The sequence below is a fragment of the Morus notabilis genome, unplaced genomic scaffold, assembly GCF_000414095.1.
Source record: "Morus notabilis unplaced genomic scaffold, ASM41409v2 Scaffold1027, whole genome shotgun sequence".
Taxonomy (NCBI): Eukaryota; Viridiplantae; Streptophyta; class Magnoliopsida; order Rosales; family Moraceae; genus Morus; species Morus notabilis.
In genome coordinates this window covers 123,778-193,814 of record NW_010360033.1, presented here as the reverse complement: position 1 = coordinate 193,814, position 70,037 = coordinate 123,778, and the positions used below count along the sequence as shown (strand labels likewise).

The following is a 70,037-nucleotide window of genomic DNA, read 5'->3' as shown; positions in this document are numbered from 1 at the left end:
TTTTAATATATATATATATATATGAGATTCTCATCATATCAGTTGATTAATATTTGGTATAAGGATTCGTTTTATAGTTTGAATCATACTACGTAATTTGTTATAATATTTTTTTTCATAAAAAATATACATAAATTGAGAATGATTTTAAATCATATTTTTAAATATGTGACTCAAATATCTACTAAATTTATATATTTTTTTAATTTTTATGTGATTTTATACAGATTTAATAGACAAAAAATTTAATCTATTAATCTGTTAACGTACCAGAAAAAAGTCTAAAAATATATATATATTCACCGACTCAACAAATCCAAATTAACCTTTCTATCTCGGAAAAAAAAAAAAAAAAAAAACGGTTCAATTCCAAACCCAGAATTTATTATCAAATTCATGAACGATTTACCTAGTTTTTAAGCATGCTTGCCATAGTAGATCATTAACATTTCAACACAATATTCTTTTAGTGATAAATGATATATCTAATATTTGGTGCGATTTATTTATTTGCATGTTTTAAGGGAATCTTATATTCATAAGAGTATCTTCTTCCAACGGAATAAAATAAGGCATTATTTTACTTTGGTATGACTAGGACAAGGAGGTGGACTTCATATTATAATGCATTATGACGTTCATCCCTTTTTTTTCTTCTTATTTTTAATTTTTGATAGTATCAATTTCAGCATGAAGAATCTAATTTGCCTCCCTGTCCCATCAAATATTGGATAGAATCGAATTTATAATACCATTTTTTTTTCTTTTTCTCATAAAGAATTAGTACCAATTTCTGATTTCTTTTATATATATCCATCCTTAATTAAGCTGACTAGATTAGTAAACTCCTTGCTTTTCTAATTAATTTCAGTTCCAAATTGTTGCAATCAGAATAAAGAAACACAAATATCCACCCATGGTTTTACTAGATATATAATACACTTTAATTAGTACTCTTGTATGCAAAATGAAAAAAGAAAAACAAAGTGCCGGATCAATAATCAAAATAGTAAATGATAAATAAATTTTTTTAAATCAATGGATAGTTTAATTTTTTTATATGATTGAGGTTTCATAATCATAAACGGTCATACATCATGTCGCTATCTTCGTGGCCAGCGGGATCTAGTACTTTGCAGGAGATACCATTTCTTTTCTTTTTATTTTTTATTTTTTATTTTCTAAAGAAAAAATTATAATCATAATTTATATGCAAGACGATCATATTGACGACTCTGTTGAAAATGGCTTTGTGCCTATATTATATTAATTGAAGCCCATCCACGTTGAATAATTCCCCCTATCTAATTTCTAAATAATTAAAAGATAGTTGGGTTTGTTGAGGGAAGTCATATATATTCTTTGTTAGTTTACTAATTCATCCTAAAAATTTAAATTGTTAGGAGATAGGTCAACAATAGTCTTATACTTTTAACACTTCCCTTCACGTGTGTGTTAGATAATGGGCAATCGTATGGATAAATTAATTAAAAAGCTCAACACGTGAATATTTAAGCTTGAGATATATTAAAGACCCAACACATAATGACAATTTAAATGAGGATAAAAAGTGCAATTACGGGAATTTAAACTCATGACCTCCCGCTTGATCCTATGTTAATTTATCAATCCATTTCAAAAACTTAAACTGTTAGGAGGTGTGTCAACAATAGTTTTATACTTTTAACATTCTTGGAAGTTCAAAATAGGTTATCTACATTCACACAATCATTTATATCTAATGAAATGAAAAGAAAATGTTATATCTTTCATAACTTATAATAAGTGAAGATTGACCATATCGATTTATTTGTCCATGAACAATTGTGAAGTGAAATCATCAATGAGACTTTAATTATCCTAAAGTACATTGGTGAATTTACTACATGGTGTTCATGTTAGCTTCCATAGCTACAATCATGGCCCTTGTCCATTATTTTCTTCATATTTTTTTTTTCTCTAGTGGTGTTAGAAAATACCATTAACTTTTAGCTTAAAAAATTCATGGTTGTCTAACTTAGGACAAGGTACTCAAATTTTTTGTCTTCTTCCTTTTTTTTCCAAAAAGGAAAAGGTGGAGAGATAATTTGAAAGGAGTTTCGTCAACAAATCTAACCTACTGATAGTATTAATTTTTTTAATGTTAGATCAAGTTAAAATCACATCAGATTGAAAAAATATGTATAAGAGACAATTTTTAATATAAATCTGATAACTGAAAATAAAGAACTACTTGTGGTTCATTTTTTCTGGTCCTACCAGAAAAATTTCCTAATTTAAATGGTATGTATAAAACTAGTACGATACTATATCTTCATCCATATTTTCTTTGATGGTATGTATAAAACTAGTACGATACTAAGTCTACATCCATATTTTCTTTGAAATTTCAATATTATATCTAAATTGTACATTCATGTCATTTATATTATCTAAAATTTACTCTATTAATGTTTTTAACTTTACTATCTTCATTTAACATTTAGAAATGACTATAATTAACACAGCGGCTAAGATAAGAAACACAGCATCTAAATCAACAGAGGATTTGAGTTCCTAGATAGAAGACATTCACACAAAGCTTCAAAATCCTTTATGTAAACTACGTGAAGTACCAAATTATAATCGTTTATATAAGGAGAGAATAAGGTGACCAATCAAAGCGAAACACATAATATTAAAAAGCAATTGCTTTGAGTTTTTGAGAGTCCTTTATGTAATTAAACTTTGAGAATAAATAGACATATTGAGGGATCAATTTTCAATATTTCAAATTGGTGGAATTATCTTCAGTTATATATATAATGGACATGTAAACGAATGAATACTAAACAATAACTATATATATTTTGCACCAAACTTAAATCCGCTTGTACGTACCCCCCAGCTTTAGCAAAACACAACAAACACTTGTGAATTTTTTTTTAGTTATTTACCTTTTTTACCCTCTGATCTAGGCTTATTTAAAAAGTATACATTTAATTTTTAATCTTTTCAAATATATACCATTAAATTATGTTTAATAGGTTAATGTCTACCGTTTCTCAAGCTCAATTTTAACCATTTAAATGACACAAATACCCTTAATGAGAAAAATAACAAATTCTATATAATTATTTTTTATGAGTAAAAAGAGAAAATGAAAAAGAAATTAGAGTATCTAAAAAAAACGTCTTTTTTCCTCAGGGTGTCGTCTTCCTCCATCACTGATGCTCGTCTCTTGGTTGTAGACAAGTGGCGAAATAAGAGCCCCGTTCATTTCACCGATTCAAGTTTAAAATTTGAGTTTTATTACAGTAAAAAGCTCTCATAAATAATCACATCTAACTTTTTTACTGCAGTAAAAAACTTTCACATAAAGTCATATCTCAACTCAAATCAGTGAACTAAATGGGCCCAAAGTGAATGTGAGATTCGTGAAGGTTCGGTGTCACGTAGCGAGATTCGTGGCTCACGAGAAGGCCTTGTGGCGACATATATGTTACGGGTAGGGAGCTCATCGTCATGTCCTGAGAGTTGGGGGAAGGGCTTTGTCGTCGACTCGCGAGATCCCAAGTGGGGTGGCCCTTGCAGTTGAGAGGAAGGAAGTTGATCGTCGTAACTTGCCCTCTCTTAGTTTTTTCAATTTTCACTATTGTTATTTCCGGCGAGAAAGAGAAGATTCGTTGGCAACTATATTTAGTTTTTTCTCTTTCTTCTTTTTTTTTGGATAAATTTTATAAATTTCCCCTGAACTTTGTCATTTATGTCAACATGCTCCCTGAACTTTAAAATGTGCATGTTATGTTCCTGAACTTTGTCACTTGTGTCAATATATCCCTTGAGATTAACTCTGTTAAGTTTTTTTTTAATGGAAATGCTTTTAAATGTCCCATAAACTTTATCATTTGTGTCAATATAACCACTGAACTTAAAAATGTACCTGTTTTGCCCCCCAAACTATGCTATGTCTCTAACTTTTTTCCCTCCATCTTGATTATATCAGTTTTTTGAACGAAAATGTTGATATGACTATTAAATTACTAATAAGTTATGATAATTGAGGTTTATTGAATACTTTCTCCTCTAAAAATATTTGTTAAGCACCAATTCTCAAAACATTAGTTAATTAGAGGTAATAAAAAGGAAAAAAAAATGAGGAGCAAATATGTATAATGTAATGAATTTTGTTAGTTTTTTCTTTAATATTTCACCTAGATAGAAGTGCTCGACATAAAACATATTTATGCTTTATACATATATAGCATTTCTAAATCTAAATATATTCATGCCATTTATTTTATTGTATCTTTTAAAAAAAATCAACACAAATCTTGAGAAACCCATTAACTTAACAAACTTTAATGGTCAAATATCATAGATAATTAGTAATTTAATAGTCATATCATCGTTCAAAAAACTAAAAGAATCAAGATGGAGAGAGAAAAATTAGAGACATATCATAATTCGGGGGGTAAAATAGGTACATTTTAAAGTTCATGAGGCATATTGACATAAGTGACAACGTTTAGGGGGTGTTTATAAGTATTTACATAAAAAAACCTAATGAAATTAACATCAGGAGACATGTTAACACAAGTGACAAAGTTCAAATGGCACAACATGCACATTTTAAAGTTCACGAAACATGTTGACACAAGTGATAAAATTATAGAGAATTTATAAAATTTCCTCTTTTTATTTTATTTTACATATTCCACTATATGGATCATCATTAGGATGTTTAAATTTGATCAGTCAATAATCTGTGTGTTCGTGTGATAGAGAAATAAAACCATGGTGCATTTTGAGATTTTTTTTTTTATTTAATTTGCCTTGTTGCTGATTTTTGTTCTCGGAGATTCGTCACCAATCGGAGTTAATGGCAAGGAATGATGCGGTAGAATATCTCAAGGTCAAGGGTTCTTTGAAATTTGATGTTCTTTTTTAAAATTTTAGAAGTTTTTTTTTTTCTTTTCCTTTTCCTCTGTATTTATTATTTTAGATTTTTTTTAAAGGATTTTTATATCATTTTAATGGTCAAAATTCATGGTTAACTGAGAGAGGATAGACATTTATCTCTTAAATCTAATTTAAAAGTATATATTTAATAATATAAAAAATGAAATGTGTACTTTTTAAATAAATTTAAAATAGGTATAAAAAGATAAATAACTCTTTTCAAAAAAAGATTAAAAAAAAAAAAAGAACGAAACATTATGAGTAGTTTATAGCTTCGGTTTGTCTGCAGCCTTAGGATGTTTGACTGCTTCTTGAATTAGTAGATTATTCCGAGAGGAAATGTGTTGTGAAAAGGTGGATAAATATTAAATAAAAGATGATATGGTATATAAAAAAAATACAACGTGGATTAGTTTTCATTAAAGCAATTTTTATGATGTATATATATCATTATATCGTCTACTGATTTGGCCGCAAGGATTGTTCGGTTGTTCCAATAATGTAATAATAACTTTAAGTACTGATATTTGGAGATTTATGTGTAGAAAAATAAATCATTACATCTTAATTAAAAACTTTTTATTTGGTATAATTTTTTAATTTAATGTGATTTTAATCAAATTTAATCACTAAAAATAAATACTATTGATAAAATTAGATCTTATTATAGTAGGACCATTAATATTTCTAACAAAAAAAAAATCAATATTAAGATAAACTTTAACCCATTAGATCTTACATCGTTTTGAGGAATTTGCACTAGTAAATAATCTCTTCACTAATTCATATTTTTTTCTTTACTATCTCACATAATAAATCATTTATTAGATTCCATGACCCATATTAGAGTTTCATCCTTTCTTTTTTCCTGGATATTTCTCATTCATTTATATTGATTGGGTATCAGAATAGATTTGACACAACAAAAAGAAGACCAACTGATCCCACATTGATAATTGACAGCTACCAATAAAGCGTGCGCCTAATAACCGGCTTGAAATTCCTAAAATAACATTTTATTTTACGAAAAACTTTTTAGTAGTGCACAAATAATTTTACATCGTTGATTCGTATTTTTTCATGGAATTATGTAATTAGAAAAATAATGCAATTATGATATAATCGACCGTTTAAAACTTGTCTTTATCATCTTAATTTTTTTTTCTTCATATTCTATCATATAATCTTTCAGTTGTTTAAAGAAATTTCACGGCGGAAATTATTTCTTTTCTTGTTGGTAGGATTTGTTATTTTAATTATTAAATTATCCTTTCGATGATATTTATTTTTTTATAAAAAAATTTATGATTGAAATAATTTTATGGGGCGCGCTCTAAAATTTTAGAGGAAGAGTTTTTTTTTTGTAATTTTTTTAATTTTTTTAAGAACAAAGCTCTAATACTGGTCACCACCAAGGACATTTGAGACCCAAAATATTATCCCTATCTGACGTGGCACAGTCACGGTTCTGCAACATCAGAAATATCCGGTCCCTTCCTTACTGGAATATGGGCGACCTTTCCCCGCCATAATTTACCACGTCTAAAAAAAAAGAATAAGAGCAGTCAGCAGATGACTTATTTCGTTGGGGCCCACAAGTTTTCCCCCACGGCCCACACGTCCGCATCAGACACCGCAGAATTATCGCCCCTCGTGGGTCCCACGCACCACATCCCCCATCCGATTTCATCGCTTTTCATTTGATTGACAGACAAAAAAAGAAAATCAAGTAAACAAACTAAAAAAATTGTCTAAAAACAACAAAAATGAAAATCAAAAGTATTTACGAAAAAGTCCTGGCAGCAGTGAAATTACAATTTTGCCTCCTTCGTTCTTCCTATAAATTACATCCCCACCCCACCGTTCTCTATCCCATGTCCGAGCTCTTTTCAACTTTCTAGCTAGACAGAGAACTTTCTCGTTAGAGAGAGAATTTTCTCGCCCCGTCCTTTTTCTTTTCCTTTCGTTTTTCTAGGAAAACAAACAGAGAGAGAGAGAGAGAGAGTTTGCGATGTTGGGCGTGTTCAGCAACTCGGTCGTGTCTCCGCCGGACGAGCTGGTCTCCGCCGGCAGCAGAACCCCATCGCCGAAGATCACGGCGGCGGCTCTGGTCAACCGCTTCGTAGAGACCAACGCCAGCACCGTGTCCATTCAGGTCAGCGATCAGGCTCAGCTCGCCTACTCTCACCACAAAGAGTCCGCGTTGCGACCGAGGTAAGATAAAACAATACTGCTACGCTAATCACCGTCTGGTTAGCCTCTACTGTATCTTAATCTATCTTCATCTACTTGATCATAGATGTCTGAGTTACGTGATCAGTTTGATGAAATTGTCCCTGAGCGTCTGATTTGTGGAATTACTCCGGCAGGCGACGGAGAGAACATAGTAATTAATTAATTACTGTTTAGAGTGGTTAATTAAATTAATCAGCTGTTTTTGCTTGTAATTTGCATGACCAGAAGTTTCACTAATTATACAATTATTTTATGAAGTTAATGGTTGAGCGACACGCGTCATAGTGGGATGGAAACCATGAAAAAGGCTTAAATTGAAATTAAATTTGACATCCAATCAAAAATCCTACAAGCGCTGAGATTCAGCTTTCTCATGTTTAGTTTCTAGAGAAGAAAGTATGCGCCGTTTATTTCACAATTTTAAATTTTTAGAGTAAAAAATTTTAAAAAAATATTATATTTAATTTTTTTTATTACAGTAAAAATTTAAAAAAAAAAATTTTTACATCTTAATTTAAATTAAAAATTTAAATTCATAAATAAATGAGATAATTTTTTTTTTTTTTTCATTTTTTGGAACTCGGTATTTCTTTTCCTTTATTTTTGTGTTAAAATACACGTAAAGAAATCGAGAATTTATTTATTTCTCAAGTTTTGGAGATTTGATGGTTAGGAGAGCGATGGCCATGATTTTAGAGCCGTGTGGGCCATGGCGTTGATCAGGTTTTGATTATCGATGGAAGCTTTGGAGTTTTGTTGGGTTAGGTTTCTCTGGCATGACCTCCAGGGCACCTTATCAAGATTCTTTGACTTGATTAGTCTCGAGAGTCGTTTCACAAGTTGATCTGACACGTGGCAGATCAGAATACTGAAGTAGGTCTAGATACAGTGATACACCTACCCGGACGGCAAAGATGATGGCTTAACGTAGAGCTGTCGTTTTCTATTAATAAGTGAGGCTTGTTCATTTCGGTCATTTTATCAATTTAATTTTTTAATTTTAATTTTATTATAATTAAAAATTCTTATAAAAAGTTATTATTTAATTTTTTTTATAATAAAATTTTTTTATATAAAATTTCATCTCAATTTAAATTAAAATTTTTTAAATGTAACTATTCTGCGAGTTTTTAAAATTTAAATTTTAAACTCAAATAAAAAAAACAAGCCTTAATTTCGTAAACTAGACTTAAGTATGTGGTGGTTTTAGTTGTTGAAGAGCATTGCTCAAGTGCAATCGAACCCATTTTAAGAAAATAGCGATCACCGTTTAATTGTGGGTCTTGTGGCAATCTCTCTCTTTTAGGAAAAATCAAATGCTTGGGACCATAACAACCAGAAAATGGGCTCAGTTGGCCGTTGTGACTTTGTTTTTGTAGGTAGTGTTGAGTACCATTAACGCTTTTACTATTAATCATTTTTTATTTCTAATTATTTGTTTTTTTTAATATATCTAAAAAAACAAATAATAGGGATTTTCATTTCAGTAAATATATATTTTAAAAAACGTTATATGTAGAAAATGTTAGTTTTTTAATAGGTAATTTTTAAAAATACTATTTAAAATAGAGTTCTCTTTTATTTTTATTCCTTAATATTAATCCATATATTTTTATCTTTTAATAAGTCAGGTGCTTTAGTAGATAGACTCTGTAATTTTCTTTTTTTAATATAATATTTTACATGCGAGATACTTTTTTCATACCCTATTAGATGTAGAATTTTTTATATTAAGATATGAAAAAATGTATATTAAATAAATGAGTCCTTCATTAAATTTTGTGAAATTGTTATTTTCCTTAATTTGATTTGATATGATGTTGATGTTTTGAACTGTGTTGTCTGAAAATAATACTTTTTTCATATTGTACCACACAATTTTCTTATTTATAAACCACTCATCTCGTTTCTCCTGAAAAGATTTTGTAATATCTCTTATTTATTTTTCTTTGCTTGAAGTTTAGTGATTTAGATATCACACTAGATAAAATCATAAATGCATATGATTTTTTTTATATTATTTTCTTGATAGTATTACCCGGAATACCAACTCTAGCTCTAATGGTTTTTACCAATTTATATGATAATGAATTGTCATCTTTTCAGTCATAAGTAACAATATCGTATTTTTATTCTTTTCTTAAAGTGGGATAAGGTTGGGGTTGGAGAGACCACATGGTATGGTAGTTTGTACCATGCAATATTTACTACTATTGATTTTATCTTCTCTTTATAGCTAATTAGCTGGCTGAATGCCTTTTCCTTAGTGGTTGTCCCAATCATGGTTCTGTGCTAGGATTCCTGATAGAAATAATAACAAGACGTGACATTTACTTTAATAACATGTCATAACAAAAGGAAAATAAAAGATGTGACATTTTCACCCATTTTATGGTTTGCCCTCAAAGGAAAAGGGCCTTGGATTAATGATTAGTATCTTATGAATTAAAATTGCAATGGAGTCAATAGTTCAAGAAAATTATGCCAGCAGTTTGGGCCTTTAAAAAAAAATTTGTAAAAAAATAGAAAATTTACTCTTAAAAGTATATGAGTTTGAATCTTATCATTTACTCTCAATAAATACTTATTTATTAATGTAATTATTTGACCGAAAAGGTTATGAATCAAGCTCATGCACGTTCAAGAGAATTTGTCAAGATTATCCTTTAATTGTTACTTGAATTGTGTGCCAATTGAATTTGTATCGGCAAATCTCTTATCAACTTCAAATTTTTTACACTGTTTGGTAGGAGGGAAAAGAAATAAGATGGAGAGAAAAAAAAAGATGAATGATAGAAAATAAGAATGATTTTTTTTTATTATTATTATCATTATCAAGAGGATATTTGCACAACATAAGGTCCAACTGCTATGAATTTTTTGGAAATGGGCAGATCATTTGCTGTCAAGGATGAGATATTCTGCTTGTTTGAGGGAGCACTTGACAACTTGGGGAGCCTGAGGCAGCAATATGGACTTGCCAAGTCGGCGAACGAAGTGATTTTGGTCATCGAAGCCTACAAGGCGCTGCGCGACCGGGCGCCTTACCCTCCCAGCCATGTTGTTGGCCACCTAAGTGGCAGTTTTGCTTTCATAGTCTTTGACAAGTCCACATCCACCTTGTTTGTGGCTTCTGTAAGTCATCCATACCCCCCCCCACCTAGCACAATTCCTTGGTGAACAAGCTTAGTAAATCCTTAGTTTGGTTTTGGTCTCCTAACAACAATTTCTTTTTTTTTTTGGTTGGTGGGATTTTGACAGGATCAATTTGGCAAGGTTCCTCTCTATTGGGGAATCACTGCTGACGGATACGTGGCATTCGCCGACGACGCAGAATTGCTCAAGGGTGCTTGTGGCAAGTCACTTGCTTCATTCCCTCAAGGTGGGCAGAGAGTGTGCTTGTAGGGAATGGGATATGTGCCTTTGGCCAGAATTTTGGATTTGCATCTTATTCTGTTCCTCTTTAAACCATCAAAACTGAACAAACCAACATGTATATTACTAGGATTCCAGTTTCAAAAGCAACTTTCCCTTTCACCTTTTTTCTTTTTCTTTCTATTCTATGTGAATTTTTGTTGACAATGGTATCATTCTATGGTCAGGATGTTTCTTCTCTACAACAGTGGGAGGACTCAGAAGTTTTGAGAATCCCAAGAACAAGATCACTGCTGTGCCTGCTACTGATGAAGAGATCTGGGGTGCAACATACAAGGTATCACAACCAAGTAGTAAAATATACTTTGCCTTTTAAGGTTCCCTAAAACAAATTTTAACCAAGAATTAATTCAAAATCTAGAAAACTCAAGATCCCTAAAGACCATATTTATAAGGCAAAAATACATATATTTTTAGTGGCAAAAAATTGCTTAGCTCTTGACTTGGTGTGGGTCAACATTCCCATTCCCTAATTTGACATGACAAAAGGATTATCATTTCATTTTCCACATTTTTTTTTTGTGTGGAAATAGATACCAACTTTAGCAAAACTCATAACAGCCACAAATTATTATGATTTAATACCACTTATCTTTTTTATTTGGTGGTTGAAATCACAGGTGGAAGGCCCAGCGGTTCTTGCAGCCACAGAGTTCTAGATCTTCCTTGACAAATCATGTGAGGTTTTTATATGGTTGAAATTGCCAGACAAATCTATGTAGGCCATGTATAAATACCTGGTAAAGTTTTTGGCTGTCGGTAGAGAGCGGATGTATGGCTAAAAACAGCTCTGTGTCGTTTATGTAGTTTATTTTTTTTCTTTTTTGTGTCGTTTATGTAGTTGCTCTCTAAAATTGGTCTTTTTACTCTTGGAGCTTGCCGTTGTACAGCTACTCTTTTTTTTTTCTTCTTGTGTAATAAAATGTCTGTATGCAAAAAACAGCTTAAAAAAAAAAAAAAAAAAAAGTCTGCTGAAATTAAAATTTCTTTCAATTTTTGTCAGAGTATTAGTACGTGGCCTAACCCACTAGTTATGATTGTCAACAATAATTGGAGACTTGTGCAAGTTGGCGACTATAAGGTCTTTAATCTACGTGGGCCAAAGAAATTATTTTCTAGTATAATATTCAAGAATGGTCAATAATTCAAAAGAAAACTTGTCCCAGTACAATGTTCCACTTTTCCTTTCAAATATACATACATATATATATATATATATATGTGTATAATATATACAAGAGTATAAATATATATATAATAGAACAGCACACGAAATTTTCACCGCATATGGCTTCTTGAGGACTTTAAATAAGATCGGGTCAATTTTATTTTATCTTGATATATTTATAAGATGGATAAAGTCAAAATTTATTATTAGATTCTGAATTAAACTAATTTAATTTTGTCTGTTCTATTTTATAAAAAAATATAAAAATAAAAGATTTCATCCTTTATTTAATAATTTCAATATTTTCCTTTTTCCCTTCATATATATATATATATATAATATATACAAGAGTATAAATATATATGTATATAGAATACATCAATTTATTAATCAAAGGTGCAAATAACATACGAGAGTATAAATATAAGGCAGAAGTGAGTAATTTAAATAGGAAATTAATCTAATTGGAGGACGTTTGGTTGGAGGATTCAAACCATGTGATTCGAATCATTTTTTATTTACGTGAATTTTTTGTGAAAAAAAATACTGTAACGAACCATGAATTATGATTCGAATCAAGAAACGAATCCCTCCACTAAACATTCTTACGATATGACTCCATATGTCAAAAAGGTGCAAATAGATAATATGGTCGTGAAAGATACAAAACTTATTTGGAAGCAAATGATACATAATATTGAAAGGAATGGATTTATTTCGGTTCAAGAAATGTAAAAACATTAAACTTTTTTAAATACTACGTTGTACCTGCAATAAAGCATTACTTGTGTCTTATGACCATCAACATCATAAATCTGTTCTGGAGTGAATTTCAAAGACAAAGCGATGCCGTTTCATAGCTTTACCAACATTAATGGAGTTATTTGCCTAAACAATCTGTAATTACCAATTAGCTAAATCGTTAACGCAAATATATTCTACACTAAAGAACTAGTACCGACACTTTTGAATGCTAAATTGCGTAGAGTTATTTGCCTAAACAATCTGAGTTAATTAGTTTTGGTCGCACGTCATAGTAATTATTCCTATGCATCTCACGAAATATATATATATATATACATATATATATATATATATATATATATATATCTGTGTGTGTGTGTACCCTACGCGAATTCTAATTGGGTTTGTTTTGCTATAAACCATGAGGTGAGGTTGATGCAATGACGCATGGTATAACATGTAATAAGTTTTTGAGGTCTTTTACCTAACATCTATGCCTATGACCAGATAGCAAAAAGAAAAATAAGATATGCTAGTACCGGTTTGAGTTTTTTAAAATTTTATAAGACAATATGAATAATACAGAAACATAAAATAAAAGAATACAAGAGAAATGGTATCGCGATTCGGTAACACCCTACTTCGCGGGGCCACACCCAGATGATGAACAATCCACTAAGAACTCTTTTACAATTCAATTGGACTTAATCTACCCGAGACTCCTTCTCTAAGAAAACGCCTATGAACTTGCAATTTCCCAATTGACTCGAACAGCGAGATCCCCTCGACTTTTGAACATTGGAATCCTTCCAACTAAGTTTTTCTCCTGAAAAACATTCAAATCATCTCTTTGAATACAAGCGCTCACCCCTGTCTCACAACCCAGCAAAAACTCATCAAATCATCTCTTCAATTAATTCGCTGAACCAAATCTGTTGGAGATCCTTGTTGCAACAATAACTGCAACATAGTTGTCACGGCCAACTTTCTCAAAACCAGATGAATCAATCTCCTTTCATTCTGAAATCTTTCCAAAACTGATAAACGAACCTGGACACGTTCTTAGGCGACATAGGAAGATCTTCCAGCTCAATTTTTCATCTTTGAATCAATAGTTGACTTACAAAAATATAAACTAAAACAAGTTTTCAGATCTTTTAGTAACCTTCCATAAAAAGCTAGCCAGTTGCACATCTATTTTCAAACACAATCAACCAGCCAAACATTCTTAAAATAATGCCAATCAAATACGATTAGAATCAATACACAAATTGAGAAATAAATCCCAACAATCTCCAGAAATAAATCCCAACAAGATATATGATGTTACAAACCCTTTACTCAAAGTTCCTTTGACGAAAATGTTCAAACAGTTATTACTCAAAGTTATTATCTCTTAAAGAAAATGTTCAAACAATTATTACTCAAACTTCCTTTAACGAAGTCTTTTGATATTCTGAGGTTAAAAGAGAGAGTTTCTCTGATAGGCTAACATATCAATAGTAGATATTTAAGTTTATGTCGAGTTTAACGGGCCGGCTCAAAACCTGCCATAGTTGATTTGGGCTCGGCTAGGTCCGAATCAGGCTAAAGTTTTGAGCCCAAAAGTTTATTTAGACTGAACTGGCCCGGCCTAGTACCTTCTTTTTAAATATATATTTTTAAAAAATACCTTATAAAATTTCGGACTGGCCTGGATCAGCTGGGTTGTCATTCTCCTTTTTGGGGCCGGATGGCCCAACCTGAAATTTTCATTCGGGCCGTTTGGCCCAAATTGAAATTTTCATTCGGGCCGTCGAGCCCGGACTTGGTAGCCTGAACTTTCACCTGTAATTAGTTGGATCAATTTTTCTAATCGTTAGATATGAATAAAGTCAAATTAAATTTAAAAATTATATAAATCTAACGGTTAAAAAAATTGATCTTATCTGTATGTCAACCTACTAGATAAATTCTCTTAAACTATCTCAATATTCCAAAATAATTAAGAACCAACCTAATAAAATAAATTGCTAAACACAAATTAGACACGAGTATGCCATCAAAGACTAACTTGTCTAAGCACCAAGATGGTTGGATCGTGACGTTAAAAGAATTAGTTGGATCATGGATTTTTTTAAAGAGGGAGACAATTAAATCAAAATAAACAAAAAAAAAAAAAACTAAGAATTTGTTTGGCCTATCATTAAGTTTTTAGGTACTAAGAAGACATAAATAAAAACTAAACTTTTTAGTTAGTGCTTCAAATCACATATTTGAGATTAGTAGAGCAAAAATATAACTAGATTCACTAACAAATAAATTAAAATATAATAAAATTATTAAATTTTATAAATTAAAATATAATAAAATTATTAAATTTTATTGAAGTTTTAACTCAAATTTTCTTCTCAAAAGAGCTGTTTCTCGAAAGCTCTTACGGACCAAATTCTTGGTCTCAAAGTTCATCCAAACACTTCTTTTGGACCAAATAAATTAAAAACGATGCCAAACCAAGTAGGTGTAATCAAATGAAAGGGAAAGGAAAATAGTTTTGATATTATCTTATTGTACATAGGAGGGGCAAAATGGTCAGAGGAGATAAAAGTCAAACGGAAAGTTATAGTTTTTTTGGCTAATCAAAACGGAAAGCTATAGTTGAGAAGACCAACTAAACTGCTTTTTCATAGTGGGAAGTCGCAGATTACATTAAACTCTTCCTCATCTTTAGTCTTTCCACTTCCACTCCACTTCCCCACCCAACCGCTTTTATTATTTTTCCTTATTTATTAATTTCCAAATCAAACTCATTACTTTCCATTTTATTGACCCCCCCAAAAAAACCAAAGAAAAAAAAAGGTTCAGACTTTATACTTGATATATATTTCTCCTTTTGTTTTCCCCAGTACTTCTTATTAATTTTCCTTCCTTTTCTTTTGCAAATTCTTAGGGTTCTTTTATTAGTTGTTGAAGAAGACTCAGAATTAGAAGCGAAACAGAGATATAAAGGTACTTTTCATTTTGTTTTTTTTTTTTTGTTTCCCAAGTATGTATTTTTTTTTTCATCAAGAATTTGTTTTGGTTTGCTTTGGTTTGAAGGGTCCTCATCTTTTTTTTTCTTTTTTTTTTTTCAACTTAGTTTGGTTATGTTCTTTTATAGTAATTATATGTTAATGGGAATTTTGATATTAATTCGTGGGAGTTGGTATCTTAGAGAGAAATTACTAGGAATTTTGTCAGGGTTCATGAACCCTAAAAAAAGTTTGATTGGCTTGATGATTAATTGACTTGTGTTTATGTACACGTGGGTGTCTATATAATTAAATACACACACACACACACACACACACATATATATATATATATATATATGTCTATATGTATGTATATGTGTGTGTAAATTAGCTTAAAACAGCCAGAATATGGTTATAAGTTGGTGTTGTTGTTTACCTAAGATGACTTAGTGAGTTGGTGATCAAAGGTTTAAGCTTAGTCCCAGTTCGTTTTAAGTTGTAAAAATACTTATGTGAATGTAAATTATTGCAGAATTATACCTTTTTTTTTCCTTTGAAATTGACTAGTTTCTGTATGGGATCAAGGCTTTATTTAGTTTTTGGCTGTAGATAGATAGGTTGGATTGGATCATGTGATATGAAAGTCCATGTTTTTGTCTCTTACAACTATAAAGTCAAGCTCGTGATTTAAAGAAATCTGGTGAATCCCTTTTTAGCAATTTCAATTGGCCGCGTCGATTGGATTGTCGAAGCTTGATGTTTCGATATCTCTCGCTAAAACTTTTGATCCAGCCTAACTATCAAGGATTCCAAAAAAAAAAAAAAAAAAAAAAAAGCATTTGTTATTTTCAGAAGTTTATTTCATTATTATTATTATTATTATTATTATTTGGATTGCAGCAGAAGAGTTGATACATAGAAATTCTTTGATCCAGCATAACCATCATGGATCAGCAAGGGCATGGACAACGCGCAGCAATGGCGGTGGTTGGTAGTGGAGCTCAGCCTTCGTACGGTGTAAACCCATACCAGTCTAGCAAGTTGCTGGGGTCCTCTGGTCCTGGATCAGCCGGGTTGTTGCAGGGTCAGAACCAGCCTGCAGGTCCCTCTGCCTCTCCTCAGCTCGCGCAGCACCAGCTCGCTTACCAGCACATGCATCAGCAGCAACAAGAGCAGCTGCAGCAGCAGCTCCGGAACTTCTGGACGAGCCAGTACCAAGAAATCGAGCAGACGAGTGACTTCAAGAACCACAGTCTGCCTCTTGCTAGGATCAAGAAGATTATGAAGGCTGATGAGGATGTGAGGATGATATCAGCTGAAGCCCCGGTCATATTCGCGAGGGCCTGCGAGATGTTCATCCTAGAGCTGACGCTGCGTTCCTGGAATCACACGGAAGAGAACAAGAGGCGGACGTTGCAAAAGAATGACATCGCAGCAGCCATCACTAGAACCGACATATTCGACTTCCTGGTTGATATTGTCCCGAGAGAGGATTTGAAAGACGAGGTGCTTGCATCCGTTCCTCGAGGGAGTCTCCCTGTTGGAGGACCGGCTGATGGTGTTCCTTACTACTACATGCCGCCTCAGCATGCTCAGCAGGTTGGTCCGCCGGGGATGATTGTCGGGAAGCCTGTGATGGATCAATCTGTTTGCGGCCAACAGACTCGCCCTTACATCGGTCAGCCATCTTGGCCATACCAACAGCAACCTCCCACTGATTGAGTGGAAGAACTAATAAGGAAAGGATATAACTTGAAGGACATACCTGAAAGAGAATGTGAATTTAGTATCATAGTGTTTTGCAGGGTCAAAAATCAGTAGTGCTTGTCTTGGATAGAATACAAGTTAAAAACACTTTACTAGTTTAGTAATGCATACTCATAGATGGTGCTTGCTGTTAATACGTGATAAAAGCCCGTTAAAAAGGTGTTTGTTGTACTGTAGATAATTATATATCTATCTATCTATCTATCTTGTAAAATTAAAAGGGTCTTCTCCTATGTTTTCTCATTCTTTTCAGCACCAAGTCGCCTGTTTCATTGCGTTTTGATATGATGATTGATTTGTATTTTCTTTTGCCATTATGAAGATAATAAATGTGTGTCAGTATTTGGTAAGTTTGTGTTTTTTGTTTTTGTTGTGTTTTTTTTTTTTGGTTTTTTTTTTCAGGGGTTGTTTTTTTGCAACGAAAACTCAGAAAAAATTTAAACTCGAGTTACAATTTTATTCAAGTTCATATTCTTTTGTAAAATTTGAGTTTGAATTTGAGTTTGCGGCTAAACTCGAGTTCAAGTTTCCCTTTCAACTCGAGTTCATAAACTCGAACTTAATTAAATGAACATTATTTTTTCTATTCTTAAAAATGTCATAACTTTTTTGTTTTAATTCTGATTGAGATGATTTTTTTTTATGCATTCACAACGAAAAGACGAATAAAATTTCACCCATATACCCTATTAAAATTTTTCACTACCATTGAGTTTTTATTAAAATACTATCTAAATATAAATTTAAGTTTTGATCCATCTAATACAAACTTAAATAGATTCTCAATTTAAATCATAATTTAAATGTGTACATCTAAACGCAAACTTAAGTTACAATTTCAACTCAAATTATAACTTAAATTCAACTCAAGATCATCACTCAAGTCACTTTAACTCAAAGTCACTAGTTGACATTTCAAAAAAAAAAAAAGAAGAAGTACGTGGTCACTAGTTGAAAACCTAAGAGTGTGGTGAAATAGATGGTGGCTTTATAGTGTCGGCAGAAGATGATTGGAAAGCCTTAGCTAAATTAAATATGAGATTGTTTCATAGGTTTGGTTTCAACAGTGTGGTTTCAACTCCAATTTAAACTTTTTTGTTTCTTATAAAATATAAACTTCTGTTTAAACTTTTATGTTCAAACGGGACATATATATTATAATGGTTACCAAAATATCATAGGTTCGTCCATATCACTGTTTCTGTCGTTTTTGGAGGTCCGTTTTCTAGTTTCAAGGCCTCACTGCTTCCTTCTTTGTCGAGTTCCAAAGGTCGATTCAGCTAGCATCATCAGGCGTATTTTAATTTTACCCAAAACGACAATTAAAAAAAAAAATCACATTTGGATATCGATTCATGTGATCAGATTTGCTCTCTAGAAAACTATTGAGCTTCTCCCTCCTGTGCTTGTATGGTTTCTGAAACATCATTGCATTTGTAATTCATGGGAATTGACCCTTGTACGAAAACCAATCATTCTTCACAACTCAAAACCAAACCTTAAAAAAAAAAAAAAAAAAGAAAAAAAAGAAGAGTAGTCTTTCTTTTCACAAGAGAAGCTGAACACTGGAAGAAGTAAAATTATATATATATTTTTTTTATTTTTGGCCATGGAGACAACACTCAACAGACAGCAGCGTCAATTAACCGGACAAATATCCTCCAAACTGCAATGGAGAAAATAAAAAACTTTTAGAGTAAGATACCAACAATTAGCACTCTTACAAGAGTTCCATGTTTTTGACAAAATAAAGTTGTTTACCTTCTACCCAAGTACTCAATGATATCAGTAGTGAGGGTTGATCTTTTCTTATCCTCGAAAGCAAGCGAAGCGGCCTTCCTCAACAACGTCGATCCAGCGACGCATCCTAATATCGTGGGATTCTTTGGACTGTTCCAGTGCATAATATAAACATGTAAATGCCAATTTGTGAGGCAAGATTATCATGGAACAAAGATTTATATAGGGTTTTTGAACTGTAGAACCTTATGCTTGTATCCCAATCTGGAGCCGCCCTTAGTTTCCGAGCCCAAGATATGAATACTGCGACACTGAAACAAGCAAAAAGGTCGCTTATCTGAGACTTAAATTTAGAGCATCCCTGACTTTTTAACTCCTAGAACTGAGATGAGAAGGGATAAATCTAGGTTGAAAAGTAAGTTTCATAAAAGGCAAACTCTTTCCAGTTTCACATTTAAACACTCACCTTCCAGAAAGTATATCACCCTGACCGCCACAACGTCGAGGAGAACCATAGATGCTCACTGATTTGACTGCATAATAAATAGCGATGGTTTGAAAATCAATCCTACTTGAGGACCAGGAATACTTACATTCCCTAACCAAGTGCTAATGTAGATATGTTTATACACATCAATAGAATAAAAATGCATATTATCCAAGCAAGAACTTCAAGGACATCTTATCAACAAAAGGAACAAAGAGACGCATGCTTACATACCTGTCTTGCCATCAGTAATGAGGTCAGATTTTCCTTTCCGAAGGATAGTTACACCACCAATTCTGACCAAAAATGGTTTCACAATTCCGTAAATTTAGGTTCGATTAGAGAGTAATTAATCACTGACAGAACTACTGCACCATCGTAAAAGTGGTACATTGCCTAAATAAAGTGACGTTAGAACATCTCCTGTGCTCCCAACATTATCAAGTCCTAATAACCGGAATATAAATGCGGATGAAATCCTAAAAACACGCTTTCAACACAAAGGAAGCTTCAAAAAGAAACTCACTGTTCAGCAAGAGAGAGTAATTGCCCATGAGAGTCTTCGTCATTTACTTCACAATTTAACACTTTCTGTATTAGGCGCTTGTATTCATTTACATTCGGGGTCAGGACAGCCAAGGGATAGTCGCTAACAAGATCAAGACAATTTGTAACAAGAAAGAGTCCATCCTGGGGAAGACCATTCATCAGTTAACTAATTCAAATTCCCATACTAGAAGTCACACGTAGATATTGAATCATAAAGTATGCGTCACAAATCAGGTACACTCTTTTGGTTACATACCCCATCTACAACAATTGGGACACTAGATTCTCTTGCGTGCTTCATGATCCTGCTCACACAGTCCTGAACATTTCAGTCAATTCTTAGTATCATATGTGATAGGATTCGATATGAGATCAAACCAGATCAAGGTAAGACAGAGTGAAACTAGTGAAAGTAGAGCTTAAGTTGTTTCTACATTAAGTATCAACTCTAATCTTGGAGAGAACATTCATTTGTCACGCATTCAAAACTCGGGGCATAAAAGATTAAGTTAATCTCACAATCGAACACTACAAGAACCAAAGAAAGCATTCAGTTTTGAACCCAGAAGATAGATTCAAGCCAACAAATGATTGTACTTCATTATGATTAGAAGCAAATTTGTGAACACATTGCCACATTTCATCACGGCTCCAGTGAGTGTCACGATTTTTGGATTCCAAAAGAGTGTGAGACCAGCAATATACCCATTTATATTCTCTTCTCAAGCCAAGCCAATATCATAAACCACCCAATCTATCATATCCCCAGATTTTTTAGCAAGAGATTTACAAACATGTCTGCCTGATGTGTATGATCTTATCAATATAGATGCCTGGTACTTTAGCTGTAACGAAACAAGAAGAGACCAAATTCACATGCAGATACTATAATTCTTGAGTCTAACTGTCTCAAGGTTACTTTTCTAGATACGAGAATGGATACGTCAACAAACCCAGAAACTAAAGCATACACAAACAGTGTCCGTACAACGAAAATAGTGTAGGCCATGCATCATGCTAGTGAAAGAGACAATGTGTGAACTAAAAGCCATAAAAGAAAAATATAAACTACACCGATAGAGTATAGTAACGTCCATGTCATCAACTGAATACATCAAGAAGAGCTAACCAGAAGAAATGGGTCCCTCCCAAGCCCCGGACCAACTACAAGACAGTCAAATCTTTCCATCCACTTGTCAACTTCAGCAAGAACTTTAGACGAGATGGAAGCTTGGTCCTCGTCCCTGAAAACATCATTTGCCAAAAACAGCAACAATAAATAATATAAACAGAGCTTCTTTGAAGGAAATGAGAAAGGAAAAAAGAAAAAAAATAATCACCCGACACTGTAAGATTCTTCTAAAATTGGATGTACAATTATCTCAGGGCTGTAACTTTTTATAACTGGAGCAGCGTCTTTTGTACAGAAAACATGGGACAAATCTGCACCCTGGGAGAAAAACAAAACGAAAAACATTAAAATGTACTTCCCATCAAACTAGAAGGTCATGTACACTACAGAAACAAAAGCAACAAAACTCTTCTTTTTCCCTTTTAGTTCACTATAAGCTACACGGTTTAGAGAAACCAAGAAGAAAATAAAACTCCACACACAATAGCAAAGAAAAAGAATGCAGAGGCACTAACAATTTTTAAAGCTGAAATAGCAGCAAAATATGGAGCACCAGTATATTCGCGACATCCACCTATGACAGCTATCTTTCCTGATAAACACAAAGAAACCAGAAACACACAAGCGTAAAGAAGCGCAATAACAATTGACACAGGATATTGAAAATCATTGATTCCTTAAATCCCCAATAGGAAATAAGAAAATAAGAAATTAAGAGGGGGAAAACCAGAAATCTCAATATTCACTCATCAAGTATTCTCTTGATTGAAATTACAAACTACCATATCATTAGGCAAACCAAATAACAAACTAGACAACTAAACCATAATAACAAGGGAACTTGCTAAATGCTAATGAGAAACTACCTCAAATAACATAATTCCTAATTTAAGAAAAACCAAAAAAATAATTTTAATCTCCATAATCTTTACTTCTAGTTCTTGTCTTAATAACACAATAGCATTGTAACAATCATCTGTAAACAGTTTCAACTAAGCAATCAGAAAAAACATAAATAGAATCAGTACAACTTATGAAACATGCATAAATGTGTATTCACACATATATATGTGTGGGTTTATATAAATCAAAATTCTAGTAAGTAGCAATCTTTTGAGCTTACCCGCTTGGCCCTTATGTTTACTTTGATCAAGAGTTGGAGTAATTGCTCTCAAAATGTTCTCAGAATCAGCTTCTGAAGTGGGCCCAGCCATGGATTTCACTCCTTGGATTCCCTTCTGATAAGAGGAGTAACCTCCAAGACACCTTATCAAAAACTCTTGCCTCCTAAAAACAGCTGGGGAAGCCAACATACAGTTTCTTGTTGCACTGAACCCAGAATTCACCCCAAGTTTCATTAACATCAGTGAGCTAACACCACTGCAAATCTCTCTCTCTCTCTCTCTCTCTCTCTCTCTCTCTCTCTCTCTAACTGAATCCACAAACTAAAACAACTGAAAATTTGATATCAAGAGGTTGTTTGATAAAAACGACAAACAAACAAAGCAAGTTACCAGGAAAAAAGTGAGTGAAAATGAGAATTAGTTGGATATTGTTTACACAGATTTACCAAAATATCAACTAATAAACAGGAACCCAATTGAGCAAAATTGCAAAGAACGTACCTTTAAGGGAAGTTCTGGAATCAAAGAAGCACCCAAGTTCTAAACGACGATCAAATATTATAGCCCACCGGAAAGGTTCACTGATATTCAGTGGTTCTTTTGCATTTTGGCTGTGGAATTATGAAAATGAAGATGAATTCTCAAGTTTGTGGAAGGGAAATTGGGTTTTTATTTGTGGAAACTGGAAACTGGAAACTGGGAACTGGGAAGAGTGGAAAAGTAGTAACAATCAGATTCGGATTCCACGTAAACGACAATAAACGTTGAAAACGAAACAAAGGAAAACTTCCTCCCGTCCATTTTATCTATTCGAGTTTAAAATTAAAATTTTATTACAATAAAAAACTATTAGAAACAGATAAATTTAACTCTTTTTATTATTCTCATATAAAATTATATGCCAACTCAAATTAAAAATTAAACGGAATAACAACGCAAAAATGAAAGATAAGAAAATATAAAAATTATTTTTTATTTCTCTCTCATTTTACACTAAACTAAAAAATCATTTTTATTTTTTATTTTTTATTTTTAATTGTGTTAAATACCATTTCTCTTCCATTTTTATTTTTTATCTCAAAAAAATAAAAAATAAAAACAAAAATAACTCCAAACACAGCCATAGCCTTCCCACAACACAAGTATATTGCTACAATTTTTTTCTTTTTTTATTATAATATCTTTTTCTTTTACCAACACATTTCAAATTATGACTTGAATTATAAAATAAACATATCATATAGGGCGTAATAATTTCACAAGTTTTAAGAGCAACTTCTTAAAGTTTATGAGAAAAATTACTAAAACCAGGAAGCAAATGTGTTAATTATTCCAAAAATTTAGGCAGCAAACGACGTCGTAAAGATGCTTCTTCATTCATATCAAACTGAAATTAGGTCACAACAAAGGAGCGACGAGAAGGAAAGATGAGGGACAGAAGAAAGATGAACGCAATGAGATCAGGAGTGGTGGTTGTTGGAGCCATGGCTTTCGGATACTTGACTCTTTACCTTGGCTTCAAGCCCTTCCTTGAAAAAGCTCAACTTTCTGTAGAACATTCTCAATCTCAACCTTCTTCTTCTTCTTCAAACTACCCTGAATCATCATCCTCACAAAACTAAAACCTCACCCACCACCTAATCTCAATCAATCACTCATTAGTTTCTCTCAAATTTAGCTTCTTTTCTTTTCGTTTCCTTCTTTTTCTTACTTGGGTTTCTGTTTTTCTGATTGAATTCATGTTTGGATCGACGTAATTTGGTCCTCTGCTCCCAAAGGTATGTTTTTTTTTTCCCCCTTTCTTTCTTTTTTTGTTTCTTTCAACATTTTGGGTTTTAAATATTATTCTATTGTGATGAAATTGAAATTGATATATAAAGAGTAGCTGGTTAGAAGCTTAGTGGGTTGAAGTTTGATTCATTTAAGTCGTTTTTCTTGTCAAATTCTAATACATGGTATGTGAGAATAAGAAGAGGTCTCTTGTTATTTTCAGTTCTTTTGCTTTTTTCATGCCAGCTTGTTGTGAAATCAAGGATTCGCAATAATAATACGATGGAATTAAAAAAAAAAAACAAAATAGTAATAATGACAATAATAAGAAGAAGAAGTAGTCTTTCTCGTAGGAAAATTTAAGATCCTAGTTCAAACTAGGGAGACATAGATGGGGGCTTCTTGCCGAGGAAGGTCCGGATTTCACCCAAGAACAGAACTCTTCAATTTAACATTTGTTCGATGTTATGTTTCAGTGTCCAATATACTATGGCAGACACTTCGAACAATCGGGAGAGTGCCGGTGTCGAAAACACCGATGAGTGGTCAAGGTTTATGAACTTACTTGAAATAGAGAAGAATGCATGGGATGTTGCCTCGAAAGACGTAGTTGGAAAAGAGCTTGACAATCTGGACACGTGGGAGACATTCTACGATTTCTACTCCAAGCTCATAGGCTTTAAGTACAGAAAAAATGATGTCAGGAGAGATTTTGATGGAAACATTTGGAGTAGACGTTTCACTTGCTCGCGAGAAGGGTTTCGCAGGAAAAAGTGGCTACAACTAGAAAACCGTAAGAGAGGGCCGACGACCGAAACCAGATGCGGTTGCAGAGCTAATCTACGTGTGAACACAAATAGAGCCAGCAACAAATGGATTGCAAAAGAGTTTGTTCCCGCACATAACCATGACTGTGCATCTTTTAAGCAAATGCAGTTTCTAAGGTCCAACCTCAGGGTAACTGATTATGTTGTTGCCACCAAGAGCGCATCCTCGAAGAGGGTGGGAACAAAGACTTGTCATATAATGGATATCATCGCTCTTAAGATAGGGGGACATGATGAACTCCTTAGAGCTCGCAAAGCAAAGGAGAAAGATGCTAAAATCATTGATTCGGATGGCGCACTAGGTTACATTCAATGTTTAGCTCGTAATCATGGTGGCGATTTCTATTGCGCATACAATGCGGATGAAGAAAATAGGTTGTGTAATATTTTCTGGGCCGATGGAAAGTCACGAAGAGATTATGCCGCTTTTGGAGATGTTTTGGCTTTCGACACCACTTTTAAGACCAACAAATGCAATAAGCCATTACTACTGCTAGTTGGGGTTAACCACCATATTCGGACAACAGTTTTCGGTGTTGCTCTGTTATGCGATGAAACTGTTGACTCATTTGTATGGGTGCTGCAGATGTTCCTTGAAGGAATGAATAATAAGAAACCAAAGGTGATCCTCACTAATGGAGACAAATCTGTCCAAAATGCGATAGCACAAGTATTGCCTGAAGCAACACATAGACTTTGTGGGTGTCATCTTTTGGAAAATGTTGATAAGAACATCACAGACATTAACTTCAGTAGAGACTTCAAGCAAATTATATACGAGTTCTATTCCGAGAATGAGTTCTTAGAGCGTTGGGGAGCATTGACCCACGCCTACAAACTCGAAAATAATGATTGGGCAAAAACAATGTTCCTTGAAAGGGATAGTTGGGCAGAGACATATTTGCGTGGCAACTTTTTTGGAGGAATGCGTAACATGCAGCAATGTGAATCAATGAATGTAAATATAAGACGCTTCCTTGATAGTACAAATTGCCTTATAGAGTTTGTTGCGTGCATAGACTTTGCATTGAACAAGATACGCCAGAAGGAGATGCAAGATGACTTCTACAATCAAAACACTACTCCGTCCCTTCCACAAGGGGATATTCTTAGGCCTTACTATGAGCAAGCTGCCAATTTGTTCACACGAAGAATGTATAAGAAAGTGGTTAGGGAATTAAAATTTCAAAATGCTTACTCAGTTCGCTCGATGGAGGACCTCGTCAATTATCGGCGTTATTCCCTAACCAAGTTTCCAGAAGGAGATGCGCCTTATATTGTTCAATATCGCAAGCTTGATGGGCACCTTGACTGCACTTGCTTGCTTTTTGAGACTGATGGTTATCCATGTTGCCACATTTTCTCTGTGATGAAGTTTCTTAACATGATAAGTATTCCAAATTCATTAATCATGAGCAGGTGGACAATTAATGCAAAGTCACCGTTGCACCAGCATGCACCACCACATAACGAGGTGCCACCGGAAATTATGGAAATGGCTAGGTTCGGCTCATTAAACTCGGATTTTAACCACCTTGCATACTACGCAACCAAAGTGGAGGACTACTACAATGAAACGCGAATGGAACTTGCCAGACTAACTTTGAAATTTAAGTCCTTGATGGAGTCGCAACCATCTAATGTGGATCCGCATAATGCCGAGGTTAGTGAAGACGACGAACCTTCTTTCACCATACATAGGGATTCGTTGGTGGTGAGAAACAAGGGAACAGGAAACCGTCAACAACAAAGAGACACTATGGACGTTGACGAGGGCACTGATAATGCAAGAAGAAAGTGTAGCCTATGCAAGAGCTATGGCCACAACAGGCAAACTTGCCCAAGAAAAGACAGGGGCAAGAACAAGGAGACTCCTGTCCGAGAGACAAACACAACGCCTATTGAATCTCAAGCTTCAACAGAAAATTACAACTCAGCGGGGACTTTCTACGCACCTCTTTCTCAATCGCATAATGCTGCCTACTCTACCTCCAAGTCCCCGCACAATGAAATGCAAATGCCTCAATCAGACATGACAACCACATGCACTGTCAGCGATGATCCAACAACATTTGACCACCAAGGACCGATTGGTTAGGCTGCAACCAAACATGATCCTGATTTTCCACCATAGTTCGATTTGTTTAATCGTTCAATTACTATTCTGTCCTTGCAAGCTTATTGGTTTACCCGTTAGTTGTTACTTTGTTATATATGCAGACACATGTACCTACTCAACCATCCAAGTTATTGCATTCTCTTCTACTAGGGTTAATTCTCTGCATTTTATCATAATTCAACAACATTGTACTCTGTGCATATTACGTTATTTTGAAATCCTCTCGTGGTGCCAATCACTTGGTTACACTAAACCTCTTGAAGTAGCATAAGATTTTCATGCTACGCTCTTCTCTTTTATGCCCTTCTTACTAACTAACGTGTCTGTACATTGCCATCTATTTACACGCCATTACCCTTCATGTTACTCGAATGCTGCCATAAAGTTATATCCACAATATACAAATTTTCAAACTTCTTTGAATTATGCTCCGCTCTTGATTACATGCACAAGTTGCTTCATTCTGAAACCCTTCTGTCTTCCATTGTCACTTTAGGAATCTTCAAATAATCTACACAGGCCCGGATGTGATACAAAATTTCCCGTAATATTACACGAATTTTCTTACTATCACATTTTTTGAATGTTGTATCACGTCATTTGGTCGTCCAGGGATACATTTTTTTTAACCTATTAAAGGAATACTTTAAGCAAATGAAATGACTGTTTTGATCCTTTCGGATATTTGTATCACTTGGGCACCTGTCGAAAACCTGCGACTGCGTTTCTCCCTTTGACGGATCTACCACCTTTAGCAGTTTTCTCTTGCGTGCATGGAAAACGGGGTTGCCTTGTGGATGAAAGTTTGGTCCTTTTGAAGGAGCGGAACATAGCCCAAAAATCCTAATCTTTAAGCAAATTTAAAACTTTATCCTAGTTTTCTTGGACAATTTTTTTACTCTCACATTTGAGGGTATAGTTTATGGACATAAGATTCAGTGTTTTACAAAGCATGCCATCTAGTTAGGACAAATAAGGTTTTTGTAATGTTTTACCTTTTATGGATTCAATTTCATGTCATTTAGATAGAATTAATGTTTTCTTTTTTCTTTTTACAAAAAATATGTTGTAGATGACGGGGCAAGAAAATCAGGAAGATGAGGAAGAAGATTGGATGATAAATTGGGATCGGAGGCGAAGAGCAGCTGCAGTTCAAGTTCTTTGTTATGTAGTCTATGTCTTACAATTACGCCATGTGTATTACAGCAAACACCATGTGAATCATTCTGCAACATGTTTGAAAGGGAAAAAACGCAATGCTCCAGGGGATGATTTGTTTAGGAAAGAGTTTGAAAGTATGAGGGAAGCAATTAGTAGTGTCACAGAAGCAATAAGGGAAGGAAATGCCATTGCCAAGAGAAGTAGAGCGCGTGTTTATTCGGAGGAAGAAGTTTTTGCGGAACTGGTGAATATAGGTGTCGATGAAAGGCTCAGATACAAAGCATACACTTTTCTCACTCAAGATGCTACCAGGGTGAGGGCGTTCTTTGGTTGCCCCGTCGAGGAACGCAAGAATTTCGTGCTACAACTGATGTATGGTCCGCGAAATCTCTGATGGGCAGGTTCAATGTTTTAAAGAACGTAGTTAAACCTTTTGTGATGTTTTCCTATTTCTAGATTTAGCTGGGGGTTGTTCTGTAGAGAACTTGTCTCAAACTTCGAGCCAGTATGGTATGTCACATGATTTGAGAAATTTTCATATTCAGCTTACTGTTGATAGATTCTGAATGGATGGTTTTGTCATGTTGTATTAGATTTCTCTTTCACTTTCACACGAGTTTTAATTTTCTTGAATCTGTCAAAGATCTACTAAAGCTATAACGAGAATGGAATTCTTGTATTACTGGGACAAGTCAATGTTTCATGTGATCTGAGAAATATCATAATCAGCTTTCTATTGTTGAATTCGGAATGTTTGTCATATTGTATTAGTTTTTCTTTCACTTTCACAAGCCTTCAAAATGAATGGAATTTTAGCACTACAGGGAACCCCCCTTTTGCGTATTATAAGTTCTATTCGACTCCTCCAGGTTGCAGTGGGGAAATAAGAGTCAGAAGAGAGTAAGAAGAAAGGCAAGAAATGAAGTTGAAATCCACCATCTTTATGTACATTTGTTTACAGTTCTATGTACCAAATATTATGATTCCTCAAACTTGATCAATTATATATGCTATGAAGAAATTTGGTAGAGTTCCATGATATGTTTGAAAAAAAATAAAAAATAAATAAAAAAAATAAGCCCAATCATTCCTATCATTGTCTGTGGGACAAGGAGATGATGTTCAGCTAGAATTGATGGTCCTTTTTTTTTTTATTGCTTCTACTTCTCACTTTTGGGATAATGGCGTTCTTTGTCATCCAAACTTCTCCACTAGATCTTCCTTGCATTGCAAGTAATTAAGAGGAGTAGAACTAGAAACCTCATCTTTAACATACATCTTATTCTTGAACATAATTCGACTTGTGCAAATGCATGAAACTATTTCTCTGCACTTGTGAATGAATAGATATAATTCAGGTGATTCATTTATACCCCCTTCATGGATTTTTTTTTTTTTTTTTTTTGGTATAATAAGCACTTTTTTTTTTCGAAATAAAAAATAAAACCCTGAAAATTAGGGTGAACTTTATTTTAATCGTTTGTCACTAGCTAGCTGGTGAACCTCGTTCTCTGAAGTTTCCATTTTATTGGTCTTGGTGATTCTCATTTTGCAAGGAGAAAAAAAATGCATCACTTTTTTTCTAAAAAAAAAGAAAAAGAAATTGCATTGCTTGTTAATACGTAATACCAATTAATTATCTCACCGTCTTGAATCAGCAAAAGGCAGAACATGGGGCATGGCCGGTACGTAATGCTGTTTATTTTTCTTGATGATGTCTATTAATCCACGAGAGATTCTTTAGAATTCTTTTTATTTATTTATTTATTTTTTTGGCTTTTTTAAAGAAATAAGATGGGTTTTTTTTTTACATAGAAAGTCAGATTCACGTGTACCTTGTTATTTAATTCAATCTTGTTTTTTGTTTGTAAAAAAAAATGGTATAGCGAAGTTGAATAATGCTCGTGGACCATGCATGTTGAGTTCGAAACTTAGATTGGACTTTTTTTTTTTTGTCTTTCTTTTTTCAATCACCAATCATGACATGACAAAATAAAACTAGTTTGATCTTCATATATATGGATAATTTATGAATTTATGATCTTATATTCTACCTTTTGAGTTTAATAGAAAAAGAAAACTTTACATTTTGAACGTTTCAAAATTATATCTTTGAATTTCAAATTCATGTTAAATTTGTATTTTTTTAATATTTTAAAGAAATAAAGGAAATAGCATAATTAAAATTGTATTTTTAAGCTACAATGCAAATGGTAAATTTGTCAATTATTGTTTGGATTACATGTTTATTCATAAGCTGCGAGTTGCGAACCATAACTTCGTCAATTCAGAAAACAAGGTAAGCATGTACATAGAAAAATGTACAAATTTAAGGTCTCGTTCACTTCACCGATTCGAGTTTAGAATTTGAGTTTTGCTGCAGTAAAAAGTTCTCAGAAACAGTCACATCTGACTTTTTTGCTACAGTAAAAAGCTCTCACGTAAAATCACATCTCAACTCGAATTACAAACTCGAATCAGCGAAGTGAACGGGAAGTACATAGATTTGGATTTTTACTCCTTACTCTTAATTAATATTCTTCTGATTAATATAATTATTTGACTAAAAATAATATTAATTAAGAGTAAGGGATAAAAATTTAAAGGTATTATTTTGAAGGTATTTAAAATACAAGGCAAGCTTCTTTTTTTTTTTTAATAAACTCAAAATAACAAGGTACATAAAAACAAATTGTTTAATAAACTCAAAAGAACAAGGTATATAAAAATAATGCGAGTTAAAAAATAGTAAAATAGTCCTTTTCATAATAGTATATTAGTATGTGGTAACGTACAATGTTTAACTTGTATATCAGAAACCATTTCTCGTTGTTTAGCCTTTTTTACCATCCCTTTTATTTAATATATAAGAATAAGAATTTAGGTGAAGCGTGGATATAATGGAAAGAAATAAGATCTTTTGCATGGATCTAGGGGTAAGGTCACCATAAAAAAGAACGTGCATTGCACCCATTACTTGGATCTAGGGGTAACGTGCATTGTACCCATTACTTACTTTATTTTCTTGTTTTGTTATTAGTATGTTATCTAAGGTTCAAGTACAGATATTAAGTTATGCAAATAATTTGTAATTACAGGATAGGATAGCTCAACAGCAATTTCATATTTGACTTTATTATAAGATGTAGATTTCAATTTCTCACCCCAAATTAAAAAAAAAAAAAAAAAAGAACTATTTGACATTTATGCTTTTTCTTTTCTTTACATAGTAAATTGCAGCAAGGTTAATAAAAAAACTGAATAAGAAACTTCGTGCCATGTTGAAAAGACCAAGTCTAAAAAAAAATTGAAATAGATTATATTTAAAATAAATAATACCATGAAAAAAGTTCTTTTTTTTTCTTTCGGTTGGTCAGCTCAAAAAAGTTCTTCTTAAGAAAAAATTAAAAATAGAAGAAGACTACAAATACGATTGCTAAAATGAAACGCCTTTTTTAGAGAGAGAGTGAGAAGTCTTTGGAGAGTAAAAATTGGCTAGAGCTTTGGCATCATCTCCAGGCGCAGCGTCAGGTTCCCGGCTATAAAATTTGATATTTCGGCACGTCTCATTTTGAGCTTTTTATTGGTAGTGGTAGTGTACGATGTGCTGGCTTTGTTTGAGTATATCTGACTAGGTTAGGAACTTAGACGTCGATTGGACAGTCTCCTTTCTCAGGAGAGTTTTTTACTTGATGGCTGAGATTTCTTTGCTGGCTATTTTTCTCGATGGTCCTTTGGCCGGACGCCTTTTACCGGAAGTTTCTACTGGCAATGGTCAGAGATTTTTTTTCTTTTTATAACTTTTGTATTTGTAATAAGGTTAGTGGTTTTCTCACCCGACCCACATCTGGTTTGTTGTTTTTTATTAGATTTAGGTATTCGGTTTAATGTTGATAGAATGGTCTTGGTCCGGTTAGAATTTTTTCTATGCCATATAGATGTCCCCCTTCTATGGGTTTTGACGATCTGCCCCTCTATCGCTCAACAGCTTATGTTGAATAAAGAGATTTTCTCTAGTTGAGTTTTTAGTCGGCTCATTGTTAGTGTACCTAGGTGTTTTCCCAATTTCGAGTCTCAGACATGCGTTTGTCCCATCAGACTAAGACGATTGTTTATCAGTGTTTTAATGAAATGTAATTTTCTTTTAAAAAAATAATACCATGAAAAAATTCAAATGATTATATAAATTGAGGAGGCTACAAAGTCTTATCCAGAAAATAAAATAAATTGGTAATTAACTTAATCGTCAGATTGGCTTTCTTAAGGTTCAATTATCAGATTATTAATATCCACACGAAAAAATCAGATAATTTATTGTGAGTCTGATGATAAATATATATATTTTTTGGTTGAATGTGATGATAAATATGTTGAACTGGTGATTGATAATAACTGATGTGTTGTTTGGATAAAAATAAAATAATGGAGATAACCTCTGATGTCATCCTTGTTTTCCTTGGTTGATTGTGACAAGACAATAATTTTAGAACTTAAGAAACCTCTTCATCTTGCCTTCCTAATGTTCTTTCTAATCATCTTAGAAGAAAATATCAACGAATTTAGGAAATTATAAAAAGTTGTTCCCATTCAGTTCGTTAATTCGAGGCTTTAATTCACTAATTCGAGTTTTTAATTTGAGTTAATATGTGATGTTATGTGAGAACTGTTTATTATAGTAAAAAAATTAAATGTGACTGTTTCTGAGAGCTTTTTACTGTAACAAAACTCAAATTTTAAACTCGAATCAATGAAAAAAACGGAGTCTATTCTTTCTATCTTGCATCATTGATGTTCTCGCTGATAACAATGTTTAATTTGACTATTTTGTTCTGATTGCATCATGACCGATCATAGACATGGATGGATATTAATCAAACAATAAAGAAATATGTAAATTTTATTTTTTGGGGGAAATTTGTATTCATATGGCGCCTTTGGCACTTTGCTTTTTTTTTTTTTTTTTTTTTTTTTTTTTTCTTTGTTGATATTGCAATGGCAAGGACGAAAACATTTTTCAATTTTTCATGAGGATTTTGTTGTCAAAGTTTAATAGAAAGTGGTTGAATTACATGACCGCAAATTTTTGAACTCCATCCAAGGGGTTATAAACGTGAACCCGTTCGGTTCGCTAATTCGAGTTTTTAATTCGAGTTAAGATGTGATGTTGTGTATAAGTTTTTTACTGTAGTAAAAAAGTTAGATGTGACTATTTCTGAGAGCTTTTTACTGTAGCAAAATTCAAATTCTAAACTCGAATGAGCGAAAAAAACGGGGCCAAATAAAAATAATGATAAAAAGAGTGAGTATGTGCCTAAACACTTTCTATGGGAGCGAACCCACAACTTCTTTCATCAAATTACCACGCCACCCACCCAAATTTCTCGGTATTGTTGGATCAAACAGTCTTAGGCCTCAACTTTTTTTCAATAAGGGCTAAAAACATTCGCCGTGTTTGGAGTTGTTCTTGTTTATTTTTTTTACGTTTTTCAAGAAAGAAAAAATAAAAATGATTTTAAAATGGTGTTTGATACAATTAAAGACAAAAAACGAAAATGAAAACGATTTTTTAATTTAGTGTAAAATTAGAGAGAAATGAAAATTGACTTTTAGTTGTTTTTCATTTTTTGTTTTCGTTTTCTCCTCTCTTGAGCAGAGAGAGAGACATTGATGGGTTTTTTTATATTGAAAATAATCTCTTGATAAAACTACCAAACACATTTTTAAAAATAATTTATGTCTGAGATTGAAAACGTTTTCATTTCCATTTTTATACAAAAAAAATAAAATCATTTTAGAACGAGTTTCAAACACACCCATTATTTACATTCTTTCTTTTAAAGAATTTTTTAGAGTAGTATTACTCAGTAAGGTTTATGCAATCATACAGTACTAATGCATATGATAGATTCTGATCACCAGTTAAGAGTAGCACTAGAATTGATGACCTTTGGAAAGTCTCTAGTTGCATCATTCCTTTGAAATTTTAGTTAAAAAAAGTTAAATTTTATTTGTGGCATTAAATTTTAAGATCATTCTCAATTTGTACTCTGAGCTTTAAAAGTTTTGACATTCTCTTTTGAATTTTGAATTAGTTTCAACTAACCCGTTTTGTTAGAATTTTGAGTTTTTGTTAGATTTTTTCAATTTTTCATTTGTTTTTAACAAAATTTATAAGAAAAATATCACACGACTGCACCACCGATCGTGTGACTATACTAACCTATTTTTCAAGTATGTTTTTAATAGAAATCTAACGGAGGAAGTTGAATAAGACTAAAATTTAAAAGGTAAAGTTGGAATTTTTAAAATTCAAGAGATCTTAACTTTTTTTTTTTTCACAACTCAAACTTTTTCGTTACAGTATTTTTTCTTATAAAATTTAACTTTTTTGTTATAATACTTTCTATCACATAAAAAATTTGAGTTGTGAAAAAACACATGGAAATGACCGGAAGCTACAAGTGAAAAACAAATCTTAAAAGAAAACTACTTGATAAGTTTTAATAATCAATTTTCATATTTTTCGTTAGAAAATTACGTTGAATTTTCATACTTTTGTTAAAAAAATTCTGTTAAATTATTTTTTTGTTCCAATTTACACCCCATTAAATTTTTTATTTTTAAGGATGCTAATGTTTTTTTTTTTTTTTTTGCCGAAGTTTTTTTTTTCATATCACAAAAATTCCCTTCCTCTCCTAAATAATTTACCGGAGGACAAAGTAAAATACTAACCTTATATTTTTTTTTATCACTCTCTATATTTATTGTTTAATGCTTGAACTCTATTAATATGATATATTATTATTTGAACAGAAAATGAGTGAAGAAAATGACAAAAGTATGATGCTAATATTTTTCGGAGGAAAAATTAGGAAGAATGATAATGAAAATTTAAATTTAATTTTTTTATTATAGTATTTTTTTTATCACATAAAAATTTGAGTTGTGAAATGAATGCGAATGATCAGAGGGTACAAGTGGAAAAGATCTTAAAAGAAAACAACTTGATAAGTTATAATAATGAATTTTCATATTTTTCATCAGAAAATTCCGTTGAATTTCCATGTACTTTTGTGAGAGAATTCTGTTAAATTATAATTTGTTTTTCACTTTACACCCACCAATAAGAATTTTTTTTTAAGAGCTGGTGCTATGTATTTTTATTCTTTACTTTTGATAAATATTTTTTTATTAATATAATTATTTAATTAAAAAAAATTATGAATAAAAAATAAAAGGTAAAAATTATGATTCAAATATTTTTAAGAAATATTTTGTCAAAATTACCCAAAACAACCCTCCCTCTTGCTGTCCTAAATAATTCACCGGAGGACAAATTAGGGAGAATAACTAATAAGCAACAAGAAACTGCTTTACAGCGTTAGTGCTGTCGGGATTATCGTTCAAACGACAAAAAAAAAAAAAAAAAAAAAAAAAAAAAAAAAAAAAAAAAAAACCACCCACTCTCCCCATTCTCTCGTGATTCACACGACCCAATAAAAAAATCTCCCAACTCAGAAAATTTTCCCTCTCCAAATTCCCACGTTTCAAACAGAGAGTGGGACATCATCTCCCAACCGTTATTGGCCTTTTCTCACTCCCTTTTTTCTCCAGTTCCTTCACATCCCACGTTTGGACTTCACAAAGCTCAAACAGTTTAACCAAAAAAAAAAAAAACACTCAAACCCATTTAAATCCCATTTCCCATTATTTTTTTTTATCTTTTTTCACTTCACAAATCTTAAGACATCATTTGGATTTGGAACTAAATAGTACTTCTAATAAATCCCATTTCCCACAGGTGTTTTTTTCCTCATTATTCTACTCACCGAACCATCCCCTCTCTCTAACACTTTCTCTCTCATCCTAAGGTGACAGAAAGAGGAGGAAAAGGGGAAAGTATATTTATTATAAGCTTATTCCGCCATGAATGCTGCCTTGCTTACTCCATACCCATCTGGGCTATACTTTTTTTAATTTTTCTTTTGTTCTTTTTTTTTTTTTTTGGCATTCATGACTTTACAAAACTGACCTACCAAGCAAAGCCACACACACTGATAAAAAACTACTCAAAAACATTTTTTTTTTGGATTCAGTTTTATTGGTTGGCCCATGAAGTTGTGCTCTCTTGTTGCTTCCAATCCACAAAAAGTTGATTCTTTTTCATCTTAGAGGAGAAACTTACGAAAACCCAGATTCCAAAATCTGTTTTTTTTTTTTTTTTTTTTGGAGTTCCAATGTCTAAGTTAGACCTTGAATCCATGCCATTATTCTCAGAAGCTTTGAAGAAGTTCAAGCGGTTGAGGCTCTTTGAGCCGTCTTTGGTGGTACTGGGGTTCTTCTTTGTCACTGTTTGTGTGATTTTCTGCTTCTTTTACTTGGATTCAAGAGCTTTCTCAAAAGGGTTCAGAATTTCTGGCCAATCGGAGAGGTTTGTTTGGTTGCAGACAAAAGGGTCTTCTAATGGTGGTGAAATTCCCAAAGTTGAGTTTCTTGGAGAAAAGGTTCATCTTTGTGATGTGTTTGATGGTGATTGGGTTTGGGATGAGTCGTATCCTCTTTACCAGTCCAAAGATTGTCGTTTTATGGATGATGGGTTCCGGTGCTCTGAAAATGGTCGTCCTGATTTGTTCTACACCAAGTGGAGATGGCAGCCTAGGAATTGTAACTTGCCCAGGTTCTGATTTCTTATTTTCTTTTTGGTTTTCTTTTTTAATTCTTCTGAGAAAACTAGGGAGAACCAAAAAAAAAAAAAAAGGATTTAGAATTTTTTGTTGGTATTGAACATTTAATTATTTGTTAATTGTGGAGCTAAGTGTGCAAGTCCCCATGATCAAGTGTTTTGAATGGTTGAAAGTGGATTATTATGTTTAGCACTATATTATGTTAGTCAAACAAAAATTAGTGGATTGTTCCTTTCAACATTCCATTATTTCGAGACCAAATAAAATATTTGAAGTGATAATAATTACAAAAAATGAACTTCAAAAGATGCCTTATCTGTCTTTGGCTGCATTTTAGGATACTGTTTCTCCGCACCATTAATTTTTATTGGTATATAATGCTTTTGTGATCATTTTCTTAGGATTAATATCAATTGTGAGGAATGAGTAGTGACTTTCATATTTATAGTCTTCTGGGGTGAACATGACTCACAATTTTACTTTCATCTTTGAAGTCATAAATCATCATCTTCTTCAAGGGGATATGCTAGTGATGTTTTTGGAAAAATTTGTTATACTTCTAGGGCAATTTTAAGTAAACGTTTTATTGATGTGTCAGTTTTGTCTTTTCTTTCACACTTTTAATTCCTGTGAGGTATTGGATGGTGACATGAGGCTATTATCAATGAGGAGAAATAATTTTCTCCTCCAGAAAAAATAGACAAATAAAATTGTTATCTTCTATGAACTTTTGTTTCTATTAGTGGAAATTTCTACTTTCTCTATTCATTTTGTTTAGGGGTGTCTGATGTTTTTGTAAATTTTCATCTTTAACAATCCTGTTGATTTAATGTATGCCATTAGTAAAAATTAACAGCAGTTGTCGATGATGCATAAAATTTTCATAAATGGCGATAAACTTAATTGATGTCACGAAGAGGGTGCTAATTAATCTTTTTGGTAACAACAAAACCAGATTTGATGCCAAGTTGATGTTGGAGAAGTTGCGGGGGAAACGACTAGTTTTCGTTGGCGATTCGATTGGAAGAAACCAATGGGAGTCGCTCTTGTGCCTGCTTTCTTCCGCAGAACCCGACAAGGACTCGATTTATGAAGTCAATGGCAGTCCTATTACAAAACACAAGGGATTCTTGATCTTCAAGTTCAAGAATTTTAACTGCACTATAGAATACTATAGGGCCCCCTTCCTTGTGCTGCAGAGCCGCGCCCCTGCTAGATCCCCGGAAAACATCAAGACAACTCTAAAGTTGGATCAAATGGATTGGTCTTCTTCTCAATGGAGAAATGCTGATGTGTTGGTGTTTAACACCGGGCGCTGGTGGAATTACGGGAAGACCATTAGAGGGTAACTTCTATAATCCTCTATGCATACTTTATTATGTTTCGGAGAAGTTAATTTTCTTTACATTTTCTTTGAGCACTTCATAAAAATAGTAAATACACAAAACTTATGATTACCAGAAACGATAAGTATTTTTCGTGTTTCATAACTTTCTCGTCGAACTCTTGCGCAGGGGCTGTTACTTCCAAGAAGGGGCAAAAGTAAAGATGGAAATGAAGGTTCAAGATGCATACCAAAAGTCCATTGAGACTGTGGTTCGCTGGATAGAGAATCATATCAACTCAAACAAGACGCAGGTTTTCTTTCGTACATACGCCCCGGTCCATTTCAGGTTTCTTTTCCTCACTTGAGACGATTCGTTTTTCCCGTTGTTCAACGTGTGTTCAACGCTTGTTAATGCTAAAAATGGCATGGATTTATGCAGAGGCGGGGATTGGAAGAATGGAGGAAGCTGTCACTTGGAGACATTGCCGGAGCTAGGATCCTCGTTGGTGCCTTCTGATAATTGGGAGCAATTTCAAATAGCAAACAGTGTCTTTTCAGCTCACTCAGACGCGTTAGAGGCGACGAATTTCATGGTGCTGAATGTAACACGGATGACTGGGCAGAGAAAAGACGGGCATTCGTCTTTGTATTATCTCGGGCCCAACATGGGTCCTGTGTCCCCCCATCGCCAAGACTGCAGCCACTGGTGCCTGCCTGGAGTCCCCGATACATGGAACGAGCTACTCTACGCTCTATTCTTAAAGCACGAGACTAGTCGCTCACTAAACTCTTCAACTACCGCGCACTCGATGAACTCGTCAACATGAAGGCTGTAAGTTATGATCAAAGAAGCATTCTTATTCAAGTTTCAGCGTAGAAGATCGGACTTCTTATGATTAGTTAGCAACGACTCAAGACCTCTTGCGAAAGGCGGAAAGAAAATACACAAGTATAGGTAAAGAATTTTGTTAAAGAATTGTTCATTTGGGTGTGAAGCAAGTCTCAGATTAGTTAGAGCAACATGTTTATAGAATTAGTGATACCAAAATCATAGAAGCAGGTTGATAAGCCCGGGGTGTTTGGAATAAAAATTGTGATACTGTAGAGGAGAAAAATTCACAAATTGGGAAATTTTTGTGATTATTATGATTATATCAGGTAGTTTCATTCCAAAAATAAAAAAAGGGGGTGTAAATTATTGAAGCTGAATTGTACCAAACATTTTTAATTGAATTTTAACCAAATAGCTGAAAATAGTACATTTGAGTGTATCTCTTTTTTCTTGCAATTGCATAGAAATACTTGTAATATTATGCGCGGTCATTTTTGTGTAATGTCAATGCTAGCCCAAAAAAAAAAAAAAAAAAAAAAAGGAATAAGAGGAATCTCACAGCTAGACAAATTAACGTAGTACAAGGTCCCTGCATGCTTTCTCATACAATATTATGGAGACTTTTGCCATGATAAGCTATCCTTGTCTTTCATTTTCACTACTAACTAATTGCATCAATAATGGCATGATAATCATAATTGGGAAGAATTCTTCTCTACCCAAGAAATAGAAATCCATATGAAAATGAAATGGCGTTGGAGAATCGCCACTGGCTGCTTTGACAAGGTAAGCTCTTGGAAAAATAAAAAATAAAAATAAAAAGTTCACTTTTTTTTTTGAACGGCAAAAAAAAAAAAAAAAAAAAAAAAAAAAAAAAAAAAAAAAGGGTTCTCCTTTGAGTTCAATGAATTCTTTTTTTTTTTCCTTTAAAAAAAAGTGCCCCCACCCAAAAGAATATTGATGCTTTAAACTTGTATTTTAGAGGTTATAAATATATTTTTTAAATTATTTTCCTTAAATTTTAAGGTCATTCTCACTGCCCTTTAAACTTTAAAAATTTTCGCTTTACTCCCTTGAATTCTGTATTTGTCCCATTTAAACCCTTTTATAAGAATTTGTGTTAAAATTAGACGGAAAAAGAAAGGATTAAATGTGATCACGTAGTTTTTATCTATTTCTTTTTAACGAAAATTCAAATAAAAATGCCATGTGATTCTTTATTCTCTTTTTCTTTATATGAAACAAAAGGTGTTAAAGGGAAACAATTTAAAATTTAAAAAGAAAAATGAAGGTTTTTAAAATTTATAAAGTAAATTAAAAATGACCTTAAAATTTAAGAGACACCGGTAATAATCGTGTAAATCTCTCATGAATTCCCTCCCTTACGTGACTTGATGGAGAGAATTTATGTTATAATTTTTGTCAATTCGTCTTCACACAACCGTATTCAAAAGTAAAGGCCCCCGGAACTCAATTAAAGCAGAAATCTACATATTTGAAGACTATTACAGTAAATATATATATATATATAGAGAGAGAGAGAGAGAGAGAGAGAGAGAGAGAGTAAAAGTGGTATGGATAACATTTTAAGGCCTAAAATTCTAGTAACAGTGGTATGAAGAGAAGAACTAATTTAATAGAAAGATTAGATTTTGAATTGAAGGGAAAAAAAATAGAGGTGGATAGACCTCCAGAAAACTATTAAAGTGAAAACAATAATTTTGCAATTTCTCTGCTCATTATAAATATTAATCTAATTTTCAAGTACGTACCCGTCTATTCAATCAATAATCAATACTAAACGTTTAATTATGAGTGATAATAATAATTTGAGAAAATTGTTTAATTTACCTGCTCTGTCTAATGTGTATAAATTAAGAATAAAGGCACAATTCTAGACCCGTTAACTCCAGGAGGTATTTAATTCCTTTGCTCTAATAATAATTTACTATAATTCAAACAAATTATGAGAAAATTGCAATTTACTAGAATTCAAACAAATTATGAGAAAAAATTGCACTTAACCTTAATTTACTAGAATTCAAACAAATTATGAGAAAAAATTGCACTTAACCTTAATTTACTAGAATTCAAACAAATTATGAGAAAAAATTGCACTTAACCTTAATTTACTAGAATTCAAACAAATTATGAGAAAAAATTGCACTTAACCTTAAAAGTGTTAGTATGAACTTTTATGAAAATTTTTTAAAAATACACCTACCACATTTTATTTCTACTATTTAATCTATTTCTACCTTTTTTTTATTAAAACTAATTAAGGAATAAAGTTTTTTAAAAAGAGTACTTTTTTAAAAAAAAAGTACTTTTCTAATTAAAGAGTCCGTTTATTTTATATTAACTCAAACGAAAGTTGTTAATTATGCTGCAATTTAAATTTCAAACGTCATAATAAAAAAAACGAGCTCATAATTTTTCAAAAAGAATAAAGAATGCTTTTAGTAATAGAGATTGAGTAGTCAATGAGGTACATAAAAGATAAAATTTTATAATTTTTGCAACTTTTTTTTATAAGTTCTGCAACTTTTTTTTTATCGCTCAAAACATAAAATTATATTAACAAATACCCCATAAATGAAGATTATTAATTAGATTGACAAATACCCCATAAACAAAGATTATTAATTAGATTGACAAATACCCCATAAATAAAGAATATGTTACACATAACAAAGATTATTAATTAGATTGACAAATACCCCATAAATAAATAATATTAAAAGTTACATATAAATTACATTAAAAAGAATATTATTTATCAAAAATAAAAACTCTTAATTCATAATCTTCTTAATCAAATTACACTAACAAAAAATAATTATTAAAAGAGATAAAAATCTAAATAATTAAACTAACAAAAAAATATTTATTAAAAATAAAAAATTATATTCATACACTCATTTTCAAAGTAAATTCTTCATTTTTTTCTGAACAAATTCTCTCTCCATTTATTCTAAAAACATTTGGACTAGGAAATTGAACAGGGGCCGCGCGAACGCAGGCCCCCACTATCACAAATTATGACGTTGGCTCTCCCACTTGGGGAGACCATAGGCGGGCACCCCTCCAAGGTGCAATGGAGGCCACCAACCTAGGCCATGGGCCTTGATGATCACCCATTAACCCCGTCCAGGTAAGTATGTTGCTCAATGCCATTCGGCCCAATTTTATACCCTCATTCTCTGCCCAACTCTCTACTTCCTTTTCGATGTGGGACTAATTCCCAAACTCAAAAAACACAACAACATAAAAGTTTGAAACTTTCCTAAAACTTCATTCCTAATTCATTCATTCACAACCAAGCACGCTTCTTTTGCTCTCCCGGCCATTTTCTTTCTTCTTCTGTTTGGTGAATTTCGCTTTCAAGCTTTCTTGTAGGGATTCAATTTTTGATATTATTTTGATTGAATTTAATGGAATTGGGATAGTGATTAGCGTGGTCCTTCACTTCAAGTTTTGATAGGCTCTTGGCGTGAGCTAGAAGCTCCCTTTTGATTCATTATGCGTTTGCTTTAATATTCATTGTTGAATTTAGGAAGCATATAAATGGTTAATGTGGTCCTTCACTTTTTAGGATTTTTTTTTTTTTTTTTTTTGGGCAATGCTTGTGTGGGATGGCTAAACCAAAAGCAGTGGTGGCTTTTCCTTCTCAAATTTTGCCTTGTAATTTTTTTGCAAGGTTCAACTGGTTACTTGTTTGCAATGGATTACTAGCCATAATCTTAGTTGATGTTTGACAAAACTTGGTAGCAATAGTGCATGATATGCATTGTTTATGCCATGCACATATGTCACATACATTTTTTTTTTTTTTTTGCTCCAACACCAACAAGATTAAGAAAAAAAAAATTTCTGATGATTTGCTTCTTCTTCTTCTTCTTCTTCTTTGTTTGTTTGTTTCTTTCTTTTAGTTCCAGTAACAACCTAAAACCAAATTTAGTGACTGACACCAGTCTTGTGCATGATATGCATTGTTTATGCCATGCACATATGTCACATACATTTTTTTTTTTTTTTGCTCCAACACCAACAAGATTAAGAAAAAAAAAATTTCTGATGATTTGCTTCTTCTTCTTCTTCTTTTTTTTTGTTTGTTTGTTTCTTTCTTTCTTTTAGTTCCAGTAACAACCTAAAACCAAATTTAGTGACTGACACCAGTCTTGTATTTTCAATGGGGACCAAACAAACCTCCTGTTGTTCATACGTTATTTTTCCCCTTTTTTTAACATTTTTAGTTTGAAAGAAATTCTAATATTTTTTTGTTTTCTCATTGGCATTCTAATCTAGTTATCAGTTCTGCTTAATCTTCAGTAAATTGACTTTCGGAGGAAAAAAAATGGAAAAACAGAAAGGGACAGTAAATGGATAATTTCTTGATGGGCTTGTAACTCTATCCAGCCTACTGAAGTCGGGCCAATAGTCCAGCCTTCTGAAATTGGGCCACAATGGGAGAATGAGCCCGCCGTTACCTCAATGAATTCTTCCTATTAAACATTAATAAATAATAACAAATTAATAAATAATGTCAAACCAAGCAGTTATACCTTTTTTTTTAAACAAACCCGTGTAATACTATTCTTTCTAATAATAGTAATAATTTAAAAAGTTTTTTTTTTTGGACAAACCCATGTATACTATTCTTTCTAATTATAATAATAATAATTTCAAAAGTTAATTCATTTTTTAAATGGCAAACCATGTAAAGTGTAACGTCATAATTTTCGGGCTTAAACTTTTGTATTAATTTTGTATGAATGAATTATAAGAAAAACGATAAGGAGTTTAAGGATTAAATTACAAGGCCTTAGGGGGTAAGATTGTAAGAATTTTCATATTTAGGGGTTAGATTGCAATATAAGAAAAAAAAGGGGCCAGCTGCCTTTCACATGGCATGGCTGGAACTTCGGCCATGCCACTAATGTTTCTTCTTTAGCCACGTTGAAAGGATGGGATATTATAGGAAGGAAAAAAAAATTTCACTCACGTCTCTCTTTCACTCTCACTTTCTCATCTCTCTGTCCGACCCTCTCTATCTCTTTCCCATAAAAAAAAATGCTTTGATTTAGTTAGAAAACAAAGGGCTTTCTTCAAAATTCTTTAGGTAACCCGGTTTTGAGAATGATTTTGTAGAACCTTGAAGTGTTGCATGTGGTTTTCATGATCAAAGAGGTATGGGACTTTGATTTCTCTTATCCTTTGTCTCTAAATCCAGTTTTTAGTTTAACCTTAATCTCTTTGTCCTAATTGTTGCTGAATGAGGTTATAATCCCATAAACAAGTGAAAAGCCATAAAGATTGGCCTTCTAGGGTTCATACAAATTTAGGATTTTGACCAATTTTTCTGAGTAATCCGAATTTACTCTTGTTTTTCTTGTTCTGTTTTCGTTGTGGTTTGATGATTTAGTTCAAGATTTGCATGTTGCTCCTCTTTATGTTGATTGAGTTGGTAAATTGAGGGAAACACATAAAAATAAGGTTATGAGAGTTAATATTCATGTTTAAAGCATAGTAACATTGTTGGTTTTTGTCTAGTTGAAATCTCCATAATGCTAAACTTGGTTATGATGGCTTGCAGACAAAAATATGAAATTAAAACTATGTTTACATACTTTTTCTGCATGTCTTGTGGATTTTGATTACGAGATTGATAATTAGAGCAAACTTAATGATTTTAGGTTAAACATTTAATCCTAGTAAAAGCTGACAAGATATTTTCTCGAAGTCCTTTGATGCTTGTACAGCCGTGGTGGATAGGTTTTTCAACCTAGAAAATTTAACCTGAGGTGAGTTATCTATGATTTAGTCAAGCATCATTTAAGATGTTAAAGACTGGCCTTCAATTACTTAGTTAGGAATTCCTAATGTTACTAAGAACTTTGGAGATGATAATGGAAAATGTATGTGAAAATATAAAGCTCATTTCGTAGGCGAAGCATGATCTAGAATCATAAACAAAATGGCAAGTTTGTAAGGATTACAACATGGATGTTCGTGTTTAAACTAAAAACTGCAATTTTTTGATAAGTATTTAAGGATTAACCTTATTAGACCCTTAAAGTAGATGTCCTAAGGTTCGCATAACCACAAAAATTGCCTTAAACGGATAACCGTAGCCTAAGATATAAAATTTTAAAGTTGGAAGTTGTTGCAATTCTGCAGAAAAGAATCAGCAATTCATGATCTGGTGTAACATGTCTTTTTTTAGGTATTAATGGACCTGAAACCAAGTTTATGATAGTTATTTAGAAAGCTCTAGATGTCTACTTTGATTGGGCACTGATTTTGTAAATTTTGAGACTACATAGAATATTTTGTGAATATTCTCATAGCAGTCGTAAAACTGCCATTTCCAGACACTGATAAAATAAAGAACTGAGGTTCTTACTTTTTGAAATATGAGTGCTACACTTAAACCACCTTTGCTACCATTTAGAACAGGTTATTAGTGACGTGTGAGAGTTGAAATCACCTCATTTGGAGTTTTGTAGCTCGAGTTGTGCGCAGAGGAAGTTTCATATAGAAACTTTTTAAAAGCTATCAAAAACATGAAAAATAGAATTTTGATTTATTGAACACTGTTTTTGAGGTACTTAGAGAGGTCGGATTTAGACATATGCTAGCTCGTTGGAGTTAATTTGGAATTGCCAATTATATCAGCTATGAAGGCTTATAAAATGCTAGCTAGTAGTTGTGTTGGATATCTAGCTAATATTATAGACACGATGCGGGAAGTAACGCTTGAGCCTAAAGACGTTCCAGTGGTTTGAGATTTCTTGAATGTTTTTCCAGAGGATTTACCTGGTCTACCACCAGATCGAGAGTTAGAGTTTGTTATTGAGTTATTACCTGGAACTGCGCTGATTTCTAAAGCTCCATATCGTATGGCCCTAGCGAAACTGAAGGAATTGAAGACACAATTGCAAGAATTGTTGGATAAAAAGTTTGTTAGGCCAAGTTATTCACCTTGAGGAGCACCGGTGTTGTTCGTTAGGAAGAAGGACGGCACGATGAGGGTGTACATTGATTATCTAGAGCTAAATAAGGTTACCATATAGAACAAGTATCCTCTGCCGAGGATTGATGTTTTGTTTGATAAGCTCCAAAGTGCGGCAGTCTTCTCGAAGATTGATTTGAGATCGGGGTACCATCAGCTGAAAGTTTGAGAAGAGGACATTCCCAAGACAACATTCCGAACTAGATATGGCCACTATGAGTTTCTGGTAATGTCATTTGGATTGACTAATGCCCCAATAGCGTTCATGGATCTCATGAATCGAGTATTTGAATAATATCTTGATAAATTCGTGGTCGTATTCATTGATGATATACTAGTGTATTCGCGAGAGCAAGAGCATGATGTACACCTGCGATTAGTGTTACAAAGGTTGCAAGAGAAGAAATTGTACGCCAAGTTCAAGAAATGTGAGTTTTGGTTGGAGAAAGTGTCATCTCTTGGACATATAGTCTCAAGAGAAGGAATTTCAGTGGATCCATCTAAGGTTGAAGCCGTGAGTCAATGGAAGAGGCCGAATAATGCTACTGAAGTTCGTAGCTTTCTAATATTAGCAGGATATTACCGACGCTTCGTCGAAGGATTGTCAAGAGTTGCGCAACCTTTGACTCAACTCACTCGTAAGAACGTCAAGTTTGAGTGGATAGACAAATGTGAGGAATGCTTTCAAGAATTGAAGAAGAGATTAACTTCAGCTCCAATTTTGGCTATTCCTTTGGGTACTCAAGGATTTGTGATATACAGTGATGTCTTTGGACTAGGTTTGAGAGCAGTATTAATGCAACATGGAAAGGTAATTGCCCATGCTTCTCGGCAATTGAAAGACTACGAAAAGAATTATCCGATGCATGACCTTGAGTCAGCCGCTGTGGTGTTTGCGTTGAAAATATGGAGACACTATCTATATGGAGTACACTGTGACATTTACACAGACCATAAGAGTCTGAAGTATATCTTCACACATAAGGAGTTAAACATGAGGCAATGAAGATGGTTGGAATTTGTAAATAATTATGATTGTGATATCCATTACCATTCGGGTAAAGCGAATAAAGTCGTTGATGCCTTAAGTAGGAAGAGAGTGGCCAGTTTGGTTACTTTGCCTTGAATACCAGGTCCGTTGAGAAATGATTTGAGTAAATTAGAGATAGAGTTTGTAGTGGGACAATCATCTACATTATCTCTGCAACCGATGATCATGGAAGAGATTAAGGGTAAACAACATTTAGACCCTCTAATTGAACAGTTGAAGCGTGAAGTCATAAAGGATAGGCGTGCAAATTTTCAAATCTCAGAAGATGGTGTGTTGGGATTTAAAGGTCAATTGTGTGTTCCCGACGATGAAGAAATTAAACGGCAAATTTTGTATGAAACTCATAATACGCCATATTCGATGCATCCTGGTACAACAAAAATGTATCAAGATATGATGAATTACTTTTGGTGGCTGGAATGAAGAAGGATGTAGTGGAGTATGTTGCTAAACGTTTAACTTGCCAGCAAGTGAAAGCTGAGCACCAAAAACCCGGTGGATTGCTGCAACCGCTGGAGATTCCAGAATGAAAATAGGAACAAATTGCCATGGATTTTCTTTTAGGGTTGCCAAGAACCGTGAAGGGACATGATTCAATTTGGGTCATAGTGGATAGAATGACCAAAATCGACTCACTTCCTACTAGTGAGAACAACTTATACGGTTGATAAGCTAGCAGAGATATACATACAAGAGATAATGAGACTACATGGAGTCCCACTTTCCATAGTTTCTGACAGAGACAACAGATTTACATCGACATTCTGGAAGAAGTTACAAGAAGGCCTTAGGACAAGATTGAAGTTCAGTACCGTGATGCATCCTCAGACAGACGGTCAAACGGAACGTACCATTCAGACCATGGAAGATATGTTAAGAGCTTGCGTGTTAGACCTCCAGAGATCGTGGAGTAGATATCTACCTCTGATTAAGTTTTCTTATAATAACAGCTACCAGGAGTCCATCAAAGCTGCTCCGTATGAAATTTTGTATGGTCATAAATGTCATTCACCGATACACTAGCATGAAGCAGGAAAGCGTAAATATTTGGGTCCAAAACTTGTGGACCAAGCCAATGAAGCTATCAAGAAAATCAAGGAAAGATTGAAAGTCTCTTAAGATCGACATAAGAAGTATACGGATAAAAGACGACAACCACTAGAATTTGAAATAGGCGACAAGGTATTTCTGAAAGTTGCACCAGTCCGGGGAGTCATGAGGTTTGGAAGGAAGGGTAAACTAAGCCCTAGGTACATTGGGCCCTTTGAGATTATTGAGTGCATAGGAAAAGCTGCATATAGACTAGCCTTTCCACCGAGGTTTTCTGGAGTGCATGATGTGTTCCATGTGTCCATGCTACAAAAATATTTATGGGAACCATCTCATGTGTTGAGTTATGAAACGATAGACGTGGATTCAAAACTATCTTACCAGGAACAACTTATAAAAATTCTGGACAGAAAAGAGAAGGAATTGCAGAACAAGACCATCCTACTTGAGAAGGTCATTTGGAGGAATCATGCAGTCTAAGAAGTGACTTGGGAGTTAGAACAAGATATACTTTTCAGTTTTGTTTTAAGTTTTGGGGACGAAACTTTTGTATGTTATAGGGAATTATAACGTCCCAATTTTCAGGCTTAAACTTTTGTATGAAGGAATTGTAAGAGAAACGATAAAAGAGTTTAAGGATTAAATTGCAAGGCCATGGGGGGCAAAGATTGTAAGAATTTTCATATTTAGGGGCCAAATTACACTATAAGAAAAAAAAGGGCCAGCTGCCTTTCACGTGGCATGGCTGGAACTTCAGCCAAGCCACTAATGTTTCTTCTTTAGCCACGTTGAGAGGATGGGATATTATAGGAAGGAAAAAAAAATTCACTCACGTCTCTCTTTCTCATCTCTCTGTCCGACCCTCTTTATCTCCCTCCCAGAAAAAAAATGCTTTGATTTAGTTAGAAAATAAAGGGCTTTCTTCAAAATTCTTTAGGTACCCCAATTTTGAGAATGATTTTGTAGAACCTTGAAGTGTTGCAAGTGGTTTTCATGATCAAAGAGGTATGGGACTTGATTTCTCTTATCAATTGTCTCCAAATCCAGTTTTTAGTTTAAACCTTGATCTCATTGTCCTAATTGTTGCTGAATGAGGTTCTAATCCCATAAACAAGTGAAAAGCTAAAAAGATTGGCCTTCTAGGGTTCATACAAATTTAGGATTTTGACCAATTTTTCTGAGTAATCTGAATTTACTCTTGTTTTTCTTGTTCTGTTTTCGTTGTGGTTTGATGATTTAGTTCAAGATTTGCATGTTGCTCCTCTTTATGTTGATTGAGTTGGTAAATTGAGGGAAACACATAAAAATAAGGTTATGAGAGTTAATATTCATGTTTAAAGCATAGTAACATTGTTGGTTTTTGTCTAGTTGAAATCTCCATGATGCTAAACTTGGTAATGACAGCTTAGAGACAAAAATCTGAAATTAAAACTATGTTTACATACTTTTCTGCATGTCTTGTGGATTTTGATTACGAGATTGATAATTATAGCAAACTTAATGATTTTAGGTTAAACATTTAATCCTAGTATAAGTCGACAAGATATTTTCTCGAAGTCCTTTGATGCTTGTACAGCCGTGGCGGATAGGTTTTTCAACCCAGAAAATTTAACCTGAGTTATCTATGATTTAGTCAAGCATCATTTTAGATGTTAAAGACTGGCCTTCAATTACTTAGTTAGGAATTCCTAATGTTACTAAGAACTTTAGAGATAATAATGGAAAATGTATGTGAAAATACAAAGCTCATTTCGTAGGCAAATCATGATCTAGCATCATAAACAAAATGGCAAGTTTGTAAGGATTACAACATGGATGTTCATGTTTAAACTAAAAATTGCAATTATTTGATAAGTTTTTAAGCATTAGCCTTGTTAGACAAAGTAGATGTCCTAAGCTTCACATAACTGCAAGAATCGCCTTAAACAGATAACTGTAGCCTAAGATATAAAATTTTGAAGTTGGATGTAGTTGTTACAATTCTGCAGAAAAGAATAAGCAATTCATAATCTGGTGTAATGTGTCTTGTTTTAGGTATTAATGGACTTGAAACCAAGTTTATGATAGTTTTTTAAAAAGCCCTAGATGTCTACTTTGATTGGGCACTGATTTTGTAAATTTTGAGGCTACATAGAATATTTTGTGAATATTCACGTAGCAGTCGTAAAACTGTCATTTCCAGAAACTGATAAAATAAATAACTGAGGTTCCTCCTTTTTGAAATGGGAGTGCTGCACTTAAACCACTTTTGCTACCATTTAGAACAGGTTATTAGTGACGTGTGAGAGTTGAAATCACCCCATTTGGAATTTTGTAGCTCGAGTTGTGCGCATAGAAAGTTTCATATAGAAACTTTCTAAAAGCTGTCAAAAACAGGAAAAACAAAATTTTGATTTATTGAAAACTGTTTTTGAGGTACTTAGAGAGGTCGGATTTAGACATATGATAGCTCGTTAGAGTTAATTTTGGAATTTTTAAAGACAAAATATTTTATGAATTTTCTTCTCAAGATTGACGAATATGTGAAATTACAATTTTCAGAGGAATATGATTATGAATTAGAAATTGATTTATGGCTGAGCTATTGAGCTCTAATAACGATGGCTAATTTGTTTATTTTGGACTATAGAAAAGAAAACGAACAAGGGAAGCGAAGAGAGTTAAATTCAGATTTTTGCTAATCAACTCAAGTAAGTAGAGTATGACTTCTCTGCGGTACTTGTAAACTTTGTTGGATAGACTTTCTATGGAATGTCTAGTACGCTATTATGTGAATTTTTGTGACATTGTCAATGTGTATGTTTTGTGAAGGCATGCTTATGTTAATATATTGTACACAAAGTAGAGCATCACGTGGATTATTAACTTACTTGTGATTGAGCACATAATAGCATGCATGATAGGCCGGTACTGCCGAGTCCTCAGAGGACTCCTATTGTGATATGGTGATTGAAGAAATTGTGATTGAGCCGCACAAGTCTCTCGAGCCAAGTGGGTGATGACAGAGACTATGTTGTGATATTGAGAAATTGTGATTTGAATGAGTTGGCCATTCCCTCGAGCTAAGTGGGTGATGACGGGAAATCTGATATGGTGATTTGAGAAATTGGCATGTGGTCAGATTGTGAAAAAGCCGGCAGCAGTACCGGGAGGGCCCTAAAGATATATAGTGCACGTGCATAAAGTGTAAGAATTGGTTGGCATAAGTTACCTAGGGTGTTGTGATGCATGCGTATGTTAAAATAAGATTGTGTAATTGTAGCTCTACTTACTGAGCCTGTAGCTCATTAAAGTTTGCTCTGTGCTGTAGGTAAAGGTAAGAACAAAGCAAAACAATAAACAGGGGAGCTCGCTTCGTTAACTGCTGTACATATGGTTGGACCGAAGAAGCTGCGCACGTATTATTTTGGGTTTGTAAATACATATATTTTAGAGTTAAACTCACAAACCTTGGATGACTATATAATTATAATTATGGCTAGGAAACCTGATAGGAATGGTGTATTAACGAAATTTTATTTAAGCAAAAATTTTAAAACACCATAGCTTTCACATAAGTGAAAAGTGAAGAATTATCATTGTGGCACATTCTTAAGATTAATAGTAAGAAAAGCTTGAAAAGAGATGGTATAAAAAAGTTGTCACATAAAGCGTTAGCAAATATTATTAAAAGGAGTCATTTCGCAAAATAGGCAATTTTTCAAATGATTGAAAAAATGGTCAAAATTTTTAAATGGAAAAATTACTTAACTTTTTTTTTTATAAATTTAAATTTATATTCATATTTATGACTAAGTAAATTTATATTTACTGACCAAGTATTTTTGGGGACTAGTTACTATAAAAATAAAATAGAAAAATAAAAGATTTAGGCCCTGTTAAAAATTGATCTTGTTTTTATTTTTTATATTTTTTAAGAAAGAAAAAATAAAAACGTTTTTAAAACGGTATTTGGCGTAATAAAGACAAAAAACATAAATGAAAATGATTTTTTAGTTTAGTGTAGAATGAGAGAGAAATGAAAAATGACTTTTAGTCATTTTTTATTTTTTATTTTCGTTTTCTTCTCTTTCGAACAGAGAGATGAACATTAATATGTTTTTTTATACTGAAAACAATCTCTTGATAAAACTGTCAAACGTATTTTTAAAAATAATTTATGTCTGAGATTGAAAACGTTTTTATTTTCATTTTCATACAAAAAACAAATAAAAACATTTTAAAACGAGTTTCAGACGTTTGGTTCATGGATTAAAATCATGAGGTTAGAACCATTTTCGATTTACGTGTATTTTTTATGAGAGAAAATACTGTAACGAATCATAAACCATGATTTGAATCAGAGTACGGATCCCCTTATCAAACGTCACATTAGTGTTTATTACAAGTTCTTGTTATAATTTTTTTTTTTGGATTCCCTTAAAAATATATATATATCATTTGGATGATAAATATTTTTTTTTATCTCTTCAAGTAATGTTTGACATAAAAAAAAAAAAAAAAATTGTGATACGTATATTTGGCGTAAATTTTTTTTTATCTCTTCAAGTAATGTTTGACATAAAAAAAAAAAAAAAATTGTGATACGTATATTTGGCGTAATAACTATCGTTTGGACTGCGAAGAGAGAAAAACAAGCGTAAAAGCCAAGCTAAACCAGTAAGCATCTCTCACTCCAAACTCGGCCATTCTTCTTCACAGTGAGTGATTTTTGAGTTTTGCGCTTCGGACTAAATAGATTTCTTGCGCTTTTCCGCAAACAACAAACAATATTTAGAGAGAGAAACCAGAGACGGCTTCGCAATGACGAACTCCGCCGTGCAACAGAGCCGATCGAGGGACCTCGACAAGCTTCTCCTCCGCCCCGGCAACCTCGTGGAACCCGCCTTCGAGCCCGGCCCCGGTGTAAGCAAAAAAACCCACCTATTTTTTTCTCTGACATTTCCACAAACACTTGGTCCGCATGTCGATTCTGGTTTCTGGGTTTCCATTCGAAGTCATTTCCCTGCAAAATTCCTCGTCCGCAATTTGTTTTTGTGCGATTTTGGTTCTGGGTTTGATTTAGAAAGCGATTAGTTTGATGTTTTTTGTTTTGTGGTGTTTCAGCTGAGAGAGGACCTTAAAGAGTTAGTGAAGGTTTTGGTGGTTGGGGCTGGTGGATTGGGGTGTGAGCTGCTTAAGGACTTGGCTTTGTCTGGTTTTAGAGAGCTCGAGGTCATAGATATGGATCGTATTGAGGTTTCCAATCTCAATCGTCAATTCCTCTTCAGGTTTATTTTTACATTTTGCTGATGAACAATGTCTTTTTATAGTAACTGTTATTTCTTTTCCTTGATTTTTTTTTTCTTCCAATTTTGTAAAAATGGTACCTTGAATTTGTTTGAGCAATTTTACTGATAAATTTGATTAGAGGAGCAAAGAACTGCAGTATGCTTTGTTATATGTCGTTTAAAGTGATTATTTTTTTTTCTTTAACTTGCTTTATTTTTAGATAATGCCTGTTGACCTTGCACTAAGTGCTCTGCGTGTGTTAGCTGCTATCTGTTTGGTTTTTATCATTACTGCCTTGTACTAACAAGTCTTTTAGTTTTATTAATTAATTTGTTATATAAAGGGATGGTAATTTCCACGCGGGACCTGCCCCTAATAGGGCGGGGATGGGGGATTGTTAATGGAGTTTGGGGCGGAAATGGGGACGATTTCTTGTTCTCGAGTTGGGGTCGGGGAAGGGACGGGGAACACTCCCGGCTACCTTATACATATTTTTTATAAAAATTTTACCACATGTATTTAGTATTAACCTTAACAATAATATTGTTTCTATATGTGTTTTATTGGAACTTGGAATTTGGTTTGTTTTGTGAAAACATTACATTTGGATTGAATTTAGAATGAATTTCAACATATTTTTTGTTTTTAAATTATTCAAGTTTTCATCGATGATAAGCATCACGGTGAGGATTGGGGCGAGTATGGGAAAAGCGGCCCCCAATGAGGATTCTCCGATTCGTCTTCACCTTTCCTTAGCAGGATGCGGATGGGAAAGAATTCCCCGTCCCCAGACCTGCTCCGACACATTAAGCAACCGTATAAGTTGCCTTGGGAATTATGTTCCTAGTTTGCATGCTAACACTTTTTTTTTTTTTGAGGGAATAGTTTCCATGTTAACTTTAAGTTGCGTTATTATTGTAGACTTGAAGACGTTGGTAAGCCTAAGGCTGAGGTGGCTGCAAAACATGTCATGGAAAGAGTTAGTGGTGTGAATATTGTGCCACACTTTGGCAGGATTGAAGACAAAGAGCTTGATTTTTATAGTAATTTCAACATTATTGCCCTTGGTCTTGATTCTATTGAGGCTCGGAGCTACATTAATGCTGTAGCTTGTAGTTTTCTGGGTTGGTATTTTCATTTCCTAACTTCCAAAAAATGTCTCTTTTTCTATATCTCATTGGCTTAATGTAGTATTTTTATTTTGATCTTTTTTTTTCCTTTACCTGGGTGAAAATATAGAGTATGATTCTAATGATAACCCATTAGAAGAAACAATCAAGCCTATGGTAGATGGTGGCACTGAGGGTTTTAAGGGCCATGCAAGGGTCATCATGCCAGGGGTGACGCCTTGCTTTGAGTGTACCATCTGGCTTTTCCCTCCTCAAGTGAAGTTCCCTTTATGCACCCTTGCAGAAACGCCTAGAAATGCTGCTCATTGTATTGAATATGCTCACTTAATTAAATGGGATGAGGTAAGATAATTGTTGTTGATTTTTTATGCTCAATTTCCTCTTTTTTCTTCCTTTTTTTTTCTCTCTTGTTTGGTCTCTCTCCTTTTTCTGCTTTTTCTTAATGAGTTTTCTGAGAACTGATTGTTATGCCACTCATATATGCATTTTACTTGCAGGTTCATAGTGGAAAGGCTTTTGATCCTGATGACCCGGAACATATGAAGTGGGTCTATGATGAGGTAGATAAGAATTACATAGTGTTTCTCTCCCCCCCCGGGTAATTCATTATTTCACTTATATTTCTTATGTCTTGTAGGCTGTAAAGAGAGCTGAGCTTTTTGGCATTCCAGGAGTTACTTATTCTCTTACTCAGGTAGGTATATATATATATATATATATAAATGCTTAAGGATATCTCTTTAAAAAGCTAAAATTTCAAAAAAGAGAGTGTACTTTGGTCTTGGTCTTCTTTAAGATTGAAAGTGATTCAATCTTTTGTTCTTGTATTTTTACGAGGGGGAGAAGAGCGAGAAAACTAGAAATTTATGGCCGGTTGTAAGCTGCCTTAAGAGGCTTCATATCTTTGGTTCTGCATATTTGTTCCCCTTTTGTGATAAGCATAGTAATTCATGTGGTTTATAGGGTGTTGTGAAGAATATCATACCTGCCATTGCTTCCACCAATGCAATTATTTCAGCTGCTTGTGCACTAGAAACATTGAAGATCGTATCTGGATGCAGCAAAACATTGTCAAACTACTTAACGTGAGTCCTCTTTTCTCTTCTAGATGTCTTGAATTGAACTCATTAATGTAGTCCCCGATGTGGTAAATATGTGTGACATCATACATTCATATTTGTACTGTATATCATAGCATGGGTGCTCTATTTGCGAATATTCAACCATGTTGGTGTCTTTTATGTTTAATATTATCTGTTAAACATAGAAACATTGATGGGCTCCTGTGGGAACTTTGGGCCCGTTTAGTTCGTTGATTCGAGTTTTTAATTCGAGTTGAGATGTGACTTTATATGAGAGCTTTTTATGGTAGCAAAAATGTTAGATGTGACTGTTTCTAAAAGCTTTTTTCTGTAGCAAAACTCGAATCGGTGAAATGAACGGGGCCTTTGTGTTACTTTCTTCAGAGTTTATTCTTTTTCTCATTCTTGCACTAAAGCTGAACCATGACATGAAGAGCGTTTCACAATTTTCTTTCTCTGGCAATAAACCATACACCGGAGTTGAACATTAAGTATAATTTGGAGGAATTATGCTAATTTCATTCTCTTGTTGTTTCGTTCTTTCATGGTTATTATTGTTAAGGGAAGCATTTACTTAATACTCACTGATCAAAATCATTTCTAGGTACAATGGTGCGGAAGGTCTCCACACTAAAGTGACCGAATTTGTCAAGGACAAGGACTGTCTTGTATGTGGTCCAGGAGTTCTGGTTGAGCTAGAGACTTCAGTAACATTAGAAAAGGTTATTTTCAACTGCTGTTATTCTTGGAATTTAAATTTGAGAGCATTGTTATTGTTTTACTTTTCCTCTGCTTATCTTTGTTATGCTAAGGTGGTAAAAGGAAAAAGAATCTGAATTTACTTGATCTTTAGTTGGTTTCGTTCACTTGTGCATCTTGGTTAATGCATTATCTTACTAAGCCAATACCTCACTCGGTTTTGTTCAGTCTTTGGATAATTGTTTGTGGAAACTTGTGTTGATGAGCCTAGAGACACTAGTTTGCTTCAGTCTAGATCCTGTTCTTTTCAATGAGGCTGATATTGCTGCCTTCCACTAGGTCCTCGCTTTATTCTTCTAATTTAGTTGAGTTTATTCAATCCATCCCCCAAAGTTGCATCTTTTGCTGTGATGGTAATTGAAATGCATATTAAGGATTCTTAGAATATCTAGCGTAAGAATTGAGCTTTTGTTTTGAAGCTTTTGCGTTAAAGGACATCATGTGTGTTGATTTCTTTTTTTCTTTTTTTTTCTTTTTTTTCTTTTTTCCCCCTAAAACAAAGATGCCTCACTTGGTTGTCCAATGAATTTTAGGTTTTTAAACTTATGGTTGTATTATCCGTACATCTCTTAATTTCTTTTATAAGTTTTGAAAAATTAATTATTTGGTGGGGTCATCCTTCTCTGGAGCTGCATTCCGAAGTCTCTCTTAACTGCCTCTTCTTTGTCTGGCGGTGTTATGTTGTTTTAGCAAGTTCCTCATACATTCCTTATCTAATCTAAATAATTAAAAAATGTAAAGAAAGAAAGAAAGAAAGTTCCCCTTTATCTTTCGTTAGGAAGCTCGGAAACGTCCTCGTTCTGTACTGATCTGTCATGCTTCATCCATTTCATTTTCCTCATTTTTTTAATGTTCTTCTCAATTGCCTCTGGGTCTCCATCAACAAGGTTTACATCTTTAATTTTAAATAGAGTAGAGCAAGGCATGTGCTGTGACAAGTCCTTGCGTCATCTCCAAAACCATGTGCATTTATGCTTGTAAATCAAAGAAATTGATAGAGACATTTGTTGTTGCTTGCCCAATCTGTCAAAACAAGAGTTTAAGTAATCTGGGATGTTGATGACCGAGCTTTGATCAATGATTGGTGCGTTTGCTTGTATTGTGTGGTGACAGTTTATCGGTTTACTCGAGGAGCACCCGAAGCTGCAGTTGTCGAAGGCGAGCATCTCACATCGAGGGAAGAATCTATACATGCAGGCACCTCCAGTGCTTGAGGAGATGACCAGATCAAACCTAGGCTTGCCACTTTTTGACCTGATGGGTAAAATTTCCAAGGATGTTGTCCATGCAACTGGTACAATCATTACGAGTGACAAGAAGATTTCCTGTTTGAGAAAATTACGTGTTGTTTTCAAGGGAGTTGATGGAGTTGCAGATATGGATACAGCTGGTGGGGCATAATTTTTATTTTTATTTTTATTTTAAATTTTTTTTTTTTTGGGTACTCGATCTAGATCTAATTTGGAGCTTAGAACTCGGAAAGACTTCAAAAGACATTGCTCTCTCTCTGTCTTTTTGCAATTATTGCATCTTTGATGGGGGGATAAAATGGTGGGGCAAGGTTAAATAGATTTCCATATTTGTAAATTTTTTTTTTTTTTTTTTTCACTTATCCCCTTAAATGATTAAATCCTTGAATTCATCACCCATGAGGTGAAGTTCATTTTGCAGGTAACTTCCATTTGACCAAAGACACATTAGGTTGTGAATTATAATTACTAGCCACTTTGGATAGCTCTCTTGTTGATGCTCTTTTCTCTGTCTTGGTTCATTTATGTCGTATGAAACAACAAAATCATAGGTTATTTATTACTTTTGAGTCCACTTGTCTCGTGGAGTAAGTTGACACAAAATCAATATTTTAGGGGTATTATGAAACGAAATTAGTTTAGAGGGTGTTTTGAATCACTTTTCATATTTTAGGAGGTGAAATGAACCATTTTCAAAATTCGGGAGGTATATTGAAACATAATACAAAGAATACAAAGTTCAAAAGGCATTTATGAAAAAAATCTAATTATCTTCGAGTTTTGAAAAAAAAAAAAAAAAAAAAAAAAACATTCTACAAGGTTTTTCTACTTTTACGGTTAGCTTTATATTATTGTGGATATTTTCTGGTCACAATTATTGACCCCCACGGTACGAAAAATCAGATTTTAAGTTATGGGTTGTGAAGCTCCAAGGTGAAAGAATTTCTGTTAAAAGGCAGAACCTACTAAAGTCTGAAGAGCAGTTCTATTTCATCATGAATGTTTGAATGACCACATATTTTCATGCAAATTTTTTTTTTTTTTTTTGGTTGGTTGGTGAATACATATTTTCATTTAATGATAATAGGGAGGGTTGTTTTGCTGCAAAGCGTTTAAGGGTAAATAAATAGAGTAGGATTTTCCTTAGCCAAAAAAAAAAAAAAAAAAGAAGAGTGGGAACTAGGAAGAAACTGTCTTATTGAATTGTAGTGGCCAAATTTCTATAGTTGCTCACTTGGAGAATTGTTCATTCAATTTTGTGTACCAGCAACTACTTCCTAATTAGATTCCAGCCATAACTACTCTCGTAACTAGAATATTCCTCAATAAATTGGCACCTAACTCCAATCTTCATTAGCGTATCAGACGTATTATATTAACCTTGTCTATTATGTCTTTATGCTGCAAAATAAAGCTTAGGACTCGTTTATAGACACATAAAAAGTTAGACAATAAAAGAAAATTGTTAAATCTCAGCTACTAAAATCTAATAAACAATGAAGAGAAAATTGTTAAACAAGTGCACGAGTCTGAATTTTTATTAATTTATTTTTTTACTAATATAATTATTTAATCAAAAAGATATTAATCAATAGTCAAAGATGACCATTTTTATCACGGCGGCTAACATACTTTTTTCCGTTTTCATTTTTTTATCTATCGTTATTTAATGACTGAAAAATGTGGTGTATTTAAAACTTTGTAGGTTAAGTTGAGTGTTGCTTTGGGCGAGTCACTACACACATAAGAATTGGAAAGAATAAATAGAAAGTGCAAGTTGCTAACTGTGAAAATAACATTCCATTTCCAAGGAATGAGGAAATAAAGTAAACAAGTTTAATTAGAGCCATATTTGGGGGTCATGAAATTCCATGCAGTTATATTTAATGCATAGCAGCAAATGGATGGGTCCCTTGGCCAGGCACCAAACCGTGTGGGATGTGGACCACATAACACCTATAATTCAACTTGCTTTATTATTATTTTTTTATTTTTTATTTTTTATTTATTTTTTGAGTGAAGTCCCCACTGCAAAAGCCCAGCTAAAAAAGTTTACCGAACAAAGTGGAAAAGATTGTGATAATACATGTTAGTCAATAAATGCTTGTACATTGACCCACCCCCTTTTTTGATTTTTCTCTTTATCGATCCCCTTTTAGTCTTTCTCTTTGCCGTAAAATGGAAAGAAGGAAATAATTAGTAAATAAATAAAACCAAAAAAACAAAAAGGTTTTTAAAAAGAAATTAATTTTGATTCTCTCACAACTAGAGGTTTATAATACTACAAATATGGCTTCTTAATTCCATGCAGAGTTGTAACTGTAACAAAAGTGTCTATTTTTCTTAATTATGATTTCTGGCCCACCTTCCTCCAATTGTTTCATAATAGCCCACCGTTTGCCTCCCCCCTAAAAGTCTAGTAGACATGTTGTACCAAGTGTGTGGTAAATCCAATAATGTCATCTACATATACAGCCACCAATATTTGGAGCTTTCTACCGAAGAATATTATGAGCTTCTTTAACGTTAAATTTTGTCAAAATCATATTATAATAAAAAATATACAAGACTGACAGAACGTATAAAAAAATTAAAAAGATATTAATCAATAGTCAAAGATGACCATTTTTATCACGGCGGCTAACATACTTTTTTCCGTTTTCATTTTTTTATCTATCGTTATTTAATGACTGAAAAATGTGGTGTATTTAAAACTTTGTAGGTTAAGTTGAGTGTTGCTTTGGGCGAGTCACTACACACATAAGAATTGGAAAGAATAAATAGAAAGTGCAAGTTGCTAACTGTGAAAATAACATTCCATTTCCAAGGAATGAGGAAATAAAGTAAACAAGTTTAATTAGAGCCATATTTGGGGGTCATGAAATTCCATGCAGTTATATTTAATGCATAGCAGCAAATGGATGGGTCCCTTGGCCAGGCACCAAACCGTGTGGGATGTGGACCACATAACACCTATAATTCAACTTGCTTTATTATTATTTTTTTATTTTTTATTTTTTATTTATTTTTTGAGTGAAGTCCCCACTGCAAAAGCCCAGCTAAAAAAGTTTACCGAACAAAGTGGAAAAGATTGTGATAATACATGTTAGTCAATAAATGCTTGTACATTGACCCACCCCCTTTTTTGATTTTTCTCTTTATCGATCCCCTTTTAGTCTTTCTCTTTGCCGTAAAATGGAAAGAAGGAAATAATTAGTAAATAAATAAAACCAAAAAAACAAAAAGGTTTTTAAAAAGAAATTAATTTTGATTCTCTCACAACTAGAGGTTTATAATACTACAAATATGGCTTCTTAATTCCATGCAGAGTTGTAACTGTAACAAAAGTGTCTATTTTTCTTAATTATGATTTCTGGCCCACCTTCCTCCAATTGTTTCATAATAGCCCACCGTTTGCCTCCCCCCTAAAAGTCTAGTAGACATGTTGTACCAAGTGTGTGGTAAATCCAATAATGTCATCTACATATACAGCCACCAATATTTGGAGCTTTCTACCGAAGAATATTATGAGCTTCTTTAACGTTAAATCTTGTCAAAATCATATTATAATAAAAAATATACAAGACTGACAGAACGTATAAAAAAAATTATTGGTTTTAAACATTGTCTTATATATAAAAAAAATTATATATCTCAAAATGAAATTTAGCCTAGATTTACTGTCTTTTTTTTTTTTTTTTTTGCTTTCTAACGATAGTTTTAGTTTCTGACTGTTTGATCTGGTTAAAATCACATCAGATTAAAAAAAATATGTATTGACAATTTCTGCAACAAATTTAACGGCCGAAAAGTAAAAAATTATCGGTAGTTGATTTTTTCTAATCCAGCAAGAGAAACTCCCCAAAAGAAAACCTAAAGTAGACCCCTTTGAAGCATATATAGCTTTCATTTTCAAAGTTAACTTAATTAACCTTTGTCTTTTACAAAGTTTGCGGTTTGGAGGGGATCTTCAAATTTCCTTGTCATGAATGATGAACCACCACAAAGTTTCATGAGTTATAGTAGCATATATATATATATATGTGTATGTACACACACACATGCATTATATGTATTTATGATATTAGACAAGGAAGTTAGGGTATCTAGTTGCCTTGTGTTAAAAATTTGTGTGGACTATGAATCTTGAGCCAGCAATATAAAAGAATAATGGTCCTTTGTTGTGTTGTGGCTTTTGTTTGAATTTGAAGGAAAATGGATGAGAGGTAGAGAAGTGTTCTCCAAGTCCAACCAAGTGAGAGCCAGAGTTAAGAGATTGGAGTGATATCTTGGATTAGATCATGTCATATCTGGGTGTGGGTTGTTGCCGGCTGTTCCTCATCTCATCTCTCTTTTGGGCTACCGGATAATATCATGACACACTTACATGATTCTTGTGGGGTAGAGACTAGTGGGGACTTAAAAAGACAGATTGGCCAACTGCCACTAATGGACCCCACCAACCCACATGCACTAAAACACCCCCCATGTAGTATTTAGTTACACTCACCCTTCCATCTCAACTTAGGCAAAAAAAAAAAAAAAAAAAAAAATTTTTTTTTTTCTTCCTTTTTTTTTTTCCTTAAAAAAAAAAAAAAAGGGGAAAAAAAAAAAAAAAAAAAAAAAAAAAAAAACACTTACTATCTCCTTAGCTAGAAAGAAGGGAAAAGAAAATGGAAGTGGCTGCTGAAATAGAAGATGACTTGTTCTTTGCAGACTTAAGCAAGCAGATTTCTCTTCTAATCATGGATGATGATGAAGACCCACTTGCTCATTGCCCTTCAGTTTCTCTCCACCAGGTTCATTAATTAATATTCTTTTTTTTTAATCCCCTTATTTATCAAGCATCACAAAAACAAAAATTCTAAAAAAAATCCCTTTTTTTTTTTTTTCAGGCCTTTTCTTGCGAAATACATCCACCAGTACAAACTCAGTTTCTGTATGAGCAAATCTGCAGAAGGGAAAGCAAAGGAACTGGTGTTTTCATTCCCCAGCAAACTCAGCCCAGAAGGAATAATAAGCAAAGGCACGGAAGATTTGGCAATTCATATTATGCAAAATCCCAAAGAGTACAACAACACCAACAACAACAAAAACACCATCATCATCATCATCATGAGAACACAAAGAATAATATGATGGTTTCCCAGCAAGTATTGCCCTCCACTGCCTCTTTTAGACCGAAATAAAGCAGAGGATAGACTTGTAATTTCTCATCAAGTTTACATCATAATTAAGGGTTGAAAAAAGAAAATCACAATAATCTCTACTAATTAATTTATTTATTATTATGGCTAGGAATATTTTTATATATGGTTTGTATAAGGAGACCGTGTATATATAGTGATCAGCCTATTGCTTGATTAGTGTGTTTAGAAAATATTGGAGGTTCACCAAAGGTTTGTACTCCTCCAGGGCTCCAGTTGTTGAAATATGTACGGATTTTTAATTATTTTGCTGTGTATGATATAGGACAAGCTGGATGATTCATTCAATATTGTAATAAATTAAAACTATTCTTGATGTTTTAGATTTGTACTGTGATCATTAGTAATTGAAATGACTTTTCTTCAGTTGTTCATCTTCTTGAGACTCTTTTCCTTTTTTCTTGGTTAGCAATTTGGGAGGATACCTTTCTTCTTTTCAAAGAATATTAAACACACTCATTAAGTATATTTTGACAACAATATAAGATGCACAAGTTGGTGATTTAATGGGGCTTCTAATTCAATACTTAGAAAAACAAATCCTCGTTTATTAGGATAATTCTATGGTAAAGTGGGAAATTTTTTTTTTTCCCCCAAACGGTATGGTATGATTTTGGACTTTAGTTTACATAAAACCTATATTAGAATGAAAAAATAATACAAATTTGACTTTAACTTAATACAGATCTGATAGTCAAAAACAATGCTAATGGCGTATTTCTTTCCCATCCTATCAAAGAAGTCTTTATTGTTCTAGGAATAAAGAGGATGAACCATGTTGATGTGACAGCTAAACTTGAAGCAATATTTGCCGTTTCCTGGCCTGGGTAAAAGGGAAATATATATATATATATATATATACACATATATATATACACACTAAAAGGGAAATATATATATACACGCTAAAGATATATCTTGGTGTGCACTTGGTCATTCTTGGATTCTTAAGCCGTTGAAGAGCTTACATCATTGCAAGCATCTACTTTAAAAATCACTCTTTAATCATGATGATCATGAATTCTTTTCTTTGACTTTTGTGATGATGTATCTCTTTGACTTTAAACCCTATTTTGGCTTCCGGGCAATTAAAAGGAAAGATTTTAGAAAAAAATCCTAATTAATCTCATTTTTGAGTGCTTGATTCACGCAGAGCAAATAAGAGAAAACATACAAAAGACAGAATTTTCTTACTGGGCCCATATAAAATTTTCTTTCCAGGACAAATGAATTGGAAAGGAATATTATCATATTATCATATCATTCATGTAACCACATTTTAATATTTTTTTAAAACTTTATTTACTTGGTTAAACAAGATAAAGGATATGATTTTCTTCGAGAGACAATTATATATGCCTTTTTTCCCCCCCCTAAAGAATCATTATACATTTTGAAATTTTGTTGTACAGAATTAGAGCGGTAAATTTAGGTCGGACTAAAAGGACAGGTTCGAGACTTGCTACTGTTGGCCTGAATCTGACCTTATCCTAAATTTTTTGGGCTTAGAGCCGGACTACACCGACCCTCTCACATTTAAGGCCGGGTCGAGCCAGCATGAACGTCATATTTTTAAAGATTTTTTTAAAAAATACCTTATAAAATTTTAGGTCGGGCCGGACCAACCTTCTCTCTTTTAGGGCCGGCCTGACCTGAAATTTCCTTTTGGACTGTCGGGCCCAACCCGGGCTAGGCCAGACGGCCTAAACTTACACCTATATATAGAACAAGGTTTCTAGTGAGAGAGAATTCCACAGAGAGAGAGAGCGGGGAAGAAGGAGAATAGTCTGACCGGCTACCAGAAGCGCGTCTCTAATCAGCCGGCCCCCAAAGTATAACCACGAGCTCTACATCGGCCAATCTACACGATGATGGAGTCCGTGTTGGTGTTTTCTTCTCTTTTTTTAGTTGTTCGTGGAATAAAGGTAGTCATAATTCTGCCGGTGTTGGTGTTGGTGTTGGTGTTTATTTTCCCCCACAAATCGCTATATTTGTGTGGGCTTTATTGGGTATTGTATCCTAAAAATATGAGATGTAATAAAGGATATTATTATTTATATAATAAAAGAGAAATTTCATTATTTATGTGTATGTATTATTGAATACTTTATGAATATCATTGAAAATTCCGCATGTATTCACGTAACTTTAAATATTGTATATAAGAGTTATATACGAGAGGATAATATTTAAGAAAAATAATCGAAATGTGTTCGTAATGAATTTAATTAAAGTTTCAGAATCTTTAATTAAAACATTACTAATACATGTCATTCCCATTAAGAGTGGAACAGTGTTATTCGCACTGTTAATATGAAGGGATATTGAATGAGTGTATTACAGATAACGTAATTATGTGAAACCGAGACACATACACAATTTAAATTTCTGATAATTTCTATTAAGTATAGAAATTCAAATTGAGTCTACCGATGGTCATATATAAAACGATCTAAATCCTGAGTTATTAGCAGACTCATATTTATAGATTTTTGTCTTTTGATTTATTCGGTACGGATTTTGAGATTCTAAATCATATTCTTATATCTTGGAGACATGATGAAGTAGGTAGTCAAGAACGTTAATATATGAGATGGAATATATTCCTTCTTGAATAAAGAACTATATAAATAATTTCTTTGAGGCTTGATTCGGTACTTGAATCGATAACAAGCTCGTATTCATGAATTTATTTTATGAATATACTATTCATTAGAGAATGAATGGTACCCAATGATAAAGATGTAGTTAGAGAGGTTAACGGATTTCACCTAACTCTAATTATGAATTATTCATGGAGGATTGATATATGTGGTGGTTATATCAAATGGACACTTCAAAGTTTGAAAGTAAATTATATCTATAATTACGAGGGTGCAATTCCAAGTTTATAGTGGAGTAACTTTGTAATTAATAAAATTAATTAATTAATTAAAGAGTTTGATTAATTATTAATTTTATTGGAGCTTAGAATTATAGGTCCATGAGTCCCCGCGTCGTCCTTGTAAATCTACAAGACACTAAGGACAAAATGGAAGTTTTTTAGAATTATGGAATTCTAAATAAAACACTCAAAAATAATTAATTGAGAATTAATTAGATATCAAATAATGTGATTATTTAATTTAAATTTTGGAACACATATGTGATGAAGATTACAAGTGTCACACGCCCAACACTGTTAGAATCCCTCTGGAATTCAGTTGTTTGCTCTCTAAGTTATCTAGTTGACTTATTTGATAAGTTATTCAATTGAAATTCAAAATTGAATTTAAGTTTGACTTTAATTTGAATTTAAATTTTGAATCAAAATTGGACAACTGGATTAAGGAGAAATTTTATCTCCTCCTTATCTACAGTAGGCACCAACTATATGGGGCTTATCCCTGTGGAAGCCGAATTTTATCTACAACAGGAGAGAGAAAATTGTTCTAAAATTAAATGAAAATTTTATTTGATTTTAAATAGGATTTAAAATTAAATATTATCTCTTATTTTCTAAAACCTTATCTTAAGAGATAAGATAAAGTTTTTCTAAGACTCTGAGAGGTACTCTATAAAAATAAGAGATTGCAGAAAATTGGAGAACATAATTTTTCTTCCTTCCTCTATGTGATAGGCGTGTAAGAAGCTAGTTACGGGCGTGTAACATTCTATCAGACAATGTGTAACATGCTAGTGACATGTGTGTAAATTTTTCACTCCCTTCCCTACAGATGGTGTGTAACATATCTAGTGTAGGCATGTAACACGCAGTTGGTTAGTATGTAACCTATTAGAGGTGGGTGCGTAACTTAAGAGAAAAAATAGAGAAGTTATATTCTCAATTCCACGTCGTGCATGAGTTGGTGTTTGTAGAAGACTTGAGTGTTTTAAATGCTAATTCTATTTTGTTTCAGGTGTGCCCACACATACGTCTTCGTAGATTCAAGGAATTGAAGAGAAAGATTCGGGTATTCTAAACAAGCTTGTAGTGAGGAATGTTCATGGTCAAAGAACTCAAGTTATTGACCTAATCGTTCGCTAGGTAAATTTATTCTTAAATTAATTTGATTAATTTATTCCTGCATAAATTAATGTATTCTATAGAGTATCTCAAAGGTTTATTAAAATTTTTGTTATACACGATCAACTAGATACACGTTTTCGCATAGAAAATCATTTTTCAAAACCAACAGGCTTTGGTTGTTTTGTTGTTTTTGGTTGTGTTCCCCCACCAAGCTATAACGTTGTGTGGATTTTGTGTTGTTTTTTTTATCTTTTATATGTCTTTAGTTAGATAAAGAAAGATCTCTCGCTTTGACAAGCTTGATCTGAAAGAATAATGGCTTTTAGAGATCGGTCTTTGTAAAAAGTTTGCTATAGCCCTTTCAGAGTGCCAATTGTGGATAGAGAATTAAACAAGTCAAGAGAAGTGCTCTAAATTGTGTCCATTATCAGATCTTAAATCCTTGTACTAAGACGTTAACGGATCTACCGATTTTAATTTATTGTATCAATTTTTTTGTATTGAGTTCTCTGTTGATTAATGAAATGTTTTTTACATTCAAAAAAATTTGTTGCTAATTTCAAACTGGCAATGAATTAGCACAACACTGGAAGGGCAAAATATCTTTTAAATATTGCTGGTACATTTTTGTTTTGAGTACTTAATGAGCTTTGCTAGTAATTAAGCGCCCAAAACAAAAATAATTCCAAAAATAAAAAAATATCTTTGGTTAAATCTCTTAAGTGCCTAAACATAACCTTCAAAAATCTTCACTGAACTTTCACTTTTCAGCAGTGCATTTCAGTAGCTTTTTTCCTTTCATTATCATTGTCTTCTTCAAAAACTCTTTCTAGACAGCATGTTTTTCATCTCTCCGAGTCATCTATTTCATTTCCCTTTCTGACATAACTTTGGTCACGAGTTTCATTTTCCCTCACAAGCAATATTAATATCTTTTCAGTTCATATATATGGACCTCTAACTTTTATATATATATATATTGAAATCCCTCTACCTTAATAACTAAGAAATTAACCAAATTATATATATATATATATATATATATATATATTTCAAGTGTCCCCTACTCTCATAAAGAAGAGAGAGAAGGAGAGATAGAAAGAGATTAATTAACGGCTTTATTGAGTTTACAAATTTAGTAATGTATTTCAAACTAAATAGTGGAGGCATCATATGAAAGTTTTTGAGGGACGGTCTTGTTCGTTTCGCGAATTTAAGTTTTTAATTTGAGTTGAGATGTGATATTTTTTGAGCGTTTTTAACTGTAATAGAAAAAATTAAATGTGATATTTTTTTAGAGTTTTTAATTGTAAAAACCTAAAATTAAAAACTCAAATCGATAAAATGAACGAGACATAAATGTCACAAATTAGAAATAAAGAAAGAGAAACCCCTGGGTTGAAAAGCTATGGGATACGAATATTTGCTTTGATATGGTTGGCACACGAAATCAATCTAGTACTTGGCCATTAGTAGATATTGTGGCACACAACGAGCAATAAGTGAATTATTGGACGAGCAAAGTGAATCTTTTGGGTGCCCACAACTTGGTAGCCTATATCTTGAAAATTCAAAGACCCCAATTGATGAGTTTTTTGTTGGAGAATTTTACGGTAAGATAGGAAGAAAAAAAAATATCTATCAGTAGGGTATACTTCTGAACCATAGATTTTCATAAAATCACATTAAATAATTATATTTTTAATTGTTACATAATCTAAAATATGATCTAACGGGTTCAGAAATGTCTAATAATGATAATTATTTATTTTTAATAAAATTTTCTCTTTTTTTTTTTTTTTTTTTTCTTCTTCCATAGAAAGTTCAACGACAGGCTAAGATGATGCGTTATAGGAGCCCTATTCAGGATAAAGATGAAAGGACCCACATCTTCCATAAACAGCTATTAGTGCTTTTCATGTCATCGTCCAATCAAAGTGATTGAGAGATGTGTGAAGCTATTTGTTTAGTGGTCTTTCTCGTTTGATTTGGCTTTAGGCACTCACAAAACGCACAAATAACACAATGACGACGTACCGCCCATGCAGTATAACTCGTCAGAAAAGCAATCAATTTCGAACATGCACAAATCCATTAAACGGCTAATCAATTATCAATCAGAATATTCATTAAAATATCATTCAGAATTCCACGTGTATGTATGTATGTATGGCTTTTTTTGTCGTTGAGTGAAGTTAGGCGTGATTAAAATATAGACATGTTATTTCACGATTCAGATTTAAAATTTAAGTTTTATTATAATAAAAAATTATCAAAAATAGTTATATTTAATTTATTTAGTACAGTAAAAATTCTCATATAAAGTCATATTTTAACTTAAATTAAAAATTTATATCAACAAACTAAACGAGTTCGTAATCTCTCATCGTACAAAATACTTGTTTTTCGTGTTTACACTTCCCAAAAGTAATAGTAGACTATTCCTAAACCCAAAAAAAAAAAAAAATCATAGATATTAAATTGATTTTTTTGATTGTGTGATTTTCCAAACAACAACTTTCATGAATGTGCTATCTTCTCCTTTGCCACATTCCGTTCACTCCTTAGTTGGGTGGCGCCAGAGATTGTCCTACAAAAGACACTTTGACGCTCAAGTCAGGCAAATATCTAAAAGATCCAATAATGAAAGAAAGTTAAAGAGAGGAATTCATATTAGAGAGTCACAAAAGGGTCTCCTCTTCTTTTTCACACAGAGGATCCCTTCTCACCTTTCATTTCATCATTTTTTATTTATACATTGATTGTCATGATCAGATGGATATTCTTAATCCATTCTGACATGATACGTCATCAATCCTTTTCCTTTAGGGTTCTTCCTAGGACATTCCTTCTTTGAAAGGCCCTTGGAAGCTTCCTAATCTAGGAAATGTCACTTTTAATTCTGTTATTTTCTTTACACGCGTCACATACGCATTGGTTGCATTAATTAGAGGAAAGAGGGATGGGTGTCACTGCCTCAGGATCCTTTCCCTGACATGAGCCGTTTCTCGCTTTCCCCTCAATCTCTGTTTGCTTCAGTTTCGATGTATCGGAGTTCTTTGCAATCTCAGTGTCGGTTTCGTCGACCGAGATTCATTCTTTCCCTCGATCGAGGTGGGCATCGATCCCTTCGCACGCTCCGGCCTCGGTCTTTATTTTTGGACCGAGTTCATGACAC

General features: G+C 33.2%; 7 protein-coding genes, 1 non-coding gene and 1 pseudogene across 12 annotated transcripts; 7 read left to right on the top strand and 2 right to left on the bottom strand.

Annotated features, from left to right (window-relative positions):
- The first annotated feature begins 6,802 nt into the window (after positions 1-6,802).
- On the top strand, positions 6,803-11,638 carry LOC21390756 (stem-specific protein TSJT1). Its single transcript, XM_010095704.2, has 5 exons — positions 6,803-7,155; positions 10,071-10,311; positions 10,438-10,558; positions 10,779-10,888; positions 11,232-11,638. The coding sequence occupies exons 1-5, from the start codon at positions 6,953-6,955 to the stop codon at positions 11,268-11,270; spliced, it is 714 nt and encodes a 237-aa protein (XP_010094006.1). The 5' UTR covers positions 6,803-6,952; the 3' UTR covers positions 11,271-11,638.
- Positions 11,639-15,172: 3,534 nt separating this feature from the next.
- On the top strand, positions 15,173-17,589 carry LOC21390755 (nuclear transcription factor Y subunit C-9). Of its 2 annotated transcripts, XM_024164038.1 has the most exons (3): positions 15,173-15,361; positions 15,453-15,511; positions 16,452-17,588. In XM_024164038.1, exon 3 carries the CDS (start codon positions 16,462-16,464, stop codon positions 17,236-17,238), a length of 777 nt encoding a protein of 258 aa, XP_024019806.1. In that variant the 5' UTR covers positions 15,173-15,361; positions 15,453-15,511; positions 16,452-16,461; the 3' UTR covers positions 17,239-17,588. The 2 variants fall into 2 exon arrangements, with proteins under 2 accessions (XP_024019806.1, XP_010094005.1); XM_010095703.2 differs by having other exon boundaries at positions 15,173-15,511; positions 16,417-17,589.
- A 980-nt stretch (positions 17,590-18,569) lies between these two features.
- On the bottom strand, positions 18,570-23,009 carry LOC21390754 (ATP-dependent (S)-NAD(P)H-hydrate dehydratase). 3 transcript variants are annotated; one of them, XM_024164043.1, is made up of 12 exons: positions 22,817-23,009; positions 22,315-22,645; positions 21,707-21,783; positions 21,400-21,509; positions 21,189-21,303; positions 20,316-20,378; positions 20,037-20,200; positions 19,745-19,806; positions 19,490-19,556; positions 19,269-19,334; positions 19,045-19,173; positions 18,570-18,949 (listed from the first exon to the last, which is right to left on the bottom strand). In XM_024164043.1, the coding sequence occupies exons 2-12, from the start codon at positions 22,553-22,555 to the stop codon at positions 18,922-18,924; spliced, it is 1,122 nt and encodes a 373-aa protein (XP_024019811.1). In that variant the 5' UTR covers positions 22,556-22,645; positions 22,817-23,009; the 3' UTR covers positions 18,570-18,921. The 3 variants fall into 3 exon arrangements, with proteins under 3 accessions (XP_024019811.1, XP_010094004.2, XP_024019812.1); XM_010095702.2 differs by having other exon boundaries at positions 22,315-22,520; XM_024164044.1 differs by having other exon boundaries at positions 22,315-22,429.
- A 938-nt stretch (positions 23,010-23,947) lies between these two features.
- LOC21390752 (protein FAR1-RELATED SEQUENCE 5) lies at positions 23,948-28,878 on the top strand. Its single transcript, XM_010095700.2, has 3 exons — positions 23,948-24,093; positions 24,562-27,005; positions 28,104-28,878. The coding sequence occupies exons 2-3, from the start codon at positions 24,575-24,577 to the stop codon at positions 28,130-28,132; spliced, it is 2,460 nt and encodes an 819-aa protein (XP_010094002.2). The 5' UTR covers positions 23,948-24,093; positions 24,562-24,574; the 3' UTR covers positions 28,133-28,878.
- Positions 28,879-36,444: 7,566 nt separating this feature from the next.
- On the top strand, positions 36,445-38,568 carry LOC21390751 (protein trichome birefringence-like 10). Its single transcript, XM_024164042.1, has 3 exons — positions 36,445-36,869; positions 37,832-38,221; positions 38,391-38,568. The coding sequence occupies exons 1-3, from the start codon at positions 36,454-36,456 to the stop codon at positions 38,566-38,568; spliced, it is 984 nt and encodes a 327-aa protein (XP_024019810.1). The 5' UTR covers positions 36,445-36,453.
- A 3,468-nt stretch (positions 38,569-42,036) lies between these two features.
- LOC112091151 lies at positions 42,037-42,197 on the bottom strand. Its single transcript, XR_002902004.1, has one exon. It is a non-coding gene; the product is annotated as a U1 spliceosomal RNA (small nuclear RNA).
- A 10,530-nt stretch (positions 42,198-52,727) lies between these two features.
- LOC21390750 (NEDD8-activating enzyme E1 catalytic subunit) lies at positions 52,728-57,940 on the top strand. 2 transcript variants are annotated; one of them, XM_024164041.1, is made up of 10 exons: positions 52,728-52,810; positions 52,929-53,056; positions 53,258-53,421; positions 54,344-54,546; positions 54,662-54,894; positions 55,050-55,112; positions 55,190-55,246; positions 55,516-55,637; positions 56,239-56,356; positions 57,507-57,940. In XM_024164041.1, exons 2-10 carry the CDS (start codon positions 52,955-52,957, stop codon positions 57,792-57,794), a joined length of 1,350 nt encoding a protein of 449 aa, XP_024019809.1. In that variant the 5' UTR covers positions 52,728-52,810; positions 52,929-52,954; the 3' UTR covers positions 57,795-57,940. The 2 variants fall into 2 exon arrangements, with proteins under 2 accessions (XP_024019809.1, XP_024019808.1); XM_024164040.1 differs by having other exon boundaries at positions 52,728-53,056.
- A 4,317-nt stretch (positions 57,941-62,257) lies between these two features.
- Positions 62,258-63,175, top strand: LOC21390749. The gene is made up of 2 exons (XM_010095697.2): positions 62,258-62,442; positions 62,539-63,175. Exons 1-2 carry the CDS (start codon positions 62,317-62,319, stop codon positions 62,830-62,832), a joined length of 420 nt encoding a protein of 139 aa, XP_010093999.1. The 5' UTR covers positions 62,258-62,316; the 3' UTR covers positions 62,833-63,175.
- Positions 63,176-69,855: 6,680 nt separating this feature from the next.
- The window catches only part of LOC112091149, a 3,304-nt pseudogene continuing 3,122 nt past the window's right edge, over positions 69,856-70,037 (top strand).

What these genes read in the sequence shown, in the direction of transcription:
- LOC21390752 (XM_010095700.2), top strand. Translation starts at nt 24,575, where the DNA reads ATGGCAGACACTTCGAACAATCGGGAGAGTGCCGGTGTCGAAAACACC. An exon ending in TGACCACCAAGGACCGATTG is followed by an intron (nt 27,006 to 28,103) that starts GTTAGGCTGCAA and finishes AATATGTTGTAG; the next exon opens with ATGACGGGGCAAGAAAATCA.
- LOC21390755 (XM_010095703.2), top strand. Translation starts at nt 16,462, where the DNA reads ATGGATCAGCAAGGGCATGGACAACGCGCAGCAATGGCGGTGGTTGGT.
- LOC21390756 (XM_010095704.2), top strand. Translation starts at nt 6,953, where the DNA reads ATGTTGGGCGTGTTCAGCAACTCGGTCGTGTCTCCGCCGGACGAGCTG. An exon ending in GAGTCCGCGTTGCGACCGAG is followed by an intron (nt 7,156 to 10,070) that starts GTAAGATAAAAC and finishes GGAAATGGGCAG; the next exon opens with ATCATTTGCTGTCAAGGATG. An exon ending in CCACCTTGTTTGTGGCTTCT is followed by an intron (nt 10,312 to 10,437) that starts GTAAGTCATCCA and finishes GGATTTTGACAG; the next exon opens with GATCAATTTGGCAAGGTTCC.
- LOC21390751 (XM_024164042.1), top strand. Translation starts at nt 36,454, where the DNA reads ATGCCATTATTCTCAGAAGCTTTGAAGAAGTTCAAGCGGTTGAGGCTC. An exon ending in AGGAATTGTAACTTGCCCAG is followed by an intron (nt 36,870 to 37,831) that starts GTTCTGATTTCT and finishes CAACAAAACCAG; the next exon opens with ATTTGATGCCAAGTTGATGT. An exon ending in TACGGGAAGACCATTAGAGG is followed by an intron (nt 38,222 to 38,390) that starts GTAACTTCTATA and finishes ACTCTTGCGCAG; the next exon opens with GGGCTGTTACTTCCAAGAAG.
- LOC21390750 (XM_024164041.1), top strand. Translation starts at nt 52,955, where the DNA reads ATGACGAACTCCGCCGTGCAACAGAGCCGATCGAGGGACCTCGACAAG. An exon ending in TGAAGTGGGTCTATGATGAG is followed by an intron (nt 55,113 to 55,189) that starts GTAGATAAGAAT and finishes TATGTCTTGTAG; the next exon opens with GCTGTAAAGAGAGCTGAGCT. An exon ending in CTTCAGTAACATTAGAAAAG is followed by an intron (nt 56,357 to 57,506) that starts GTTATTTTCAAC and finishes GTGTGGTGACAG; the next exon opens with TTTATCGGTTTACTCGAGGA.
- LOC21390754 (XM_024164043.1), bottom strand. Translation starts at nt 22,555, where the DNA reads ATGTTAATGAAACTTGGGGTGAATTCTGGGTTCAGTGCAACAAGAAAC. An exon ending in TTACTCTCTCTTGCTGAACA is followed by an intron (nt 19,807 to 20,036) that starts GTGAGTTTCTTT and finishes ATTTTTGGTCAG; the next exon opens with AATTGGTGGTGTAACTATCC. An exon ending in CATTACTGATGGCAAGACAG is followed by an intron (nt 19,557 to 19,744) that starts GTATGTAAGCAT and finishes TTTATTATGCAG; the next exon opens with TCAAATCAGTGAGCATCTAT.
- LOC21390749 (XM_010095697.2), top strand. Translation starts at nt 62,317, where the DNA reads ATGGAAGTGGCTGCTGAAATAGAAGATGACTTGTTCTTTGCAGACTTA. An exon ending in CTTCAGTTTCTCTCCACCAG is followed by an intron (nt 62,443 to 62,538) that starts GTTCATTAATTA and finishes TTTTTTTTTCAG; the next exon opens with GCCTTTTCTTGCGAAATACA.